Genomic DNA, 72089 nt, shown 5'->3' with positions numbered 1-72089 from the left:
ACAAAAGAGCTGCAATAAATCATGGCCCGCCCTCCCTGTCTGCATCAGCAGCAGTCCCTGGCCCCTGCCTCTCCCCTGAGGAGAGGTCTTCCCCGCCTGACACCCCGTGTCCCACTCACAGCCACTTTAGCACTGTCTCTTGAGGTGGTGCCCTACGGGCGGGTTTCCCTTTCTCCCTCTAGCGCACGTCAGCCTCGCTCCATTGCCCCGGCTTCACCTCGTCTCCATGACAAAGTAGGATGTCCCTGCCCTCCACTACAGCTCTGCCTTGTTCGCGTTCTGGCACTAGTACAACCCCCAGCACACCCCAGGTTCAGCTGGATGTATTCCCGCACTGCTGACACGCTCTTCTTGGGGAACAGCCCTCACGCTGCGTGCCAAAGTTAAGTAAAGCAGCCTTTCCTCCCGGGACCTCCGGTAGGCATGTGTCCCACCTCCCGTAGTACACCCCTACCCAGACAGCTGAGTGTGGCGCCTGTCCCATCTCCTCTTTCGAGGAGTTCCTCTGCGTGCTGTGTGCTCAGTGCTGCGGCCAGCACTGCACTTCCTCATGAAACTGTTCCTCTACTTCCCCACTCTGTCCCGTTGCGCTTCTAAAACTCCATTCTTACCCTCAGCACTCTGTTTCTTTCACAGTTCTTGTTCGTGGTTTTCCCGTCTCTGTCTAGTCTAGCCCCGTTTCTTATTCGCTCAACCAATTTCCCTTCGCTGTTATTTCTATTTTCCATCCACTCTATTTTCTTTTTTATTATATTTATTTTGCAGTTGTATATAGCGCCAACTCGGCCCAAGGGTATTAAAGCCTTTTACATGAGCTGTAGTTAGATTATGACCGAACACTGCCCGAGTTCCGCACCTCATGAGGAACGGAAGGGAAAACAAAGTGAACAGGCCCCACGAGTGTTTTACGGGGAGTCGGCAGCTGTGCAACACACAGCTCCAGAGGTGAAAGGGCAAACGAAGCAAGTGTCTGCTTGGAGAAGGGAAAGGAGACTGGGAGAGCGTGAGAAGCTTTACATGTGAGACGAGGTAGACTGCACAGGATACACAGAACATGCTCCGAGGACAGAGGGGTAGAGAGCAGCGGGTAGAGCGGTAGCTAGATTGGCCGGCAGCCATATGGTTGGGTTAATCTGCTGCCTGTCAGGTTAATCTGCTGCGTGTCATGCATGGGCGTGAGGTAGGCGAAGGGGAGGCATGAACCAGGTGACAGCGGCACTAGTAAGCAGCACTGTGACACCTAAACACGGGGTTAACCACTGGTTTTAATCTGCCTGTCCAAAAACCGGTTCCCTTCCCAGAAATCCCGAGGCCCACTCTCTCCCAGCAGCTTCTGAGTGAACACTGCGTCCTGGTGCCGCACCAGTTTGCTGCCATTTCTGAATCAATTTGGGACTGCAGAGATACTGAACGCTGTGTTTGGAAGCGACCACTTCTACTACGAAAGGGTGGCACAGGAAAAAGTAGGGGAAGAACTATTGCACGGTGTATTTGCACACATTTCTAGGAATGAAACTGTTAATGAAAGTAGTTGGGTGTCCGAATGCAGCATGTAACTGTGCCTGCCTCCGCCCAGCTGCCTGCAATGGATATGGGTTTCAAGTCAGTGATCCCCTTTCTGTAATGTTTCATTAAAATGCCGCCCCGTTATGTTGCATCCTCTGCGTGGTTCCCAGACGGAGTAGGAAGACGCTACCAGCAATCCAGAAGGATGCAGCTGCTGTCTAGTTTCGAAACTCTAAGAATAAGCACCGGCAGCCTGACTGTGATGCAGGCGTTTGTTTACACGCATCACTGAGGAGAGGAGCGGTCATCCCTCACTGCTCAACTCTCACAGTTTTAATTCATGCTAATAAAACCCTCCCCTCTGTCAGCCAGAGATTCTTTTGGCCAAGCAGAGAGGGTATAAAAAAGGTCTCTCATAAAGCTGTTTTATCATCATCTGTGCTTTTTGGTGACAGTGGCTAATTTTTAATTGAATATTGTAAGAAATGAGATTTGTTCCCCTGTCCTCTGTTTTGATAGTAAAAAAATACCCAATAATTAAGGTACAGAGGGCCCCTCACAGATCTCTAGGTTTCGCTGCCACTGTGCCTGCTGCACTAGTAATATCTACACTCCTTTGCTGATGGCACGCGACGCAGCTATAGAATTGCTGCAAAATGTTTAAGATGCGATTGTCAGATATTCCTTTTTATGACGGGCACATGCTGGTGAGCTTTGCAAGGGACAACCGGGGGTAACAGACATTGTCATTTACAACGCCATTACTTAATTAATGCTTCAGGAAGGGGAAAAAACAATAACATTTCAATGCCAATAGCTCAAAACAATGTCATTGCGAGACCTATTGCATTGTAAATGCTTGTTATTACTGACACGGGCTCGGGCTGAACACCCCGAAGGAGTGACTTTGCACATCAGGCTGTTTTCCTAGCCTCTGCCACAGATGTCAGCACTCTTAATTCCAGGAATAACCGCGCGTCGCCCGGAGCGAGGCGCGCATACCAGGCCGCGTTTCAAACTGGGACTGAATCAGCAGCTGCCCGTCAGTGGCTGCGCTGACGGGCGGCCTCTCGACAGGCCCTCTCCTCCGAGGTGGATCCCAGTAAGTCCCCGTGGGGGACGCCCCGAGGAGGGCGCACCACAGGGTGGTCCCCGCGCCTCGGCGGCAGGCCCAGGGCCGGCTGCGCTGGTGTTCCCACCTCAGGCGCCCACCGCCCCCGAGCCCGGCCGGGGATGCCGCCTTGTTGTCCTACCCCTTTGAGCCGTGTTAATTAAGCGGAGCGGATGACGCTCGAGAGCTGCGGCTGGGAGGATGAAAAGAAAATACCGAGCAGCGCCGGCTTAGCTTCTACGCGCTGCCTGGCGTGCTGCGCAAACACACGATCCACCTGCCACGCGCCGCCCGCGCACACCCAGGCTCCGGTGTGTTTACTGGCAGTCCTGGTGCCACGTGCTAGCAGAGCGGACCCGGACTGGTGTAGTGGATTCACGATTACGATATAGCTGCCACGTGCTACCAGAACAGCTCAGACCCCCCCTAATTTATTGTCAATGCACCTGCCACGCGCTACCGCAACTGATCGAAATTCTCATTGCTTTGGTGATGGTATACTTCGTCACTTTGTTGTGGCTAGGGTTGCCACCTTTTCTGGGGAAACGTTTTTTAAAGGATGCAAAAGCCCAGACGTTGATACTAAACAGGTATTTTAACATAATTACTATATATTTATTGAAACATGATTTTTCGGCATTTATTTTCTTTCATTTTTATTCAGGGATCGTTAATGCTGCTCTAGAACACATTTAAAAGTGCATTCTACTTATAATTCCTGTTAGAAGTATATACAAATAAGGGCATGAAATTGCAGCTTTAGGTGATTTTACTTATTTTTGTGCTGGCTGGGACATCAAAATACCAGTGATGCCGGTAGAAATCCAGTCAATTGGCAACCTTAGTTGTGGCATTCTACACGGGCTTCAGAAAGGCTTGAGGTAAGCAATCACACAGTATGTGAGTGAATATTACTGAGCCCCTCCCGTAATCCAGAGGCCCATTTTTTCACAACCACATTAATCCCAGACTAGCCAACATTTCCAGGACTCCAGGGCATAACATGGAAAACACCCCTTCCAAATGACCCACTCCCTATACTTCAAGAGTAGGCCAGACTTTACATTCCTCCCCAACTTTCAGAAACTTCAAAGACAATAGAAGCATGCTCCTGCACTGTCAGCAAACAGAATTTTGGCACACATACATAGAATGCCCACTGGGGTTCTAAAGTCTCAGAGGTGTCTGGATGGCACCAGTGTCCACCAGCGATTGCACCTGGATATCTGGCCTATGTCCCCGCAGAGTGGGGTTGTGGTACTGAGTGGAAAGAGGGATGCTTTCAGCCTTATCTGGGCTCTCTTGGTTGCGAACAGAAGATTCCTGACTCCCATTCATCACCTTCCCAAATGCTTTCTTCAGGCTCTCGCCATTTACGGAGCTCGTTGTGGGCCACATCAGGACACTTTTCGAAGAGCAATATGTTCCAAATGTCCCTTGTGGAGTAGTGACCCTGGTACCTTGGCGTAGCAACACATGCCACAGATCTGGCTCAAATGGCATTACAGACTTGCTGCTGGGGTACTGGTTCTTGACCATTACCATGTCCCCCACTTGGATACTGGAAAGGCGTGCCAAATGCCTCAGACTGCACTTGTTGTTACGCCTCTGTCTTTGTCAGAATGTCCAACCGAGGTGATGGGGTATGCTGTCTTGGACTGTCCGTCCAAGGCAAACTTGGCTCGGGCCACTCCAGTGGTGGTGTGCGGGGGGGGGAAGGTCTGACGATACTGCCTCAAAAGCAATCTTGAATACATTAATCCTCGTTCTCATGAATCGTTTGGCTTCGCCTAGTGGTTGAGGCCTGCGAGAGGTAATCTTTTGATTTGTAATGTCACGGATCTGTAGATACTCTGCTCCCTCCTGTCCCCGGAACGGGCCCTTTGCCAGTTCGGAATACCTTCAATATACCATGCGTGGTCATGATCTTTTCCATCTTGGGTATTAGCCCACTTGCTGCCGTTGTGCTCATTAGCTCCACCTCTGGGTATTGTGAGTAGTCATTGATGACAACCATCATGTGTCTTCCATTTTGCAAGCCCCCTAAGTTCAAACTCGCTCTCTCCCAAGGGTTTCAGGGCCCTTCCTCTGTGATTATGGGGGCCAGAGGTTCCAGCCGTCCAATAGCTTGGCAGGAGATGCAGTACTTGATGGCAGTCTTTCCCAGGTTATCCAGCCCAGGAACCGTACCTTCTGTCTCAATCGATTTTTCATTTTGACTATCCCAGACGACTGGTGTGGGCCATCTGTATCAATTTTGGTACTAAACGGCCAGGGGTGACTCGTCTTTAGCCACATGAAAGGCAGTCTTCCCCCTTATCACTAGCTCATGGCAAGCTTCCAGTATCTTTTAAGCATATAGTGTCCTCTAGTCCTAATGGGATTTCATGATCTCCCACCTGCTGGTTTTAAGAGTTGAGAGGGCCAGTTGCAGGCAGTCGTCCTGATGAGTAGCAGCTACAATGGCTTCCAGCGTAAAGTGCCCAGGCCGAAAGCGCTCTATCATATAACATACTTACTCTTCTGTCTCTTGGGCGTCCTGCTCTTCAAGGGGAGTAGCTGCTGGGAGCTGCTGGGACAGATAGTCTGCAAGATTGTGAGACCTTGGCTGGTATCCGACCTTGACAGAATTCTCGTGTAGTTGGAGAACCCATTTATCTATTCATGGTAATGGTTTTGATGTGGACGACTGAGACAAGGGAATGAGGGTTTTATGGTCGGTCTGCACTATAAAAGGGTGGCCCTACACATAGAAATGGAAATGGCGGAATCCCCAGGTGATTGTAACTGTCTCCCGTTGGATCTGGGAATAGTTCTGCTCTGTGGGAGTCAGTGCTCTGGTTGGATAGGCCACCAGGGCCCATTCTTCACAGCTCTTCCTTTGTAACAGTACTGCACTTTATGGGCTGGCATCAACCAACAGTTTTGTATCATCTTTGAGCAGGTCAAAGTATGCTTGTGTGGTGTTGGCTCAGTGGGGATCTCTTGTCTGCTGGGAAGCTTCTTCGTGCAGTGCTTCCCAGGTCCACAGAATTTAAGCTTTTGTGAGTTCCCATAGTGGTTGAGTGAGGGTGATCAAGTCCTTGGTGAAGACGCTGCAGTAATTGATCATCCCCAGGAAGCTGCAGACATCCGACACACAAGATGGGTGAGGGCCATCCTCTCATCTCAGACCTTCTATGGGTATGGCACCAACACTTCTGTGGGGAAATGATAGTTGCAAAAAAATGATGTTTTTTTGTAAATTCGCATTTCTCTTAGTAGAGGCCCAGTCCATTGTCTGGAAGTCTTGGCAGGACACCTTTCAGGCAGGCATTGTGTTCTTCAACAGACTTGGCATACATGAGGATGTCATCGCTGACATTGATGACCCCAGGGAGACAGGCTGGGGCTTCCTGCACCACATTTTAGAACACCTCAGCGGCACTGGATATCTCAAAATGTAGAAAAAAAAGTACCCTTGTACTGCCAAAGGTCGATGTGCATCGAAAATATCATGATGTATCTCAATGTCGGGTGTAGTAGAATCTAATGGTAGGCACACTGTTAGAAATGGGATTTCTGGTTGGCTAAGGCTTGCGCCAAAGCCAGGCAGAAACCACCACTCTAGTCAGGGCAAGGGAGTTACACGGCAAGATAACCCCTGCTCACCCCCTTGGTAGCTTGGCACGAGCAGTCAGGCTTATCCCGGAGGCAATGTGTAAAGCGTTTGCGCAACACACACACACAGCAGCAACACACTAGGCACACAACAAAAAGGAACTCCACACAAGGTTATATATAAAAATATCCTTTGTATTACCATAAACACATTAGATCATAATCACACAGATACACTGTACCAGTGTATCTGTGTGATTATGGCACTGGGAAGTATTTACAGGGAATTATTTACAGCAGACAGGGTCACGTGGGCCACTGTCAGAATCAGCACTTAGTAGAAATAGCACTTCTAGAACATAGAATAATTGTAGCATAAAATAACAAGTGTAGAACACAACCAGTAATCACTGGTAAAAGGTAGGTACACACTATGCAATACTAATCACCTTAGGCATAGATCACGCAGGGAAACATAAATTCACTAGCATAAACTATACTAGGCAAAACAACCTCCTAACCATAAAACACATTTAGAGGTATCACAGGCATAAAGGCATTACACATTACGCATAAATCACATTAGGCAATTATCAGCATACACACAGGAATCAATCACCTTGCGCCAAAATCACATTAGGTCCTGACCCCTAGCCAACTGGCCTTCCCTGGGGCTCAAATGCCCTTAGTCCAGCATGTCCGGGCTGGCCGCGCACGCAACGAAAGCAAAGGTGCGCAAAACACTCAAGCCTAAACGTGGCAGCTGCCCACTAAGTGGTGGGCAGCTATGGCAGGGAACATGGACACCAGCGTGCCTCCTGAGCCTCACTTGGGGACCCTTAAATATCAAATGGCCCCAAGTCCGACTCTGGGACTTAAGAGGGACTATGCCCGTAAAACAATCTGCACAGGCACTAGTGTGGGGGCCCCACTCTGGGGACTCCTGCACCCACTTGCCCCCAACGGTGCACTCCACTGGGCAGTGGACGAGCTGTGGGGAAAAAATGTGTTCCTCCTGGGGCTCCCCTTTTTAGAATAATGTCCCCAACGTCGGAGTCCCGCTCTGGGACTCCTACAGAGACAATGTGGCCCAAAACAAAGATAGCACCGGCAGGAGGGGCGGGCACCGGCAATGTGAAATGGCGAACCCTATGCACACACTTGACAAGTGGAAAGCGGATACAATGTCCTAATGTAAGAATTGCTGGGGGTCGCGTAACTAGTTAGCATGGAGGAGTCTCGTTCGTTATCGGAATTAACCAGACAAATCGCTCCACCAACTAAGAACGGCCATGCACCACCACCCACAGAATCGAGAAAGAGCTATCAATCTGTCAATCCTTTCCGTGTCCGGGCCGGGTGAGGTTTCCCGTGTTGGGTCAAATTAAGCCGCAGGCTCCACTCCTGTCTGGTTAATTCCGATAACGAACGAGACTCCTCCATGCTAACTGTATCCGCTTTCCACTTGTCAAGTGTGTGCATAGGGTTCGCCATTTTATGTTATTGTGGATTAGTGAGCTTGCTCGCTTCTCCTTGGGTGGTTATATGGTTATCCACTCACCCAGTTGCACCACACTACATTGGTTCTATAGTGCTTCTACCCTGGCTGAGCGCCCGCTCTCTGACAACCTAAAAACCATCCTCTCCTTAAAGGCACCGGCAATGTGCCCCGACGCCCCCTCTACAGCACTGAACACAGGGGCCCCACTCACCGGCTTTGCAGGACTCCGCCGGACTCGGCCTCCTACTCAACCGGTCCCGCTCCTGGCGGGGCCTGGTTTTCTGACAGGTGGCGGGCGGGGCTCTCTCACTCATGAGATCCTCACTGGGGGATCCAGCGGCACCTCCCTCCTTCACCCATTCACCTTAGGCAGCGCGGCGGCTCCTTCTCTGGCTGTAGGCTCCTTCTTTCGCTCCCCAGCCTCTGGTGCAGTTCTCAGATCTCGGGGGAAGCCCTCTTGGCCGGACCAATGTCATCGAGGACTCATGATGACGCTGCAGGGCTCTGTTGGCGGTGGAACCAATGGGAGTAGGGCACGGTGATGACACAACGGGACTCCCGAGTGGCTGGAACCAATTCCAGTGTGTCCCTGTGATGACGAAGAGGGAGTCCCGGACACCGGGGGCCAATCACAGCGCGGCACAGTGCTGCAGCTTCACGGAAGCTCTTCTCTCTATGGCGAACCCGGCCTCGGGCTGTTTAGCTTGAGATGCGGCGGTGATACGGGGTAGGCACCTGTTTAAACTACAAAGTCCCTGGTGGGGTGGGCACCCGCTACGGATATAAAGAAGCGCCACAAAGTCCCTGGCGGGGTGAGCACCCGCTAGGGATATAAAACACAGCAAATATGCGGGGTGGGCTCCCGCGCCAAAAAGGGCACTTGCAGGGGGGTTCTCCACGACGCAGCTCCTCACCACAGGCACCAGCCGTCCCCCTGGGGGCAGAGACCCAGCTTCGAGCAGAAAGGTCAAGCACAGTTTCCACAGGTGTACAATACAGCGCTCCCAGGATGAAAAATAAAGCGCTCCCAGGCACTACAGTCCCAAAGTCCAGGGAAAGTCTTTTTAAGAATGCAGGGGGGCAAAGGCTGGGGCCCTCTAGCAGGGAGGCAGTCCCCAGTGGTGGTTCCTCCTGGTGCCCAGCAGCAGCAGCAGCCCCCTCAAGTCAGGATCCAGAGAGAACATTTCACCTGCGGTCACAGCCCCTTTTTATACACCAATTCCTTTGTCTCAAAAGTCAGAGTTAAGGGAAAACCAGATGCAACAGGTTTTGGAGCACTTTGTTGTGCTCAGCCCCTCTCCCTATTCACAGGGCAGGCTAGGGACATCAGACGCACCACAGGGGGTGGAACCAGCATTGTGGAGGGAAGGCCAAGCCCTATTCAGGTCCCAGGTGCAGCTCCTCCCTGCCATCAACATGCAGATCTCCCCATTCACCACTGGGCAGACCCATCCTGACTCCTGGAGCCAGGCACACCAGTCAGCTCCAGCCAATCACAAGCCAGGCAGTCAATTCACATTCACTGCACAGACATGCCAACTTCTAGAAGTGGCACTTCTACACGAGACACATTAAATCTGTGCACACCGCTGTGCAGCATTTAATCTCACGAGTTCGCACATACCAAACTCGCCCCTGCACTCCCCACACATCAGGAACTACCATGGACACACATATCCCCCATGCATTCCTATGGGAGGGCAGGCCAATCTCACCACACGCACTCAGATTGCGCACGCACTTTACACTGGGACCCAGTGTTAAAGTGTGCAGAATCCAAAAACAACCAACACCAGGTCACATGTAAAAGCAAAAAGTTTAGGGGTGAACCTGCTAAAAGGGCCAAGTCCAACACACACCCAATGTCCATTTTAGAAAACCACCCTGCTCCACTCATTTATCTAAAAATATCGTTGACTATATGGGTGAGATGTCACTTTCTTTGGCTATGTTTGGTAACCTCATGTCCATGCATATCGTCCCCCTTCCCAGCTGCTTGGACTTCCTGGTGACAATGATGGGGAACACCCAGGTTGTGGGCCCTTCCACTCTCAAGGTGATGTCGGCCTTCTCTTACTTTTTCAATTTCACTTCCACTTGGGCATCAGGTGGAAGGCTACACAAAGGTATTGCAGAGAAACAGGTTGACCAGATTGGTCTATGTTTAGGGCTATTGTCTGATTCTTCAGGCACCCTATCCCTTTGAAGATGTCTCAGAATTCTTCCAGGAGGTCATCCAGCTGGCTAGTGTACACTAGTTGTGTGTAGTGCACTAGCTTGGGGTCCACCGCCCTCTAGAAATTCAAGAGCATTCCTGTGGCTGCTTGGGTGACATATACAATGGTATCTGTTATCTGATTGTCATGGTAGATGCATGTCATGAATTTCCCCAGCAACGACAGTGGGACGCTTGCCCGTATGCATAGGCTGTAACTTTTGCGTGGCTGAGTAATGGTCTTGGGTATAGACTCTCTTATGTCTCTTTTGCCTTAATGTTGATCATGGCCCTCGTATTGATAAGTGATGCCCCATTAGGACTTTAGATTTCGGCATTGGACTGGGTCAGGTTGTGCATGAGTCACACTGCCAGCACTGTGTGAATGGCTTCACATAGGCCATCCATGTCTGCCAGGTCATCTAGTTCTGCGTCACCAGGATGTGGTGATAGTATTCACCGTTTTCCTTGGGGTTATCTCAGGGCACCGACTGGATCGACAGACTTTTGTAGAGTGGTTTGGCTTCTTGAAGGCAACGCATGTCTGGCAGCATGCCAGAGACTCTCCAAGGGGATGAGTGTGATGACCACAATTCCCACATGGACCCCACTAGGGAGGTTTCAGCTTTCCCTTCGTGGGTGACTTGATGGCTGTGACCTGGTTCACAGGCTTTGCTTTGTTGGGCTTCTGAAGTGCACTTCCATATAGTACGCCCTTGCCCTTAACTGTTCTTTTGAACTACCCAATGTGAGTATGACGTTCAGTGTCATGCCGAGCACTTGCAGGATATGCTCCCATAGTTTGAAGGGTGCGCACCCCGGAATTATTTGAGCTCATATTTCTTCCAGCGGATTGGTAAACGTGCATGTGAAGGCCAGTTCTTTGAGTCTTGCATGAAATACATCAAGGGCCTCCTTCGACTCCTGGTGGACCTGGCAAAAAATACATAATTTGTATTCTGGATTCGCCATAGGTTTGAAGTAGGCATATAGAGCAGCAACCATGCTCGCATACCCCTGCGCCTATAAAGCACAGGTCCATTCTCTCCACCAACAACTTCCACTTGGGGCACTGCGTCGAGGTGGATCCCTAGATCACAAACGGTGGGGATGCCCACCATGGGTTGCGGAGGTGGGGTGGAGCCAGAGTTATTGTTGTCCGCTGGAACACCATGAGGTTCAGTTATAGTGCAAATGCGTCTGGCACTGCAATGATGAGTCTGCTGTCCAGGTGCCTTCGGTGGGTGACCAAATGCATCTTGTGTTCCCGAGTCTACCTCGTGGACAAAAAGTTTGTGAACAGGCATGGTGACGTTAAGACAGAATGCTTGGGACTGGTGAAATCGGGTGGGCCTACACAGCTTTCTGCACTCCCCTGCAGGGATGATTGAGCTGGGATGGCCTGGGATCATGTGGTGCAGTGCCGCAGGGGAACACCTAGCCAGAAGAAGATGTACCTTGCAGGGGGTCATAGGGCTCTGAGAGGGCTGCAGCTGCCCAGCACAGCTTTCTGGGTACCAGTAGGCTGTTGCTGCCCCAGTGCTGGTGTATCGGAGGCTGATGGGGCAGGCAGGGTCTGAGGTGAAGTACCACCCTTGTCATCAGTGTTGTGAATCGATACATGGGCTACAGATCAGTTCTCTGTAAGTATCACACTGTACTCAAGTGGATGTTATGGATCCTGTCCCAGAATCTGGAGGGCCATTTTCTTTAACTACCACTTCACATCCGGGCCACTCAATATTTCCAGGACCCCGTGGGATAACAGGGAAAACACTCCTCCCAAAATGACTGACTCCTTCCACTCTGAAAGTGAATCAGCCATTACTGCCTCAGCGCTCCCACTGGTATGCTGACAATTGCACGGTTTGCCATCAGCTTGAACACATCTAGACTCCCATTGGTTTACTTGCAATAAAAGCACCCAGATACACCTCTCCCTAGTAAGCTGAAAACCTACAGGCTTATATATATATATATATATATTCGAACCTGCTTCCCATCCACCTCCAATAACCTACAGGCATATATATATATATATATACATAGGACGACGCGTTTCGGCGTTTGCCTTTATCAAGGCAAACGCCGAAACGCGTTGTCCTTGTTCCATAAGTGCACAATAAAGGATTTGTGCTGGATTTTCCTGGTGTGCCGTTTTCTGTGTCCAGCTATTGGAGGTGGATGGGAAGCAGGTTCGAATAGAGTGTGGCGGCTGCTGCCACCAACGGCACCAGCGTTGTAAGGCCGACGATCGTTTTTGCAGCAACTTGGTGGAAGATATATATATATATATATATATATATATATATATATATATATATATATATATATATATATATATATATCTATATATATATATATATATATATATTATTTTTTCTCCAAAGTGACCCACTGCTCATAGGGCGCTCACCAGCCGGTGCTCAGCATAGGGACCGGGTCCAGGTCCAGTAATGAATTATTCGAACAAAGGATACGGCACACCAAATGGTTTTGGCTTATTTTATTGATAAGCTCTCCCCCACCAACGCGTTTCAGCCACCAAGGCTTTGCTCACCCGTGACCAAGGCTTTGCTCACCCGTAGGCAAAGCCTTGGTGGCTGAAACGCGTTGGTGGGGGAGAGCTTATCAATAAAATAAGCCAAAACTATTTGGTATGCCGTATCCTTTGTTCGAAGAATATATATATATATATATATATATATCGTGAGAAGGAGCCCTTCGCAACTACGTGTTCAAGGCGGCACTTTGGTGGTGCTGCCTGCCTATGAAACGAAGGGGAGCTGGAATCGTGCAGGGAGGCCAGCTCCTAGTTCCAGTGTGACAGCGCGCAAAGCAGGGCAGGTCCCGTCATGGATTTTAGCAGTTCAACAAGGCTATGGATTAAGGAGGGCGTGCAGGCGCGCCCACTGGGGATTATTTGGAAGAACACTACATCGCCCAGCAGGCCTTGCAATAGGCCACGCCCATTTGAAGCAGGTGATGAACAATTGAGTGCTCTTCAGTAGCGCCTACAGCCTTCATATGCCGTGATACGCCACTGAAGAAAGGAAGTCTCCTGAAACGCGTCTGGCGTTTGTACTCATGGACATTTTGCTTTCCTGATGGAACCTGCTGGCAGGCTGTCATTCATCATTAAAGTGGACTGCACTGAAACCTTCGTGTGGCTCTTATTTCTCAAAAGGGTAAACTGCAAGCTTTGGATATATATATATATATATATATATATATATATATATATTACCTACTGGCGGTCACCAGTAGGTAGTTATAGTTAGGACCTAGTTTCCAGAGGAAATCCGCAACATTCTATTGGGAATAACTTTGGCGCCGGTGGACGAATCTTCGCGAATTTCTCAAAGAAGATGGCCCGCTCCACTCCTTCCCTGAAAGTTTGGGGGGGATTCGTCAAGCGGGGGCCGAGATAAAAGGGGGGTCCCAAAACATGTTTTCCCCATGTTAATTTCCATAGGGCGGTTGGACTCACTTTTAGCCCGAACGGCTGAATGGATTTCCACCAAACTTGGCAAAATCGTAGGGACTGGTAGCCCGATGTGCCTTTGCTATGTCTCAAGATATGTGCTCCAGTGGATTTTGAGTAATTTAGGTTCAAAAAAATATATATATCTATAAGCACGCCCCGGTACGCGCACCGGGGCGCGTATCAGCGCGCTACGCGAGTTCGCACGCGGAAAGCTGATTGGCTCTCGGGTGTCTGTCAACATTCCAAACAGTCCGGAGCGGCCGCCATCTTGTGTCTCGGTAGGATCGAGACACAAGAGGTGGCAAAAACAAAGGTGGAAATGATCAAAAGTGGGCAGGGTAGACCCTCCCTGACCCCCTAGGTTTGATGTGGGGGCCATAAAAGGGCCCCGCGGGGCAAAAAAAAATTTGATTTTTTTTTTCAATTTTCGCGGGGGGAGCGCCCGGTACGCGCACCGGGGAGCGTACCATGGGGAAAAAAGAATGACAGTTTTTTAAAAATGTAGCATTTTTTTATAAATTGGAGGTAGTTCTAAAAAGAACTGTTTTTTTATTCTTTTTGTTGTTTTATATTTTTTTGTTTTTTTGAACATTTTTTACTTTTTTTGGCTTTTATGAACAGTTTTATATTTTTTTGTATTTTTTATGGGGACAAACAAAAAACAGGGAATTGTAAATGGCTCAACTGGAACAAAAAAAACCAGGAAAAAATTAAGGTTTTTTGGTGCACTTGTGGTTGTCACCAGCACGGTTTATAAGTTTAATGCTTTGCTCTCCATAGCTAATAGTCCCTCCACAAAATATGCAAACGATTTTAAATTCGGAAAACTTGGGTTGAATGCTTGGGATCATCTCCCTTGCCTCTGGACCCGATGGAGTGGGATGTTTACTTTGGGAGGTGCTGGGAGATGATTGGGGAAGGTTTCTGGCCAGTTCCCTGACCTCTGCCCTAGCATAGTTGTTAGGGTGCCGGCGTTGCATGTGGCGAATGATGGTGTTGTTGCCAAAAGAGTATTTTTTGTTAGGGTTCCTCCTTGAAAGTTGAGAGCCACAGATTAAACAAGTCTCCTTTGGCGCATTCACTTTCTTCTGGTCCTTTGGGATGGAAAAAAACTCCCAGATAATGTGCTCCTTTGGCTTATATGGGGTAGTTTGCTCAGGCAGGAACCTGCTCCTCTCCTCTTCCTCCTCCTCCTTCTGCTCTTCTTCATCTCCACCACTGTGGTGTTGTGGTGGTCCTTGTCGTGGTGGTGGTGGTGGTGGTTGGGATGATCCTGCTGCTGCTGCTACTGAAGCCATTTTTAGTCCAAAAAGATACAGAGAGGTCTTTCAACAGGTCTTCTTCACTCAAAGTACAAAGTGAGAATGAGGAAAATAGGTGGGGCTTTCATTATTTGGAAAACAAATCTGTCCTGAACCAATGAAAAGTGTTATTTTCAGGTCCCATGACTCGGGCCTTCATCATTTGGAAACCAAAACTGTTCTGAACCAATGAAAAGTGTTATTTTCAGGTCACATGACCCGACGCGCTTAAACTAAGCGACCCGGGGCGCACCCCGGGGCACTTACGTAGTGCGTTCGTATGTGCGTGGGTGCTTCCGGGCGCGCTTACGTCGTGCGTATCACGCGGTCGCGGCTACGCGATACGTTACGATGATGTTTTCGTTCGCGGCAATAGCGCTAACGGGACGCTCCCCGGTACGCGCACTGGGGCGTGCCGCAAAATTGCGCTGACCGGAGCGCTCCCCGGTACGCGCCCCGGGTGCGCACCGAAGAAAAAAAAAAAAAAATGAAGAATATACATATAAAAAATAGTATTACATAAATATACAATATAGGATTCATTAAAAAAAATATTATATTTGATAGCAAAAGAAATTTGCTATTAAAAAACCTATGAAATTCACTGAAAAAACCATAGGTTTCACACCAGTTATAGTTAGGAATTAGCATTTAAAAAACCTATGAAATTCACTGAAAACACCATAGGTTTCACACCAGTTATAGTTAGGAATTAGCATTTAAAACACCTATGAAATTCACTGAAAAAATCATAGGTTTCACACCAGTTATAGTTAGGAATTAGCATTTAAAAAACCTATTAAATTCACTGAAAACACCATAGGTTTCACACCAGTTATAGTCAGCTGGAAATTTTACTTGCATAAAACCATTGAAATTCCCACGTTATAGTTAGTTGGACTCACTATAACTTGCGCGTGCAATGCACTGCTGATGACGTCACATATTACATCACTCATTACATGGTCAGTGACATCACTCATCACATCACTGATGACACCATCCTTGTGACAGACCTCCTTTCACTGAAATGTAACCCTTGAAACACATATTCAAAAATAAAAACTAACATTTTCAAAAAAATGGAGATGACCATACCAGTTACAACAACCAATTCAATTATTCCACCATCTATATACTCATGCACTCATTCAGCAACAGTTCAATAAACTCACTCATACATGTACTCACTCATCATATGTAGTGATACACCTATATATCCTGTTACACACCGTCAGTCACCCAAAAGTTACTCACACACATACTCACACATATAAATAAACTATTGAACATCCATTTATTTGCATATACAGCTATACACACACTACCACTTTACTTCTAAATAAACTTACACATACTTACTCTCTTAAACAATCACTTATAGAAACACATACTAATTTAAACAGGAACTCTTACAATCCCTCACTCTCACATATACTCACTTACATACATCAATATTCACATATACTATATTAACCCCTTCGACGCTAATGACAAAGCCAGCTCGTCATGGGTTTTACCTGCCCTGCGCTCATGACGAGCTGGCTTTGTCACAAACAAGCCATTTATACTTCTTCAGCGCACAGCAGGTAAACGCGGTAGCGCTGAAGCAGTTAAAACATATTTAGTTACTGATAAAGACACTAGTGAGAGAGTCATTCACTCACTAACACACACATATACACACTCATCCACCCATACAGTCCTGCACATATGCTGTCGTCAAAACACATACAAAGAGAGAGTCAGTCATTCATGCATCTATGTGCTAAGTAATACCCCCACCAAACCATACAAACACTCATACTGATACTAAGAAAAACATCTAATAACCCATATACATACACATGTAGGTACTCTCCAAAGCATGCAGCCACTTATACACAAATTGAAACACTAATACATATATTTAAATATTTAAACATTACTCTCTAATATATGTATTCACTAAGATACACTTAATAAACCAGTTAACCAATCAATTTTTTTATAAAAAAACATCCATGTAAACACTTATTTAAACATGTATTCTTCCATCAACTTTTACATTTTCATATATAACACATATTTATTTTTTAAAAAGACACACATTCACTGGATGGTGTCATCAGTGATGTCATGAGTGTTGTCACTGACCATGTCATGAGAGATGTAATATGTGACGTCATCAGCAGTGCATTGCACGCGCAAGTTATAGTGAGTCCAACTAACTATAACGTGGGAATTTCAATGGTTTTATGCAAGTAAAATTTCCAGCTGACTATAACCGGTGTGAAACCTATGTTTTTTTCAGTGAATTTAATAGGTTTTTAAATGCTAATTCCTAACTATAACTGGTGTGAAACCTATGTTTTTTTCAGTGAATATATATATATATAGGTTTACTGGCTATCCATCTGTCACGTGTTATCCAAACAACTGGATTACTGAGGAGACGTATCCTGTGCTATGGATACTGTGCAGGCTTCCATTAGCTCACTGATGACATACATTCCCCATCCTACTAGTCAACTTCAAATTTGCATTCAGATAATGATGATACGATTGAACCATATTGCCACCTTCAGGAAGGGATTGAAGACTTTGGAGTATTTGAAAAGAAGTATTGTGGAGCCTTCAAAGGAAATACTCTGGAGTCTTTGAAAGAAGTACTCTGGACTGGAGTCTTCAAAAGGGAGTACTGTGGAGTCTTCGAAAGGGAGTACTCTGAAGTCTTTGAAAGGGAGTACTGTGGAGTCTTTGAAAGGGAGTACTGAGGAGTCTTCAAAAGGAAGTGCTGCGGAGTGTTTGAAAGGGCATACTGTGAAGTCTTTAAAATTAAGTACCGTAGAGTCTTCAAAAGGAAGTACTGTGGAGTCTTTTAAAGGGAGGACTTCAGTCTTCAAAAGGGAATACTGCAGAGACTTTGAAAGGAAGTGCCATAGTAGAGTTTTCTGAAGGAAGAACTGTGGAGCATTTGAAAGAAGTACTTTGGAGTCCTTCGAAAGAAGTACTGTGGAGTATTTGAAAGAAGTACTTTGGAGTCTTCCAAAGGAAACACTGTGCAGGCTTCGAAAGGAAGTACTGTTGAGTCTATGAAAGTAAGTACTGTGGAGGTTTTGAAGGGGCATACTGTCAAGTTTTAAAGAATAATTACAGTGGAGACTTCAAAAGGGAAGTACTGTAGAGTTTTCAAAAGCAAATTCTGCAGAGTCTTCAAATGGAAATACTTTGGAGTCTTTGAAAAGAAGTACAGTAGTGAAGTCTACAGAAGAAAGTACTGGGGAGTCTTTGAATGGAACTATTGTGGAGTCTTCCAAATAAAATACTGTGGAGACTTCGTAAGTGAGTACTGTGGAGTCTTCAAAAGGAAATACTGCAGAAATGTTGTGGAGTCTTCCAAAAGAGGTATTGTAGTGGAGTCTTCAGAAGGAAGTACTGTGAAGTCTTTGAAAAGAAGTACAGTGTAGCATTCAAAAGGAAGTACTGTGGAGTCTTCGGGAAAAGTACTCTGGAGTCTTTGAAAGGAAGTACTATAGTGGATTCTTCAGAAGGAAGTACTCCACAGTACTTCCTTCCAAAGTCTCCACTATAGTACTGCAGAGTCTTCAAATGGAAAAATTGCGATTTAAAAAAAAAAAAGTACTGTAGTGGAGTATTCAGGAGGAAGTATTGTGGAGTCTTTGAAAAGAAGTGCTAGGTAGACTTAGTAAGGAAGTACTGTAGAATCTTCCAAAGGAAGTACGGAGGTTCTTTAAAAGGAAGCACTGCTCATACTGTGCAATCTTTGAAAAGAAGTACTCTAGTGGAATATTCAAAAGGAAGTACTGTACGTTCTTAGAAAGAAAGTACTGCAGAGGAGTCTCCGGAAGGAAGTACTATGAAGTCATTGAACGGAAGTACTGCAGGATCATCGAAAAGGAAGTATTGTAAACTCTTCAAAAGGAAGTTGTGTAGTACAGACTTTGGAAGGAAGCACTATGGATTTTTCGAGCAGAAGTACTAGGAGTCTTAGAAAGCAAATTAATATGCTAATTAGTCAAAATGTTATGGAGATGCACACTTCATCAGCTCACTTGTTTTTGTATTAGATACCAACTCGACTTAGATAATTTTAGAATAATGAAGGTTGCTCCAGGCAAGCAGACTGTGTGTTGCGACTCAAATCAGCATTGCTGACTAGGGTGCATCCAAGGAGAACTTCCAATTGCTGAGTAGCGATATATGGGTGAACGGGTACAGAGTGGGGGTAAGAAGAGTTTGTGAGAGGATTAGGAAGGGGTGGCATGTAGATTCTGGATTTTCCAAATTAATTTCTGCGGAAATTGAGTCATGGGGATTTAAAAATCCAAGGCGAGAGTTGGACAGTAGAAAATAATTCATATTACAGGGCGCAAGTTTGCATGCTGGTGGACGGTGTTGAAATTGGCAATGTATATACACATAAGCGGCGTTCATTTGTGTTCACTGTACCTCTTGTTGTAAGCAGAGCGGATATCGCTAAAACACTGACTGTGTTATCCCGCTAGCATAGACCCATGCACACATGTACACGACAGCCATTTTAGGTATCATGGTCTCCTTGTTCACGATCGATCGTCGTCACCCTTCCCTGACCCTGAAAGCTACCCCCATGCACCCTGACCGCCCCCGCTCTCACATGTACAAGTCATGAGCACCTCCCCTCCCGCATGACTCTGTCTCTAGGGATCACACCCCGCGCCTGACCAACACCTCCTTTCCGTCCATGAATTCCCCTCCTTTGATGACCCCTTCCTCTGAGCCCGACTGCCTGCACGGACCGCTGGTCATCCCTTAGCCCGAGGATACAGTTTATTGCCCACCACTGTATGCACTCGTCTCTCTTGAAAGAAGCCACTATTGATCATGGCCACCCCACCCCCTGAGATTCGATCAGGCACACACATTCCAATGGAATCAGCAGAACACTCAGCTGCGTGACAGCCCCCTCCTATTGCATGGAGGATAAGGGCCCCTACTGTGGTGTAGTGTGGCTCACTGGTTAGAGGCGGCAGGCCCGAGAGCAGAAGTCAGCCTGGGACCAGGGTTCAATTCCCGACGCGGCAGGGTCGTGGACCTTGGTCAGCGGACTCGATAATTCTCGCTTCGGTGCTTACTCTAATCAGGGGTTCCACTCGGCAACTCTGGGCATTAGCTTGCCTAATCTCCACAACGGCCCCACCAATTCCGGGGATGCCTGGCTCCACCTTGGGGACTCCCAGCAGGGACCATCCCACAGGGAAAGCCAGGACGGGTTCCCCAGAGTTATACAGCGCCGGGACGCCCCGTTGCTGGGGCAGCTGTGCGCTTTACAAGTATACTACATTTACTACATTTACATTTACTGTAGCCACGTGTTGGAATATCTTCATACTTCTCAATGTCTTGATTGTAATAAAGGATGCCTGTGTGCCACAAACCTGTGTATAAAAGGCGAAGCCTCAGAGAAACTTGTTAGAGCACCTCCCGAAGACACTATGCGAGTGTCCCAAATGACATGCTCTCCTCATGAGAAATAAACCTTTTTCCTTGTTTTCCTGCTTCCAGTGCCCGTCTCTTTATTTGGTAATTATTTACGATGGAAACTAAGAGGCGCCTTGCGCCAGCAGCCTGGGCATCCGGTTCGTTATGGGCTGACTTTTCCACAATTGGCGTCCCAACGCGGGGCCCATCAGCGACATAAGGTCCGGTAAGAGAGGTCCAGACGATGGGGTGAACATCTAAATGATTGGAGTATACCTGCCTTGAGAGGGCCCTCGTCCGGCTGCCGATTGAAATGAACTTCACCGATTCCGAACGGACCTCTCTCAAGTGACCTATTGTCCTGACTGGAATCCCACAGGAATGCTGCTGTAAAAACATGGAGAAAGAGAACGATCGGGCGCTGGAAAAAGGAAGGCGAAGAACTGTCCACATGGTCCGGTCCGGGTAAGGTCGTGACACACGACAAATTGCGAAATTGATTGATTGATTGTTTGAAAATACTAGTATTACTCACTTTATTGTCTCTGAGAGATTCTCTATTTGCAAACAAGCACAGAGTCGCCATACTCTGTTTAGTCTTTGCAGATAGTGAAGGATAGGTAATGCAGACTTTTGTCCCCATTGTAATCCGTCATACCTATTTTTCTCCCCATTGATTGATTGATTGAATCGAGCATTGAATTGTTCGAAGTTGGTTCTCTTAAGGATCTTCTCTGCCTGCAAACGGGGAAGAATAGGAATATTCTCTCTCCCTTTGCCGATAGTGAAGGGTAGGTAACGCAAGCTTTTAACCCGTCGTACCTATTTTATTCCTCATTGATTGATTGTTTGTCCAAACATTGACTGTTTGGAAATTGGTTCTTTTCTTGGAGGTATTCCCTGTTTGCAAATAACGTAGGAAAAATCTTTGCAAGTAGTGAAGGGTAGGTAATGCGGACCTTTGTCCCCCGTTGTAATCTGTCATGCCTATCTACTCCCCACTGATTGATACGCCAGTTTCACCCGGACCATTTACTAGAGGTAGGTCATCTGGCCCGACCAGAGAGCACCCCTAGTGAAAAGGACATATACAATAATAACAAAGTGATCACTGTATCCTGTTAACAGAAACTTTAGCATGAAACAACCTGGAAAGAAAGGAATAGGAAAACGAAATCAGTAGGCCACTGATGAACTTTTTATTAAATAACGAACAAGGAAACGATAACAATACTTAATGATAAAACCTATTATTGTCCTAGAAACAAGAAACGTTAGAAATAAGCCCGTAATAAGAAACCTGAAAACAGTAAGAGAAACCAAGCGTGACATTGCAACGGCCACAAGGCAACGAGGCTTCATCGCCCCTCACTGCCCCAAACATGTCTGTCCCACCGCCTGCCACGCCCAATAACGGCAACCTGAGAAAGATACAAAGCAACAGACATCCGCCCCCATTCTGGAAACTTCCAAAGTGCAACAGGTTTACGGCTACGCCCAGCAACACATGTAGGGCGGGTCCTGCTGCCAACCGTCGGCCAGAGATCATCACATAGAGGGCCTGAAGAGAGGTCGAGGCCGACGGGATCCGGCCGCAGCGGCTGCTACGACAACCCTGGAGAGTTGCAGGGGGGGGAATGTCCATGTCCTCGACCCTCCCCTCTCTCTCCTGGTCTGGACCAACATCCATGGAGGGCCTGGGAGTGGAGAGGCCACTACACGAAAGGCCCAGGAGAGGCGCCACGCGCCAAGGTCTGTCCCAAGGATGGACTAAGGGACCCGTTCCTGGGGCCGTGGCAAGGAGCGTCCGGCCACCATCAACCAGAGGCCCGGCCCAAAGACGGACGGGACGTTTCTTTTTTCTTCCATAATGGCCGCAACAACACTGGGGGGGGATGTCTTGCACATGCCTCCGACCCCCCCCCCTCGTCCTCATTGCCTGGTCCGGCCATAACAAATGTCAAGCGAGACGCCGTGGGGTGCACTGGGAGGGAGAGACGTGCGAACAAGCCTCTCCCGCCTCCCCAGGTGGAGGCTTCCCAGCTGCACCCTCAGCGCTCCAGGCGCCCGGAAAAGGGTTCTTCCACTGTGGCGATGCTGCAACACCTCGCCCGGCAGAGTGGAGCCCGTCCGCTCATTTGACCCCGCGATCGCCGGTAGCTGCCGAACTCTCAAAATGGCGATCGACCTGGCAAGAGCGGGCCCAGCATGAAGGAATGGCCCGGTCACTTGTTGACTCCACCATCATAGTTCTCCACGACCTTGAAGATTCTAGAGGAGCCGCGGGAGTCCCCGACCCCCGCAGATACCCCCGATGGGGAATGACTGCTATGATTGCCCACGGAACGATGGAAATGTAGCCGCGGGACGTTGGCGCTCCCATGCTGGCGCCAGCCTCAGTTTGAATGACTAGAATCCTGCAGACTACAGTTCGGATCAGTTCCGGTGAAAGCACAGTATGACACGGTAGGAACATTGTTGCCTCCCTCCCCTTTTGATTGATGGTTCAGACCACCGATCCCTTCTTTTACCCTTTAACGGAACTTTTGGACTGCCAAAAGAAGCTCTGGGCCAACCACGAGTTAGTAAAGATTTAGACTATGCCTGGTTCTGCCTGACTGCACCCAAAATGGCGCCGATGCAAAAGAAACTTTCAACTCCTTGTTGTACCCCGATTGTTCAGCCCTGGTGTCATGAGATATGTGTGAAGGTTTTTTTAACCACATGAATTGATATAGGATGTGTACTGATTATATGTTCGGACGATTAATTGATTCAGGATGTGTACTGTCAGTTCGGGAAATGAATTGATATGGGATGGGTACTGGTTGTATGTTCGGACAACAAATTGATATTGGATGGGTACTGATTATGTGTTCAGACGGTAAATTGACATCAGATGGGTATTAATTGAACATTCGGACAATGAATTGTTGTTAAGTCTGACGCATCATGATTATTGAAAGTTCGAAGCCCAACACTTATGACACTCGCTCACACTGAAGTCTCGACATGATTTTATTGCGCTTTTCGCACTTTTTATTATGAAATAAACGACCGCCGACTCCACTAAAGTTTTTACTAATAAAGTATCCCCACATCTACAGTTCCAGCCTGCTCCGTGGCCGGCCCACGGGGTTGTAGGCCCATATTTTTGCACCGACATTCTTATTAAAGATTTTTGGAAAAAGCAAACGTAGTTGTCACGTGTGAATTGGTAATTTTCGAATAAATGACCACTGTTTAAAGGATTAAAAAGTATAGTACGTAGAAATATTGCAAAAATGAAGGGTCCAAGTTTTCGTTGTGTGCGTTTTTCCTTTTTGTACAGCCAAAAAGCAACCGCTAAAGATCCTGGTGTTTAGCCTATACTTTATATGCTACCTGTATAAGAAGAGTCACACTAACGGTCCACCTGGGCTTGAACGCCCAGTTGGCAGGGACTGCATCCCGTGGAGATAGGCCGAGTATGCAGTAAGTAAAAGCCTTTCTGGGTTTATGCACGCTAAATGTGTCTATCAATGTAGCCCCTGCCCCCTTCTTTTTCTCTCTCTCTGCAGGTCACATCGGAATATCGATCAATGTATGAAAACGGTGATCTAGCGGACGAAGAGACGGGAAAAAGGGTTTGATTATGGTACCTAACCGCAACTAGCAAACCATGACTATTTTCTCTCCCTGAACTTAGCACCTGGGAGGGCAGCCCGAAGGGGAAACCACAAAATATAACTTCGCTTGGCACCCCGAATAGTACAACTAAAATGACGTGCGCTAATGAATGAGCATCCTACAATTCATTAAATAGGGAAAGTTTAAGGAATATTTTGAGGTGAGGTACATTTAAAATCTACTGCATCCTTCTCCGCACCCTCCTAGACATGTAACTCCAAGCTGCCCCATTGTTCTCCAACTGACACCAACCGTTGTCTCAGCCTGGAAACGCATTTGCTAAAAATGACTCGAATAAACCACCGTGAGCATTAGCCCGACCAGGTTAGTTCATGACCAATTGACAAAGGCGTAAGTGTGTACAATCAAAGCCACCAGTAAGGGCAGCCGACGGTTAAAAGAGAAGAAAAAGGTTAAAAGAGCTTAGGATGCTAAGAATGCACAGCATACAGAAAGGGATAATTTTGGCCAATAACTGTTTTATGTTTTGTCTTGGATCTTTGTATGTAATACATGTACTGTCTCCCCCGTCTGAGTTTGTGTGTACGTGATGTATGGATCTACGTCGTCCCTCCGCTTGTGTTTACGCATTACTTAACCCCTGCTGTTCTATGTTGTGTGCGCACTGAATGGACCATTATTGTACACGTTTCTCTCTCTCTCTCTCTCTCTCTTTCTCTCTCTCTCTCCACGACATACGTGTACCGAATGGTTCATTTAGAGTGCGACCTCTCTCTCTCTCTCTTTCTCTCTCTCTCTCTCTCTCTCTCTCTCTCCCTCACTCTCTCTCTCTCCCTCTCTCTCTCTCTCTCTCTCTCTCTCTCCCTCACTCTCTCTCTCTCTCTCTCTCTCTCCCTCTCTCTCTCTCTCTCTCTCTCTCACTCTCTAAATCCCCCCCCTGTTCCCTCTTTCCTTGTATGGTAACGTTGTGCCTCTCCCGGCACAACACCTAATTGGGTTTCCTCGAACACAAAGGTGTTTGGAAAAATTGACAGGAACTAAAACGACTGTAACTTGCCATATTACTACCTCTCCTTTCTGCAAAACAATAGAACCCGAGTTGGTCATGAAAGAAAGGACGGGTCAGACGACTAACGTCCCCTAATCAGGCCTTTATAGGGGGACTATAACGTCAATGGCCTCCTGTTTCTCAGTTCGCTAAAAATGCAATTCCCAAGGCACAGATTACTTCGCTCCTCTGCACTTAAGTGTGGATGTCCAGAGAACCCCCACTTCTCCCGATCGACCCCAGCTCCATGTCCAAAACGTCCCCTTTTCCCCGATTAACCCCAGCTTCATGTCATCTACCCTCGAAAGCGAAATTGATGACCTTGATTAACGTTCACTCCCCAAGAAAAGCCTGTTTTACGTGCACCCCCTCCCCCTTCTTCATGACGATAACGCCCCGCTTACCAGAGTTAGCCGACCCGAAGGGAAATATAAGACTGTCGATATTTGGGTTAAAAGGAAAGGCGAGTCTCTACATAAGGACTCGACTTTGAGTTTGATATAATACACCATGTATAAAAGTCCAATTTCTCTCACCATACGTCGCGAATGAACACCAAATAGGGTTATGAATTCCATAGCAATGCACTCCTGCAGACTCCATAAGTGACGACTTCTGACTGTGACCGATGAACGTATCCCCCACCTACATAGGATTGGGGACGGAATTGAGATGTATAAATATCTTCTCCTGCTAGTCTTTCTAAAACTTGTTTTCTACCCATTCAAAGATACAATCACCGGAGGAGAGGAGCTGGACGTGACGCACAGCCTGGCCACAGATCATGAAGCACATGTGACCGCAACCAAAGGTGGAGCCGCAGAGCAACGAGACGCGGGACGAGGCACAACTCTCAAACTCGGCAGATGAAAGAATGAAGGGCTACCTTGAAGCCCTCGACTTGCTGACCCACTCGTGCCTGAAGTCCCCGTTCCCTTTTGAGTCCGACTGATGGGCCTGCCTGCTCATTGTCCTTTGCTCCCTTGGTCTCTTGGTGTGTTCGAAGATCTGGCCCCACTCCGCCCTCTCTTCCCTCGATTATTCAACAAACTCTTTCATATAAACTTTTGACTATGGAATGGGATTTTGCCACGGAAAAAGAAAGACACGCAGGTGCCCAGCATGAGGCACCCCTAACAAAATGAGTTAGGAAACAGGACTGTGATCTAACAGCAGAGGACTGATCGCACCCTGCAACGCGTAAGGATGATTCCGAGCTGGACTTATAGCTCCACCGCCGGTGCTCAAAAGCGCCAACGAAAAGAAAACGGACTACCAGAGTCTACCAGTGGTGGCTCGTCGTTGAAAAAGACATTTTCACTAAGACCCCCCTTCCTGAACTTTCTACCTACCCCTTGACTAGTTGTTTACATCGAACTGAATTCCTCCCTCAATTCTTATTGCTTTCAAAAAAAATGTTTTCGGTCACTCAAGTCCAAAGGTCTCATACAGCACTTTTTACTATATGTTGATGTCATATTCCTTGGTTGACCCCGACTAAGTGTTATGCCAATCTATGAATAACGCAACTAATGTAAATTCATATGTGCCGCATTCCGCCAATTGTATCGACTACATATGGTTACACGAAATTTGCTAGCATTTGACGAACGTTATTTCATTGGCCACACATGACTATATGTACACGCCATCAGTTGGGGTAAACACAAATGTACTAGCTATGTTTAAAAGCGGCGACTGTTGAAATTGGCAATGTATATACACATAAGCGGCGTTCATTTGTGTTCACTGTACCTCTTGTTGTAAGCAGAACGGATATCGCTAAAACACTGACTGTGTTATCCCGCTAGCATAGACCCATGCACACACGTACACGACAGCCATTTTAGGTATCATGGTCTCCTTGTTCACGATCGATCGTCGTCACCCTTCCCTGACCCTGCAAGCTACCCCCATGCACCCTGACCGCCCCCGCTCTCACATGTACAAGTCATGAGCACCTCCCCTCCCGCATGACTCTGTCTCTAGGGATCACACCCCGCGCCTGACCAACACCTCCTTTCCGTCCATGAATACCCCTCCTTTGATGACCCCTTCCTCTGAGCCCGACTGCCTGCACGGACCGCTGGTCATCCCTTAGCCCGAGGATACAGTTTATTGCCCACCACTGTATGCACTCGTCTCTCTTGAAAGAAGCCACTATTGATCATGGCCACCCCACCCCCTGAGATTCGATCAGGCACACACATTCCAATGGAATCAGCAGAACACTCAGCTGCGTGACAGCCCCCTCCTATTGCATGGAGGATAAGGGCCCCTACTGTAGCCACGTGTTGGAATATCTTCATACTTCTCAATGTCTTGATTGTAATAAAGGATGCCTGTGTGCCACAAACCTGTGTATAAAAGGCGAAGCCTCAGAGAAACTTGTTAGAGCACCTCCCGAAGACACTATGCGAGTGTCCCAAATGACATGCTCTCCTCATGAGAAATAAACCTTTTTCCTTGTTTTCCTGCTTCCAGTGCCCATCTCTTTATTTGGTAATTATTTACGATGGAAACTAAGAGACGCCTTGCGCCAGCAGCCTGGGCATCCGGTTCGTTATGGGCTGACTTTTCCACAACGGAGTCCCTCTCTAATTTTACAGAAGGGATGTTGCCCCCCCCCCCCCCTTTGCCCAAGAAAGGCTCAGAGGTGTACCTTTCATTGTGACTCCTGGCGCCACCTTGCGTGTGGGCTGCCAGGTGTGAATATTTCATACAGTTACAAAGAGGCATCACAGGATTTTCCTAAGACCCCAGGCAATAACTTGCCTCGCCATGAAAAGGGCATAGGTGGTGGTTTAGAGGGGAACTGCCCACCACTGACCCTTTCATTGTTTTTTTACTTTGTTCAAATGTGACTCGTTTGTGCTTTTTGTTGGTTAAACAGACCAGAAAGAAACAAAGCCATGGAGACCAAATAAATATGTTTTTCAAAAATAAGCGAAACGTCTTTAATTTACTGCAAAGTTTTTTATTATTAAATCTAACTAACAAGCAACACCTGTTTCTTTAAGCATAATATTAATTCAAGGTTTTCTAAGCAAATTACCCTTTTATATCTCAAAAACATATAAATGATTTACTAACAGATTTTTTAAAAAGAAATGTTCTGCCTTTTTTGTGTGCGATCATGCTTAGGTGTTTTTTTCACAAATCACTCATGCTCTCAGGCCACTTGAGTGTGCTTTTAAAATAACATGACAAAAAAATCTTATTTTAAAATGCCACTTTTTTAATGTATCTCAATTATTTGTTTCCTACGTCATCTCAAATAGAAATTTGATGAGTTCAAAAATAAATGACTACAAATTAAGTTTCCTAAGTACCCACCACATTCCGTAATTTCTTCTTAACTGCATGATAAGTATGTATGTGTTTTCATTATTTCATAATATGCAAATTATTACATGTTTATAATTTAATGCATTTTTTAAACAATAGATGTGTGTACTGGTAACATTACTCACTTCTTTACATTCACATGCAGCGTAAGTATATGCAAATGTACACTTATTGGTATTTATGTAGCGCCTCCCTACACCTTGCAAGTTCCGAAGCACTTTCTGGGTGTTTCAGTTATATTATTTATATAGTGATTAATTCCCCTCATGAGGTCATGAAGCTTTCCATTTTACTTTGACCTCCTAAGTTTCTTTCAGAGTGCATAGTTATGTTATGTGTAATGCCAGTGATATTTTTAAGCGCGCATACACCAGAGCTTCATGGCACCGTTGCGAAAAACAATATTATCCAGAACCCAATGACTAAAACCATTACTGTAACTTGTTTATTTTGGAGCAGAAATTGCTAATAATAAGGAGAAGCAGCTCCATTATTTTATCAGTTAAAAAGCAGTGTTTTTTTGTTTTTATTTTAAAATACTGCGAGTGTGGACAGGAATCGGAGCACAAAAGAACGTTTGTTCCATTGCTTGTCAGCCACCCACGTATGCAAAAGGCCTGTCCTATAACAGGCTGCTTTCATACTCGGGACTTCCAATAGCCACTGGCCAGATGACCGTGAGGACCATCCAGGAACATGAAGCTGGAATGTGGTGACCAATCAGGATGGAGATGAGCTGTACTGCTACTGAGACTTTGAAACACGCTCGCCTTTCAATTGGTAGCCAGCGGAGGATTCTGATGACAGGGATGAGATAGCCTCTACATCTGGTGCCAGTTAGAGGGCAGACTGTAGCATTTTGGACCGGCAGGAGTCGTCTGATTGGCTTGTCAGGTAGACCAATGCAAATGGAGTTTCCATAGTCAAGGCAAGACTGGCACAAGGCCTTGAGTACTGAGGCGTGGAATTCAATGCCAATACAGGGCAGGATTTTTCTCAATCATTTTATCTGCCAGAAATAAAAGCTGGCAAATTTCGAAATCTGGCATTCAAAAGCAAGATTTGAGCCTGTAGAGGTATCTAGAATATGGAAAATGGTTGAAGGGCGCAGGGTAGACATTGTCTCTTACCAGTTTATGAGATTTCAGTTTATCAGTGGTAATGAGAAGCTTGTCTTTGGTTGGGTTTAGGTTGTGAAAACTGAGTATCTATTTAATGACATTGACATGGCCATAGCATCTTGTGTATGAGCAGATGAACAGACAGGGGGGGTTCAGGTGGGCAGGTTGAGTAATACCTGTGTGTCATTAGTGTACATGTAGAATGTTACACCCACGGAGCCTAATAGTAAACTCTACGTGTATTTTATTGTAAGCACTTATGCTTTGAAGAGCAGGAGTCCAGAAATCTTGCGCCCTCTACAATTCATATTTTAAATCGCAGGTTTGCAGATCAGGACACATACTTTGAGGAAGAACTACAAAGGGATCATTTATTCAGAAGGGGTTTGTGTGCAAATGGTCAGGGGCAAAGACTGATATTTTCGTGCTTGTGGCCTGTCATGGAGCTGGTATGACCCACATAAAGTCTGGGAGAGCAGAATCAGGGTAACCTGCGAAAGGCTGCAAGTGAGTTCAGGGGTGCTGCGCGATGTGCGCGAGAGCGACATGTGGACCTCATTTCCACAGCATCATGAGATCTCAGCACACATTCACCAAGGCCTTCTGTTTCCAGCCACACTGACCAGCCACCAGGGCCATCTGCACCAGCACCTGCTCCATGAAAGGACATGCTTGGCTGAATAAGAGGCAATACTGCCCTTTTAATGGTTAGTGAACTGTGGGATTGTCATAAACAACCAGCAGGAGGCTAGGTCAGGCTGCTTGGTGTTACCTCTCAGGCTGTTGAAATAATACTGAGTACCATTGAACGTGCAGCGTGAAAGGTATACATCACTTACATACCACTGCAGCGGTCCTCACCACCCTATAAAAGCGTCAATGGCACCTGAAAGGCAACACACTGTGCTGTGTAGATCTCAGAACTAATATGAAAACAACCCACATGGATATCAGGCACGTATAACTCATATAAGTAGAATCATTTTAAGGAGATTAGGCCTCTTTGTCGCTAGATTTCTACATATTTCAATTATGAAATGAATCTTTATGCCAAAGACAGCAAAACCCAATTGCCAAAAAAGGCCACAGAGATACCAAGGGGCATATTTACAAGCCCCTTGCGACACTTTTGCGCCTCCGTTGTGTCACTTTTGTGACGCACCGGCGGCTTAAAAAATGCAGCAAATTTACAACATGCCCCATCTAGGGAGATGCGTCACGTTGTAAAGCCCTGCGTCAGATTATACCTGCTCCAGGTAAAATGTATGCAGGGAGGGCGATCCGCGCAGGAAAGCTTCGTAAAAGTGACGCAGTGAAATCTTCAAGATTTCACTGCATGAAGCAGGTATAAGGAATGACGCAACGTAGTGGGAATAGGCCTCAAAATGCATTGCTGGAGTTGCGTTGTGCTTGTGACACGACTCCAGCAATGCGTGACTTTTGCCCCAACAGATGCGTCAGAATTTCTGATGCATTTGTCAATCCTTACGTCATGGTGCGCCGTATTGTAAATACAGCGCATCCATGGTGGTGCAAGTTTTAAGTGACGCATCTCTACAGGTGCGTCACTTTCTTGAAAATCTGTCCCTAAGAGTCCAAGAGCAGGTGAGGCTGATACTCTTCTAAGAAACGTCTAACACTGAGATGAGAAAAGATCTATAACTGTGAAAGCAAATCTTTAGTCATTAACACCACACAGATTGACAGATATACATTTACAGCGGGTGAAACGGAGACGCTTGAAATGTTACGCTCCTGAGTGTAATTAAATTGACCAGCAACGGAAGATGAATTGAGACCCTGAAGCAGGCAGAAGGAATGTGTTGCCTAACAAAGGGTGTAAAAAGAAGGCTACTATATATTTTTATAGGCTACCCCAAACAAAGGCACAGCTAAGCAACATTCCGCGCAAGCAGGTGTTCAATAACTTTCTAAGACAGTGCCGTACCAAGAGGAACTCCTTTCCATGCCTTATTCTGGCTTTATGGTGAACGCCGCCTCCTTATGTGTCACCGAAGCACCTCACAAAAAACGCACTGTGCGTGTAGTTGAGATATGAATGCACACATCATATACATGTATTTAATTTCATATAGCTTGCATTCCAAACGTATGTCAGCTTTGATTCTCTATGTGAGGGATATGATAGGACAATGATATCACTTCCTGTGACGTCACTCCTCGTGACATCATTGTGCTTTGCCTGTGCTAATGATTTGCCACACTGTTTTTATTTAGGACACCAGCTGGTGTGCGAACAGACCCTGGTGCCATTGGTGGCAAAGAATTAAGGGAATGTTTTATGTTTTCAAGCACGCGAGTTGCAGTATTCCTGGGTCAATGCTGGCCTCTGCTGGTCACGAATAGAGATTGCATGACCTCAAGTGTTCTGTAATTTTGTTTAGTGCCAGAGTGAGCTCATTAAAATAACAGCACTGGAAGTAACATCAGTCGACCATGCTGACTTCAGAAGAAGTGATATCCCACTGCCTTAAGAACTGCAAGAAGTTTAACTTATTTTACTTTGGTGGTTTTAAATTGCCACAAATGATGCCACAGAAGGCGTTGGAGATCCTCGCGGTATTTTGAAACAATAAAAAATATAGCTTGGGAAACTAACATCATTACGTGACCGGATATCACTAACTTACGATCATCAAGTTGCTGTAAATAAAACGTCACAACTATTTCCAGTATTATCGGGTGAAAGGTCATATATAGGTCATGTAGTGGTAGCGCAGCCACTATTTTGGATGACACTGGGCTCCGTTTGCCTGTTGCACAGAAGTACCAGTGTTCTCGGGTTACACACAGATCGTACCACGAGTACCAGCATACTCACCCCTACAGAAGAATGTTGGCATTTCTGTTATCAAGGTTTTTTTTTATTGGCAGTGTCACACAGTGCAAAAACAACAGTTTCATTCTGGCGCAAGCGATCTCTGGTGCTTTGCTTGGAGTGGATTCGTTCATCAAGCTGCAGCGTCTTTCTTATGGTTTGGGATTCGATGTTTTCATTGCTGTATAAAAATATCAGATTTAAGATGGGATACAAAAAAGGAAAACATACAAATATTGTTGTTTCACTTGCAATGAAATGTTGGTTTTGGCTTAAAGAAGGTTTTTAGCAGCAAACAGCGAATCCAACTTTTGTGGGGGGGGGGGGGGGGGTAGGGGGCACCAAGTTTAAGCAGACAGCGCTGCTGTGATACGCTGCCCCTCTGCTGCCTTCAGTGGCGGAGAAAATAGGGATGCTAGGGGTTCCATGCACCCCCTTAACCCCTGCACCCACGCCTCCGGATTGCTCTTTATTCAGGTTTGGGTGTGCTGATATTTCGAGAACAATTTATTTGGAAAAGTCCCTTGCTTTTCCTAATGAAAATGCTTGCATTTCAAAATATTCATACTGTATGTCTCAAGATCCGGACAGGAGAGGGGCCAGTGGTGGCTCGTGACATTTGAAAGTGGTGAGGCATAAACTTTGTGGGAGAGCACCCTCAAACTTTTAAAGGAGGGTTTGGGGGGCGTTTCTTTAATGAGATGATGCCATCAACTGTGTGTAGGATTGACATACTTTTAATGAGACAATACCTTTTCCTATGTGACAACTAATGCCTTTTACCCCTGTGCCATATTTTAAAGACACAGTACCTGCAACCACAGTTCTACCAGTGCACCTCAAGGGTTACTTACAGCACCCTCTGCCTTATCAGCGCCTAGCCATCGTCAGGGTCACTCTATATGTATTTATAGAGTGTTTGTTCACGGGGATGCACAGAAATGCCGTCCAATTTAGCCGTAGCGGCTGTAGCAGGAGTATCTCGGTTGGCCTTTATGTGGAAGCGCAGTGCCAGCAAGAGAAATTGCCCCTATAGGCCCGTTTGCCGCCTCGCTTTATCATTCTTACGGTGGGAAGGTTTGTTCTGGAATCAAAGGGCGAGATGGTTTTACTCAAAACTTAACTCGTTACCTGCCGCAGCAGGCCTACCTGCACCCAGGAAACGACGGCGGCCTTGCAAGAAATCAGGAGAGAACCGCACCCATGGCCCACGTCACTCAGTCTCTCCAACCTGGAGCCCGGTTACACCATATACTGATTTTGTAGACTAAAGCTTCGGTCAGCAGAGCTGACCCTCAGTTTACACATGTTTAACATGCTCAGACCTTTACACAGCGGAGTTATCTTTTTGTTTACACCAATCGTAATGTTGCAGGCATTAGACAACAGAGACATCCCTCACTTAACTCATATTACACACGTTAACACTTTAAAGCTGTTCATCCTTATACGTCACTTGCCTGCTTGGCATTTAATACTTTTCATTCTGGCACTTTACTATTCAGTAAAATGAAAGCTCTCCAGAGACCTAGGATTATCGCAACAAATAAAAAACATAATGCTACAGATACCCCGTTTCAGGCTCTGCTTCTTCGGGTCACCAGGAGTACTTTCTGCACGATTCACCAAAGAGGAGATTTCCGTGTATTTGAACCCTGCTTAAGCACAGTCAGTCGCGGCTTGGCAGGGGGTGGGGTGGGGTGGGGTGGGGTGGGGGGGGGGGCACGCGCGGGGATGGGGTGGGAGCTGAGAGGGAGGGGGGTATTAAAATACATTTTGAAAATCCTACCTCCTGAGGTCCTGAGCAGGTCCGCGCCGCACCTGGTCCGTTGGAGCCTACAGCCCCTCTCAGCCAATCCTGGCGCTGCCAGCAGCGCCAGAATTGGATTAGGGCACGGTTATTTTTCACCCGTGGCCTGCCCATTAGGAGCCCGTATGGGCATGAGTGGGCACGGTGCGAAAATTCGCCCTCCATCCCCACTCATGCGCACTTGTGTGTGCTGCTGTCTGTTGCCCCCCACTGGTCTGACAATCATGTCAGTCAACATGACGCCAGACCGCCCACCCCCTCCAGTCTCTGAAGGGGGTGGGTGGTCCTACGTCATGCTGACTGACATGATTGTCCGTTCTCCCTCGGCGTCTTTGAACTTTAGTAAACTGATTCAGTTTACTTAAGTTCAAAGACGCCGAGGGAGCTGCGGGGGGGGGGGCTAGGCCCCCACACCCCAATGGACGCACCGCGACTGAGAGGGGCTGCAGTCCAGGAGAAGAGTGCAGAAGGTGCAGGGTCCCTGCAGCTGAGACAGCTACTGGGTCAGTGTGTGGGTGAATAACCATCACTACAGCAAGGAGGAGAGAAGAAGCAAAAACCTTCAGGTTAGAAGTCAGACAAATACCATTAACTTAAGTAACAGTGTAAAAAGGATAATGCTGAGGTGCAGAAGGGTGAAGAGTGTTCCTGGCCGCTGGGGGGCAGCCTTGAGTGCCTGAAGATCTCAGAGGGTCTAGGGGTGTCCGGCGAAGGGCATTTGTAGCTCCTCTGATGTGTGAATGAAATATCATTTATAGACACACCAGAAAACAGTGTCATGGGTTCTTATTGTGTAGCTTCAATGTGCATGTTTTTTTGTGGGATTATTGTGTGAGGAGAGCCCTGGAATCTCTAATGGACGGAACAGGGAAAGGTGCTAGGATATAGGGCACACAGTGCAGATGACTGCCTTCATGGTCCATCCAATCCCTTTAATGTCCCTGGGGGTATGGAAGGACCCCAGCCTGTACCTCTGCTATGTTATAAACTACTAGACCTGCTAAAGTCTCCCTAGATGGTGAACCTTACTTTCACAGCCTTATAAGCTACCAAAACACGTACACCAAGATCTTATGGGGCAGATTTACTAGCCCATTGCGTCATTTTTGCGTCGCTGTTGCGTCACTTTATGTGACGAAGCAGTGGCGTAAAAATGCGGCCCATTTACAACGTGACACATCTAGAGAGATGTGTCACGTTGTAAAGCCCTGAGTCACATTATACCTGTGTCAGGTATAATGTATGCAGGGTGGGCGTTCCCACGCAAAAAAGCCTCTAGAAGTGACGCAGGAAAATCTACAAGATACCTCAAAAACGTAAGCCTGCCTGGAGCAGGCTTAAGGAGTGATGCAGCACAATGATGATAGGACTCCTCATGCATTGCTGGAGTTGCATCGTGCTTGCGACACAACTTCAACAATGCGTGACTTTTGTGCCAACAGATGCGTCAGAATTTCTGCGCATCTGTCAATCCTTGCACCATGATGCGCCATTTTGTAAATACTGCGCATCCATGGTGGCGCAAGGATTTCTCAGAGTGCAAAAACAACAAGTGATGGACTGAATGTGGATCAATGTCACACACTCCCCCAGTCAAAAGATCTGGGCCCAAATCCATCGTTTTTTTGCACTCCACACCACCCTGGGTTAGACAATGGCGATATGCAAATCAGCTCTGACCCTGTTGCCCCATGGGAACAGTCCAGTCCGAACTACAAAAGCCATGTCCTTCCCAGAACGGAATCAAGCATCCGAGGACCGGACCGGTTTCGAGGTAACACCTCTCTTCAGCCCGGCTAGCTTGACTCCAAGTGGTGTGGAGTGCCTGGGACCCACGTCTGGGCATCCCCAGCGCACTTAGGGCGGCAATTGCAAAAACAACAAGTGATGGACTGAATGTGGATCAATGTCACACACTCCCCCAGTCAAAAGATCTGGGCCCAAATCCATCGTTTTTTTGCACTCCACACCACCCTGGGTTAGACAATGGCGATATGCAAATCAGCTCTGACCCTGTTGCCCCATGGGAACAGTCCAGTCCGAACTACAAAAGCCATGTCCTTCCCAGAACGGAATCAAGCATCCGAGGACCGGACCGGTTTCGAGGTAACACCTCTCTTCAGCCCGGCTAGCTTGACTCCAAGTGGTGTGGAGTGCCTGGGACCCACGTCTGGGCATCCCCAGCGCACTTAGGGCGGCAATTGCAAAAACAACAAGTGATGGACTGAATGTGGATCAATGTCACACACTCCCCCAGTCAAAAGATCTGGGCCCAAATCCATCGTTTTTTTGCACTCCACACCACCCTGGGTTAGACAATGGCGATATGCAAATCAGCTCTGACCCTGTTGCCCCATGGGAACAGTCCAGTCCGAACTACAAAAGCCATGTCCTTCCCAGAACGGAATCAAGCATCCGAGGACCGGACCGGTTTCGAGGTAACACCTCTCTTCAGCCCGGCTAGCTTGACTCCAAGTGGTGTGGAGTGCCTGGGACCCACGTCTGGGCATCCCCAGCGCACTTAGGGCGGCAATTGCAAAAACAACAAGTGATGGACTGAATGTGGATCAATGTCACACACTCCCCCAGTCAAAAGATCTGGGCCCAAATCCATCGTTTTTTTGCACTCCACACCACCCTGGGTTAGACAATGGCGATATGCAAATCAGCTCTGACCCTGTTGCCCCATGGGAACAGTCCAGTCCGAACTACAAAAGCCATGTCCTTCCCAGAACGGAATCAAGCATCCGAGGACCGGACCGGTTTCGAGGTAACACCTCTCTTCAGCCCGGCTAGCTTGACTCCAAGTGGTGTGGAGTGCCTGGGACCCACGTCTGGGCATCCCCAGCGCACTTAGGGCGGCAATTGCAAAAACAACAAGTGATGGACTGAATGTGGATCAATGTCACACACTCCCCCAGTCAAAAGATCTGGGCCCAAATCCATCGTTTTTTTGCACTCCACACCACCCTGGGTTAGACAATGGCGATATGCAAATCAGCTCTGACCCTGTTGCCCCATGGGAACAGTCCAGTCCGAACTACAAAAGCCATGTCCTTCCCAGAACGGAATCAAGCATCCGAGGACCGGACCGGTTTCGAGGTAACACCTCTCTTCAGCCCGGCTAGCTTGACTCCAAGTGGTGTGGAGTGCCTGGGACCCACGTCTGGGCATCCCCAGCGCACTTAGGGCGGCAATTGCAAAAACAACAAGTGATGGACTGAATGTGGATCAATGTCACACACTCCCCCAGTCAAAAGATCTGGGCCCAAATCCATCGTTTTTTTGCACTCCACACCACCCTGGGTTAGACAATGGCGATATGCAAATCAGCTCTGACCCTGTTGCCCCATGGGAACAGTCCAGTCCGAACTACAAAAGCCATGTCCTTCCCAGAACGGAATCAAGCATCCGAGGACCGGACCGGTTTCGAGGTAACACCTCTCTTCAGCCCGGCTAGCTTGACTCCAAGTGGTGTGGAGTGCCTGGGACCCACGTCTGGGCATCCCCAGCGCACTTAGGGCGGCAATTGCAAAAACAACAAGTGATGGACTGAATGTGGATCAATGTCACACACTCCCCCAGTCAAAAGATCTGGGCCCAAATCCATCGTTTTTTTGCACTCCACACCACCCTGGGTTAGACAATGGCGATATGCAAATCAGCTCTGACCCTGTTGCCCCATGGGAACAGTCCAGTCCGAACTACAAAAGCCATGTCCTTCCCAGAACGGAATCAAGCATCCGAGGACCGGACCGGTTTCGAGGTAACACCTCTCTTCAGCCCGGCTAGCTTGACTCCAAGTGGTGTGGAGTGCCTGGGACCCACGTCTGGGCATCCCCAGCGCACTTAGGGCGGCAATTGCAAAAACAACAAGTGATGGACTGAATGTGGATCAATGTCACACACTCCCCCAGTCAAAAGATCTGGGCCCAAATCCATCGTTTTTTTGCACTCCACACCACCCTGGGTTAGACAATGGCGATATGCAAATCAGCTCTGACCCTGTTGCCCCATGGGAACAGTCCAGTCCGAACTACAAAAGCCATGTCCTTCCCAGAACGGAATCAAGCATCCGAGGACCGGACCGGTTTCGAGGTAACACCTCTCTTCAGCCCGGCTAGCTTGACTCCAAGTGGTGTGGAGTGCCTGGGACCCACGTCTGGGCATCCCCAGCGCACTTAGGGCGGCAATTGCAAAAACAACAAGTGATGGACTGAATGTGGATCAATGTCACACACTCCCCCAGTCAAAAGATCTGGGCCCAAATCCATCGTTTTTTTGCACTCCACACCACCCTGGGTTAGACAATGGCGATATGCAAATCAGCTCTGACCCTGTTGCCCCATGGGAACAGTCCAGTCCGAACTACAAAAGCCATGTCCTTCCCAGAACGGAATCAAGCATCCGAGGACCGGACCGGTTTCGAGGTAACACCTCTCTTCAGCCCGGCTAGCTTGACTCCAAGTGGTGTGGAGTGCCTGGGACCCACGTCTGGGCATCCCCAGCGCACTTAGGGCGGCAATTGCAAAAACAACAAGTGATGGACTGAATGTGGATCAATGTCACACACTCCCCCAGTCAAAAGATCTGGGCCCAAATCCATCGTTTTTTTGCACTCCACACCACCCTGGGTTAGACAATGGCGATATGCAAATCAGCTCTGACCCTGTTGCCCCATGGGAACAGTCCAGTCCGAACTACAAAAGCCATGTCCTTCCCAGAACGGAATCAAGCATCCGAGGACCGGACCGGTTTCGAGGTAACACCTCTCTTCAGCCCGGCTAGCTTGACTCCAAGTGGTGTGGAGTGCCTGGGACCCACGTCTGGGCATCCCCAGCGCACTTAGGGCGGCAATTGCAAAAACAACAAGTGATGGACTGAATGTGGATCAATGTCACACACTCCCCCAGTCAAAAGATCTGGGCCCAAATCCATCGTTTTTTTGCACTCCACACCACCCTGGGTTAGACAATGGCGATATGCAAATCAGCTCTGACCCTGTTGCCCCATGGGAACAGTCCAGTCCGAACTACAAAAGCCATGTCCTTCCCAGAACGGAATCAAGCATCCGAGGACCGGACCGGTTTCGAGGTAACACCTCTCTTCAGCCCGGCTAGCTTGACTCCAAGTGGTGTGGAGTGCCTGGGACCCACGTCTGGGCATCCCCAGCGCACTTAGGGCGGCAATTGCAAAAACAACAAGTGATGGACTGAATGTGGATCAATGTCACACACTCCCCCAGTCAAAAGATCTGGGCCCAAATCCATCGTTTTTTTGCACTCCACACCACCCTGGGTTAGACAATGGCGATATGCAAATCAGCTCTGACCCTGTTGCCCCATGGGAACAGTCCAGTCCGAACTACAAAAGCCATGTCCTTCCCAGAACGGAATCAAGCATCCGAGGACCGGACCGGTTTCGAGGTAACACCTCTCTTCAGCCCGGCTAGCTTGACTCCAAGTGGTGTGGAGTGCCTGGGACCCACGTCTGGGCATCCCCAGCGCACTTAGGGCGGCAATTGCAAAAACAACAAGTGATGGACTGAATGTGGATCAATGTCACACACTCCCCCAGTCAAAAGATCTGGGCCCAAATCCATCGTTTTTTTGCACTCCACACCACCCTGGGTTAGACAATGGCGATATGCAAATCAGCTCTGACCCTGTTGCCCCATGGGAACAGTCCAGTCCGAACTACAAAAGCCATGTCCTTCCCAGAACGGAATCAAGCATCCGAGGACCGGACCGGTTTCGAGGTAACACCTCTCTTCAGCCCGGCTAGCTTGACTCCAAGTGGTGTGGAGTGCCTGGGACCCACGTCTGGGCATCCCCAGCGCACTTAGGGCGGCAATTGCAAAAACAACAAGTGATGGACTGAATGTGGATCAATGTCACACACTCCCCCAGTCAAAAGATCTGGGCCCAAATCCATCGTTTTTTTGCACTCCACACCACCCTGGGTTAGACAATGGCGATATGCAAATCAGCTCTGACCCTGTTGCCCCATGGGAACAGTCCAGTCCGAACTACAAAAGCCATGTCCTTCCCAGAACGGAATCAAGCATCCGAGGACCGGACCGGTTTCGAGGTAACACCTCTCTTCAGCCCGGCTAGCTTGACTCCAAGTGGTGTGGAGTGCCTGGGACCCACGTCTGGGCATCCCCAGCGCACTTAGGGCGGCAATTGCAAAAACAACAAGTGATGGACTGAATGTGGATCAATGTCACACACTCCCCCAGTCAAAAGATCTGGGCCCAAATCCATCGTTTTTTTGCACTCCACACCACCCTGGGTTAGACAATGGCGATATGCAAATCAGCTCTGACCCTGTTGCCCCATGGGAACAGTCCAGTCCGAACTACAAAAGCCATGTCCTTCCCAGAACGGAATCAAGCATCCGAGGACCGGACCGGTTTCAAGGTAACACTTCTCTTCAGCCCGGCTAGCTTGACTCCAAGTGGTGTGGAGTGCCTGGGACCCACGTCTGGGCATACCCAGCGCACTTAGGGCGGCAATTGCAAAAACAACAAGTGATGGACTGAATGTGGATCAATGTCACACACTCCCCCAGTCAAAAGATCTGGGCCCAAATCCATCGTTTTTTTGCACTCCACACCACCCTGGGTTAGACAATGGCGATATGCAAATCAGCTCTGACCCTGTTGCCCCATGGGAACAGTCCAGTCCGAACTACAAAAGCCATGTCCTTCCCAGAACGGAATCAAGCATCCGAGGACCGGACCGGTTTCGAGGTAACACCTCTCTTCAGCCCGGCTAGCTTGACTCCAAGTGGTGTGGAGTGCCTGGGACCCACGTCTGGGCATCCCCAGCGCACTTAGGGCGGCAATTGCAAAAACAACAAGTGATGGACTGAATGTGGATCAATGTCACACACTCCCCCAGTCAAAAGATCTGGGCCCAAATCCATCGTTTTTTTGCACTCCACACCACCCTGGGTTAGACAATGGCGATATGCAAATCAGCTCTGACCCTGTTGCCCCATGGGAACAGTCCAGTCCGAACTACAAAAGCCATGTCCTTCCCAGAACGGAATCAAGCATCCGAGGACCGGACCGGTTTCGAGGTAACACCTCTCTTCAGCCCGGCTAGCTTGACTCCAAGTGGTGTGGAGTGCCTGGGACCCACGTCTGGGCATCCCCAGCGCACTTAGGGCGGCAATTGCAAAAACAACAAGTGATGGACTGAATGTGGATCAATGTCACACACTCCCCCAGTCAAAAGATCTGGGCCCAAATCCATCGTTTTTTTGCACTCCACACCACCCTGGGTTAGACAATGGCGATATGCAAATCAGCTCTGACCCTGTTGCCCCATGGGAACAGTCCAGTCCGAACTACAAAAGCCATGTCCTTCCCAGAACGGAATCAAGCATCCGAGGACCGGACCGGTTTCGAGGTAACACCTCTCTTCAGCCCGGCTAGCTTGACTCCAAGTGGTGTGGAGTGCCTGGGACCCACGTCTGGGCATCCCCAGCGCACTTAGGGCGGCAATTGCAAAAACAACAAGTGATGGACTGAATGTGGATCAATGTCACACACTCCCCCAGTCAAAAGATCTGGGCCCAAATCCATCGTTTTTTTGCACTCCACACCACCCTGGGTTAGACAATGGCGATATGCAAATCAGCTCTGAACCTGTTGCCCCATGGGAACAGTCCAGTCCGAACTACAAAAGCCATGTCCTTCCCAGAACGGAATCAAGCATCCGAGGACCGGACCAGTTTCGAGGTAACACCTCTCTTCAGCCAGGCTAGCTTGACTCCAAGTGGTGTGGAGTGCCTGGGACCCACGTCTGGGCATCCCCAGCGCACTTAGGGCGGCAATTGCAAAAACAACAAGTGATGGACTGAATGTGGATCAATGTCACACACTCCCCCAGTCAAAAGATCTGGGCCCAAATCCATCGTTTTTTTGCACTCCACACCACCCTGGGTTAGACAATGGCGATATGCAAATCAGCTCTGACCCTGTTGCCCCATGGGAACAGTCCAGTCCGAACTACAAAAGCCATGTCCTTCCCAGAACGGAATCAAGCATCCGAGGACCGGACCGGTTTCGAGGTAACACCTCTCTTCAGCCCGGCTAGCTTGACTCCAAGTGGTGTGGAGTGCCTGGGACCCACGTCTGGGCATCCCCAGCGCACTTAGGGCGGCAATTGCAAAAACAACAAGTGATGGACTGAATGTGGATCAATGTCACACACTCCCCCAGTCAAAAGATCTGGGCCCAAATCCATCGTTTTTTTGCACTCCACACCACCCTGGGTTAGACAATGGCGATATGCAAATCAGCTCTGACCCTGTTGCCCCATGGGAACAGTCCAGTCCGAACTACAAAAGCCATGTCCTTCCCAGAACGGAATCAAGCATCCGAGGACCGGACCGGTTTCGAGGTAACACCTCTCTTCAGCCCGGCTAGCTTGACTCCAAGTGGTGTGGAGTGCCTGGGACCCACGTCTGGGCATCCCCAGCGCACTTAGGGCGGCAATTGCAAAAACAACAAGTGATGGACTGAATGTGGATCAATGTCACACACTCCCCCAGTCAAAAGATCTGGGCCCAAATCCATCGTTTTTTTGCACTCCACACCACCCTGGGTTAGACAATGGCGATATGCAAATCAGCTCTGACCCTGTTGCCCCATGGAAACAGTCCAGTCCGAACTACAAAAGCCATGTCCTTCCCAGAACGGAATCAAGCATCCGAGGACCGGACCGGTTTCGAGGTAACACCTCTCTTCAGCCCGGCTAGCTTGACTCCAAGTGGTGTGGAGTGCCTGGGACCCACGTCTGGGCATCCCCAGCGCACTTAGGGCGGCAATTGCAAAAACAACAAGTGATGGACTGAATGTGGATCAATGTCACACACTCCCCCAGTCAAAAGATCTGGGCCCAAATCCATCGTTTTTTTGCACTCCACACCACCCTGGGTTAGACAATGGCGATATGCAAATCAGCTCTGACCCTGTTGCCCCATGGGAACAGTCCAGTCCGAACTACAAAAGCCATGTCCTTCCCAGAACGGAATCAAGCATCCGAGGACCGGACCGGTTTCGAGGTAACACCTCTCTTCAGCCCGGCTAGCTTGACTCCAAGTGGTGTGGAGTGCCTGGGACCCACGTCTGGGCATCCCCAGCGCACTTAGGGCGGCAATTGCAAAAACAACAAGTGATGGACTGAATGTGGATCAATGTCACACACTCCCCCAGTCAAAAGATCTGGGCCCAAATCCATCGTTTTTTTGCACTCCACACCACCCTGGGTTAGACAATGGCGATATGCAAATCAGCTCTGACCCTGTTGCCCCATGGGAACAGTCCAGTCCGAACTACAAAAGCCATGTCCTTCCCAGAACGGAATCAAGCATCCGAGGACCGGACCGGTTTCGAGGTAACACCTCTCTTCAGCCCGGCTAGCTTGACTCCAAGTGGTGTGGAGTGCCTGGGACCCACGTCTGGGCATCCCCAGCGCACTTAGGGCGGCAATTGCAAAAACAACAAGTGATGGACTGAATGTGGATCAATGTCACACACTCCCCCAGTCAAAAGATCTGGGCCCAAATCCATCGTTTTTTTGCACTCCACACCACCCTGGGTTAGACAATGGCGATATGCAAATCAGCTCTGACCCTGTTGCCCCATGGGAACAGTCCAGTCCGAACTACAAAAGCCATGTCCTTCCCAGAACGGAATCAAGCATCCGAGGACCGGACCGGTTTCAAGGTAACACCTCTCTTCAGCCCGGCTAGCTTGACTCCAAGTGGTGTGGAGTGCCTGGGACCCACGTCTGGGCATCCCCAGCGCACTTAGGGCGGCAATTGCAAAAACAACAAGTGATGGACTGAATGTGGATCAATGTCACACACTCCCCCAGTCAAAAGATCTGGGCCCAAATCCATCGTTTTTTTGCACTCCACACCACCCTGGGTTAGACAATGGCGATATGCAAATCAGCTCTGACCCTGTTGCCCCATGGGAACAGTCCAGTCCGAACTACAAAAGCCATGTCCTTCCCAGAACGGAATCAAGCATCCGAGGACCGGACCGGTTTCGAGGTAACACCTCTCTTCAGCCCGGCTAGCTTGACTCCAAGTGGTGTGGAGTGCCTGGGACCCACGTCTGGGCATCCCCAGCGCACTTAGGGCGGCAATTGCAAAAACAACAAGTGATGGACTGAATGTGGATCAATGTCACACACTCCCCCAGTCAAAAGATCTGGGCCCAAATCCATCGTTTTTTTGCACTCCACACCACCCTGGGTTAGACAATGGCGATATGCAAATCAGCTCTGACCCTGTTGCCCCATGGGAACAGTCCAGTCCGAACTACAAAAGCCATGTCCTTCCCAGAACGGAATCAAGCATCCGAGGACCGGACCGGTTTCGAGGTAACACCTCTCTTCAGCCCGGCTAGCTTGACTCCAAGTGGTGTGGAGTGCCTGGGACCCACGTCTGGGCATCCCCAGCGCACTTAGGGCGGCAATTGCAAAAACAACAAGTGATGGACTGAATGTGGATCAATGTCACACACTCCCCCAGTCAAAAGATCTGGGCCCAAATCCATCGTTTTTTTGCACTCCACACCACCCTGGGTTAGACAATGGCGATATGCAAATCAGCTCTGACCCTGTTGCCCCATGGGAACAGTCCAGTCCGAACTACAAAAGCCATGTCCTTCCCAGAACGGAATCAAGCATCCGAGGACCGGACCGGTTTCGAGGTAACACCTCTCTTCAGCCCGGCTAGCTTGACTCCAAGTGGTGTGGAGTGCCTGGGACCCACGTCTGGGCATCCCCAGCGCACTTAGGGCGGCAATTGCAAAAACAACAAGTGATGGACTGAATGTGGATCAATGTCACACACTCCCCCAGTCAAAAGATCTGGGCCCAAATCCATCGTTTTTTTGCACTCCACACCACCCTGGGTTAGACAATGGCGATATGCAAATCAGCTCTGACCCTGTTGCCCCATGGGAACAGTCCAGTCCGAACTACAAAAGCCATGTCCTTCCCAGAACGGAATCAAGCATCCGAGGACCGGACCGGTTTCGAGGTAACACCTCTCTTCAGCCCGGCTAGCTTGACTCCAAGTGGTGTGGAGTGCCTGGGACCCACGTCTGGGCATCCCCAGCGCACTTAGGGCGGCAATTGCAAAAACAACAAGTGATGGACTGAATGTGGATCAATGTCACACACTCCCCCAGTCAAAAGATCTGGGCCCAAATCCATCGTTTTTTTGCACTCCACACCACCCTGGGTTAGACAATGGCGATATGCAAATCAGCTCTGACCCTGTTGCCCCATGGGAACAGTCCAGTCCGAACTACAAAAGCCATGTCCTTCCCAGAACGGAATCAAGCATCCGAGGACCGGACCGGTTTCGAGGTAACACCTCTCTTCAGCCCGGCTAGCTTGACTCCAAGTGGTGTGGAGTGCCTGGGACCCACGTCTGGGCATCCCCAGCGCACTTAGGGCGGCAATTGCAAAAACAACAAGTGATGGACTGAATGTGGATCAATGTCACACACTCCCCCAGTCAAAAGATCTGGGCCCAAATCCATCGTTTTTTTGCACTCCACACCACCCTGGGTTAGACAATGGCGATATGCAAATCAGCTCTGACCCTGTTGCCCCATGGGAACAGTCCAGTCCGAACTACAAAAGCCATGTCCTTCCCAGAACGGAATCAAGCATCCGAGGACCGGACCGGTTTCGAGGTAACACCTCTCTTCAGCCCGGCTAGCTTGACTCCAAGTGGTGTGGAGTGCCTGGGACCCACGTCTGGGCATCCCCAGCGCACTTAGGGCGGCAATTGCAAAAACAACAAGTGATGGACTGAATGTGGATCAATGTCACACACTCCCCCAGTCAAAAGATCTGGGCCCAAATCCATCGTTTTTTTGCACTCCACACCACCCTGGGTTAGACAATGGCGATATGCAAATCAGCTCTGACCCTGTTGCCCCATGGGAACAGTCCAGTCCGAACTACAAAAGCCATGTCCTTCCCAGAACGGAATCAAGCATCCGAGGACCGGACCGGTTTCGAGGTAACACCTCTCTTCAGCCCGGCTAGCTTGACTCCAAGTGGTGTGGAGTGCCTGGGACCCACGTCTGGGCATCCCCAGCGCACTTAGGGCGGCAATTGCAAAAACAACAAGTGATGGACTGAATGTGGATCAATGTCACACACTCCCCCAGTCAAAAGATCTGGGCCCAAATCCATCGTTTTTTTGCACTCCACACCACCCTGGGTTAGACAATGGCGATATGCAAATCAGCTCTGACCCTGTTGCCCCATGGGAACAGTCCAGTCCGAACTACAAAAGCCATGTCCTTCCCAGAACGGAATCAAGCATCCGAGGACCGGACCGGTTTCGAGGTAACACCTCTCTTCAGCCCGGCTAGCTTGACTCCAAGTGGTGTGGAGTGCCTGGGACCCACGTCTGGGCATCCCCAGCGCACTTAGGGCGGCAATTGCAAAAACAACAAGTGATGGACTGAATGTGGATCAATGTCACACACTCCCCCAGTCAAAAGATCTGGGCCCAAATCCATCGTTTTTTTGCACTCCACACCACCCTGGGTTAGACAATGGCGATATGCAAATCAGCTCTGACCCTGTTGCCCCATGGGAACAGTCCAGTCCGAACTACAAAAGCCATGTCCTTCCCAGAACGGAATCAAGCATCCGAGGACCGGACCGGTTTCGAGGTAACACCTCTCTTCAGCCCGGCTAGCTTGACTCCAAGTGGTGTGGAGTGCCTGGGACCCACGTCTGGGCATCCCCAGCGCACTTAGGGCGGCAATTGCAAAAACAACAAGTGATGGACTGAATGTGGATCAATGTCACACACTCCCCCAGTCAAAAGATCTGGGCCCAAATCCATCGTTTTTTTGCACTCCACACCACCCTGGGTTAGACAATGGCGATATGCAAATCAGCTCTGACCCTGTTGCCCCATGGGAACAGTCCAGTCCGAACTACAAAAGCCATGTCCTTCCCAGAACGGAATCAAGCATCCGAGGACCGGACCGGTTTCGAGGTAACACCTCTCTTCAGCCCGGCTAGCTTGACTCCAAGTGGTGTGGAGTGCCTGGGACCCACGTCTGGGCATCCCCAGCGCACTTAGGGCGGCAATTGCAAAAACAACAAGTGATGGACTGAATGTGGATCAATGTCACACACTCCCCCAGTCAAAAGATCTGGGCCCAAATCCATCGTTTTTTTGCACTCCACACCACCCTGGGTTAGACAATGGCGATATGCAAATCAGCTCTGACCCTGTTGCCCCATGGGAACAGTCCAGTCCGAACTACAAAAGCCATGTCCTTCCCAGAACGGAATCAAGCATCCGAGGACCGGACCGGTTTCGAGGTAACACCTCTCTTCAGCCCGGCTAGCTTGACTCCAAGTGGTGTGGAGTGCCTGGGACCCACGTCTGGGCATCCCCAGCGCACTTAGGGCGGCAATTGCAAAAACAACAAGTGATGGACTGAATGTGGATCAATGTCACACACTCCCCCAGTCAAAAGATCTGGGCCCAAATCCATCGTTTTTTTGCACTCCACACCACCCTGGGTTAGACAATGGCGATATGCAAATCAGCTCTGACCCTGTTGCCCCATGGGAACAGTCCAGTCCGAACTACAAAAGCCATGTCCTTCCCAGAACGGAATCAAGCATCCGAGGACCGGACCGGTTTCGAGGTAACACCTCTCTTCAGCCCGGCTAGCTTGACTCCAAGTGGTGTGGAGTGCCTGGGACCCACGTCTGGGCATCCCCAGCGCACTTAGGGCGGCAATTGCAAAAACAACAAGTGATGGACTGAATGTGGATCAATGTCACACACTCCCCCAGTCAAAAGATCTGGGCCCAAATCCATCGTTTTTTTGCACTCCACACCACCCTGGGTTAGACAATGGCGATATGCAAATCAGCTCTGACCCTGTTGCCCCATGGGAACAGTCCAGTCCGAACTACAAAAGCCATGTCCTTCCCAGAACGGAATCAAGCATCCGAGGACCGGACCGGTTTTGAGGTAACACCTCTCTTCAGCCCGGCTAGCTTGACTCCAAGTGGTGTGGAGTGCCTGGGACCCACGTCTGGGCATCCCCAGCGCACTTAGGGCGGCAATTGCAAAAACAACAAGTGATGGACTGAATGTGGATCAATGTCACACACTCCCCCAGTCAAAAGATCTGGGCCCAAATCCATCGTTTTTTTGCACTCCACACCACCCTGGGTTAGACAATGGCGATATGCAAATCAGCTCTGACCCTGTTGCCCCATGGGAACAGTCCAGTCCGAACTACAAAAGCCATGTCCTTCCCAGAACGGAATCAAGCATCCGAGGACCGGACCGGTTTCGAGGTAACACCTCTCTTCAGCCCGGCTAGCTTGACTCCAAGTGGTGTGGAGTGCCTGGGACCCACGTCTGGGCATCCCCAGCGCACTTAGGGCGGCAATTGCAAAAACAACAAGTGATGGACTGAATGTGGATCAATGTCACACACTCCCCCAGTCAAAAGATCTGGGCCCAAATCCATCGTTTTTTTGCACTCCACACCACCCTGGGTTAGACAATGGCGATATGCAAATCAGCTCTGACCCTGTTGCCCCATGGGAACAGTCCAGTCCGAACTACAAAAGCCATGTCCTTCCCAGAACGGAATCAAGCATCCGAGGACCGGACCGGTTTCGAGGTAACACCTCTCTTCAGCCCGGCTAGCTTGACTCCAAGTGGTGTGGAGTGCCTGGGACCCACGTCTGGGCATCCCCAGCGCACTTAGGGCGGCAATTGCAAAAACAACAAGTGATGGACTGAATGTGGATCAATGTCACACACTCCCCCAGTCAAAAGATCTGGGCCCAAATCCATCGTTTTTTTGCACTCCACACCACCCTGGGTTAGACAATGGCGATATGCAAATCAGCTCTGACCCTGTTGCCCCATGGGAACAGTCCAGTCCGAACTACAAAAGCCATGTCCTTCCCAGAACGGAATCAAGCATCCGAGGACCGGACCGGTTTTGAGGTAACACCTCTCTTCAGCCCGGCTAGCTTGACTCCAAGTGGTGTGGAGTGCCTGGGACCCACGTCTGGGCATCCCCAGCGCACTTAGGGCGGCAATTGCAAAAACAACAAGTGATGGACTGAATGTGGATCAATGTCACACACTCCCCCAGTCAAAAGATCTGGGCCCAAATCCATCGTTTTTTTGCACTCCACACCACCCTGGGTTAGACAATGGCGATATGCAAATCAGCTCTGACCCTGTTGCCCCATGGGAACAGTCCAGTCCGAACTACAAAAGCCATGTCCTTCCCAGAACGGAATCAAGCATCCGAGGACCGGACCGGTTTCGAGGTAACACCTCTCTTCAGCCCGGCTAGCTTGACTCCAAGTGGTGTGGAGTGCCTGGGACCCACGTCTGGGCATCCCCAGCGCACTTAGGGCGGCAATTGCAAAAACAACAAGTGATGGACTGAATGTGGATCAATGTCACACACTCCCCCAGTCAAAAGATCTGGGCCCAAATCCATCGTTTTTTTGCACTCCACACCACCCTGGGTTAGACAATGGCGATATGCAAATCAGCTCTGACCCTGTTGCCCCATGGGAACAGTCCAGTCCGAACTACAAAAGCCATGTCCTTCCCAGAACGGAATCAAGCATCCGAGGACCGGACCGGTTTCGAGGTAACACCTCTCTTCAGCCCGGCTAGCTTGACTCCAAGTGGTGTGGAGTGCCTGGGACCCACGTCTGGGCATCCCCAGCGCACTTAGGGCGGCAATTGCAAAAACAACAAGTGATGGACTGAATGTGGATCAATGTCCCACCCAGGATTTCTCAGAGTGGCGCAGGGAAAGTGATGCATCTCTTCAGATGCGTCACTTTCTTGTAAATCTGCCTCTATGTTTTTAAGTAAACCGACCAGCCACTAGGGTGTTATGCACCGGTGCCTAGTCATAAAAAGAGAAGGATGTGAAAAAGCCAGGGAAACACCAGCTGCTGAGTTTTGTGTGCTCAGACGTGTGTGAAATAAGCATTTCACAAATTCATATTCAACTGGGTCTACTCAGCCTCGCATCCTTTCAAGATCAACCACAATGAGAACCATTATTTAAAGTAACTTCTGGAAATTAATAATGTCAAGTTATTTTGTTATAGTTTCACATATCACTTTATGGCCCCTACAGCGTGTTGCATTATAGGTAAAATGTGCATAGTGTTATTTACAAAATGACAAATTTGTGGTATTATGAAATATACAAAAACACATTATTAATAGGGACTTAGGGGATCATGTCAGAAGAGAAAAAAGACTGATATGATGATATGGAGGAAAGAAGAAGATGGAGTTAAGGGGATCTTGAATAGAAACTGTGAACAGGAGCTGTGGAACAATGAAATAGGATGGGGAGCTTAGAAAGTAGGAAGCGAAAAAGGCAAGGACATCCGGGAGAATATTGAGCAGTGTTGTAGTGGAGAGTAGAATCAAACGTTTAATGAGGATAGAGAAGATGAAGGATGGTGGGAGAGGCTAATGTCAAGAGAAAAGAAAAACAGGGAAGGGACGTTTATCACATAAATATAAATATATAAATGCCAAAAGACTTTGCTCCTTTCTATCTCGGCTTGGATGGCACTGTGCTAATCCTACTCTTAAAGACTTTGATAGAAAAGCAGATATTTGAGATGAGCAAATTTAGAGTGCCGCTGGTGTTGAGGGTGCTCTAAACTGGAGCTGCTTTACACCTAAACTTGAGAACTACCCAGAGTTCTCTGCTTCTTTTTTGCAAAATGTATGCATCATTCTAAGCCTGCAAGGGAATTGTTTTGACTAATACTGGGTACTCCCTTGTGTCTGGACAAAGCTATACCTCCCTGAAGAGCTCTAATGAGAGCGAAACGCATGCCAGGGTTGCTTTTATTCTTTTGAGGTGGGCATGGTTGGTATTTTACTAATTCATAGCTGTAATACGTGGGGGCAAAAAACACCACCTTTTACCTCCAGTAAGGCCCATACAGTGGGATTGCTGAGAGATCTTCAGAGGCCAAGTCCCCTTTCTCCACCACTCCGCAAACGTGCCTCCTGGCACACTACTGGTTGGGGGATGAAGTCCACTTTACTCCTGAGGGACTTTGAGGGCTAAGAAGCCCTCATGGTACCTTCTGTAAGTCCTACGCAGCAGAATTCTTGAGCGCTGGTCAGAGGACCAGCCCCCTCTCTTCACTGCTCTGCAAATGCGACTACTGGTTAAAGAAGCATTTGCAATGTAATAGGTCTCACATTTGCAAGAGTTAAACATTTTTTACTAATGTTTTTGGGAGTAAAGTGGATGTACGTTGCGTATAGTGAAATTATGTGGATAGAAAGTATGTGGTAGTTAGTGTACACAAATAATGTAGAGTGGGATTATGTGTTATGGATAGTAATTATGTGGTATGGTAATCTGTGTTGTCAAGTGGTAACCTCAGCTTTAGCCTTCCTCCTTTCCCTAGAAGCTAAACTATAAACTCAATTAGACAAAAAATGAAGGACCCACTGAGGAACACTTCTAGACCTAGTTAAAGGTATGAGCAGGGCCACTGGAATTATGCAACTGTTCGGCTGCACCGATTCTTGCATAATTATACATTTACACAATTTGCCACATAACTCATCATCTGCTGCATAATCTGCAGATTTGAACAAAAAAACTTTTTCTAGCTCAAACGACTCAAACGTTACCAAAAATGCAGCAGCAAATGTTTCAGCAAGGTGGAAGGCCCTTTGTAATCCTGGAATGGTCACCTGTTCCTTTTTCTGCACTTCTCTTGCCTCTTTCTGCACATCTGTTGCTTTTTTCTGCACTTCTCTTGCTTCTTTCTGTATCCCTCTTGCTTCTTTCTGCACCCCTCTTGCCTCTTTCTCTCTTGCTTCTTTCTGCACTTCTCTTGCTTCTTTCTGCACCCTACTTACCTTTTTACGCACCTCTATTGCCTCTTTCTGCACCTCTCTTGCCTCCTTCTGCACATCTGTTGCTTCTTTCTGCATGCTTCTTGCCTCCTTCTGCACCCCTCTTTCCTCTTTCTGCACCTCTTTTGCCTCTTTCTGCAGTTCTCTTGCCTCTTTCTGCACCTCTTGTGCCTCTTTTGTCACCCCTGAGCCCTCTTTCTGCAACTCTCCTGCCTGTTTCTGCAACTCTCTTGCTTCTTTCTGCACCTCTGTTGCTTCTTTTTGCACCCCTCAATCCTCTTTCTGCACCCCTTTTGCCTCTTTCTGCACTCGTCTTCCCTCTTTCTATACCGCTCTTGCTTCTTGCTGCACTTCTCTTGCTTCTTTCTGTACCTCTTTTTCTTCTTTCTGCACTTCTCTTGCCTTTTTCTGCACCCCTTTTGCCTCTTTCTGCACCTCTTTTGGTTCTTTCTGCACTGCTCTTGCTTCCTCCTGCACCTCTCTTGCACATTTCTGCATCTCTCTTGCCTATTTCTGCACCCCTCTTCCCAATTTCTGCACCTCTCTTGCCTCTGTCTACAACATGTTCCCTCTTTCTTAACCCTGGGCGTAGTACTTCGCTACACCCACGGAGTGGGCGTAGTGTTGCCTACTTCGCCATTTGCAAAGTAGGCGTAGCAGGCAACACTACACCCACTCCATGGGCGTAGCGAAGTTGCCCGCCACCCGCCCCCCGCCCCCCTCCCGCCCTAAATACTTAAATAACATTTTTAAAAAGAATACAAACCACTTACCTTGTCGGCTGCGTCCCCGGGGCTCCCTCTCGTAATCGCGCCGCCGTCTCGGACACTAATGCGCATGCGCGGCCGCCCGCGCATGCGCATTAGCATCCAAGATGGCGGCGCGATTACGAGAGGGAGCCCCGGAGACGCAGCCGACAAGGTAAGTGGTTTTTATTCTTTTTAAAAACGTTATTTAAGTATTTAGGGAGGGCGGGAGGGAGGCGGGTAGTATTTAGGGAGGTTGGGAGGGAGGCGGGTGGCGCGTAGTGGGGCTACGTGAAGTGCGTAGGTGGACGTAGTTTCTTGCCCACTTCGCGTAGCTTCGCGTAGCCCCACTACGGCTAATACGCCCAGGGTTACTCTTTCTGCACCTCTTTGGCCTGTTTCTGCAACTCTCTTGACTTTTTTAAAGTTCTCTTGCCTCCTTCTGCTCTTCTTACGCTTCTTTCTGCATTTCGCTGGCCTCTTTCTGCACTCCTCTAGCCTCTTTCTGCACCTCTGTTGCTTCTTTCTGCACCCCTCTTGCCTCTTTCTCCACTTCTCTTGCTTCTTTCTGCATCCCTGCTGCCTCTTTCTGTATTCATTAATTTCCCCTGTTTCTGTACTCCTCTTGCCTCTTTCAGTACTTCTCTTGCCTCTTTCTGCACCTCTCTTGCTTCTTTCTGAACCTCTCTTGCTTCTTTCTGCACCCTTATACCCTTTTTCTGCACCTCTCTTGCCTCTTTCGGCACCCCTCTTCCCTCTTTCTGCACCTCTCTTGCTGCTTTCTGCAGTTCTCTTGCCTCTTTCTGCACATCTCATGCCTGTTTAGGCACCTCACTTGCTTCTTTCTGCACTTGTCTTGCTTCTTTCTACATATCTGTTGCTTCTTTCAGCACTCCTCTTACCTCTTTCTGCACTTCTCTTGCCTGTTTCTGCACCGCTCTTACCTCTTTCTGCACCTCACTTGCTTCTTTCTGCACCCATCTTGCCTCTGTACCTCTCTACCCTCTTTCTTTACCCCTCTTGCCTCTGTCTGCATCCGTTCCCTCTTTCTGCACCTCTTTTGGCTATTTCTGCAACTCTCTTGCCTCTTTCAGCAGTTTTCTTGCCTCCTTCTGCACCTCTGTTGCTTCTTTCTGTACTTAATTTGCCCCTTTTTGCATCCCTCTAGCCTCTCTCTGCACCCTTGTTGCTTCTTTCTGCACTTGTCTTGCTTCTTTTTGTACCTCTCACTTCTTTCTACACCCATCTTGCCTCTTTCTGTACCCCTCTTCCCCCTTTCTGCACTTCTCGTTCCTCTTTCTACACCTCTGTTGCTTCTTTCTGCACCTCTTTTGCTTCTTTCTGCACCCCTGTTGTCTCTTTTTGCACTCGACTTCCCTCTTACTGCACCTGTCTTGCTTCTTTCTGCACCTCTCTTGCCTCTGTCTGCACCTCTCTTGCCTCTGTCTGCACCTCTGTTGCTTTTTTCTGCATTCACACCAAGAAAACCAGATGGTTTACCACTGAACTTCGAGAGTCCAGACGCACTTGACGACACCTCGAAAAGGCCTGGAGAAACACCAAATCCACAGAAGCCCACAACAACTTCAGAGCCGCCACCAACACCTAGCACCAACTCTTCAGAGAAACGAGGAAAAAAGCGACTGAAGACAGAATCGCCACCCATGAGCACAACAGCAAAGAACTCTTCAACACCATCAAGGAGTGTGCCCAACCCACCAGCGAGTCCACTGACATCCTCCCTCACATGACCTCTGGGCCAAACTCAGCACCTTTTCCCACCACAAAATCAAGAGCATATACGACAACTTCAACGAGGACAACCAACACACTGAACCCTCACCAACCACCCCCGACACCCGGATACCAGAAATTGACAACTGGACAGCCATCCCCCTGAAGACACACTGAAGAAAATAAAGTCAATCCACCCAGGGGCCCCCACGGACCAATGCTCCGCCACACCATCAACCACTCCCTGGTGACCGCCTCGTTCCCCAATGACTGGACACACACCGAGGTCAACCCCCTCATGAAGAAGCCCTCGGCAGACCCCACCAATCTCAAAAACTACAGATCTATCTCCCTGCTCCCGTTCCCAGCAAAAGTCATCGAGAAAGCCATCAACGGCTAATTCGCCACATTCATCGAAGAGCACAACATCCACGACTCCTCCCAATCCGGCTTCAGAAAAAAACACAGTACGGAAACTGCCATCCTCACCGCAATAGACGACATCCACACCCTACTGGACAAAGGAGAAACAGTAGCCCTCCTCAACCTTTCAGCGGCGTTCAACACAGTCTCTTACCGCACCCTAATACGCAAACTCCACAATGCAGGAATCCAGGACAAGGCCCTCGACTGGATCCGCTCCTTCCTCTCTGGCAGAACGCAGCGGGTCAGACTTCCCACTTTCCTTTTGGACCCTACACCTACCACCTGCGGAGTCCCCCAGGGCTCTTCCCCCTGCCCGACGCCCTTCAATGTCTACATGGCTCCACTTCCCCATCGTCAGAACCTATGGACTAAACATTGTGTCACACACAGATGACACCCAACTCATCCTCTCCATATCCAACGAACCCAACACCACCAAACACACCTTTTGAGAAGGCATGGAAGCCGTCGCCAACTGGATAAAAACAGCTGCCTACAACTAAACACCAACAAAACAGAAGTACTCATCATGGGCCCAAACCCTGATGACCGAGCGGACGACTCAGAGCTCAAAATGGACCGCCAGATCAACTCCGTCTCGTCTTCCTGCTTCCACACCCTCCGCAAGACCCTAAAATGGATCCCCCTCGAACACAGAAAGACCGTCACTCACGCCCTGGTCACCAGCAGACTCGACTACGGCAACACACTCTACGCCGGAATAAACAAAAACCTCACCCGCAAGCTACAGAACATGCAGAACACCGCAAGACTGGTCCTCAACCTGCCAAAACACTGCCACATCTTGCAGCACCTGTGCACACTCCACTGGCTCCCCGTTGAGGCTAGAATCACCTTCAAGATACTCACCCACGCACACAAGGCCCTCCATGACACCGGACCAGCATACCGAAACAGCCATCTCAAATTCCATGCACCCCAAATGACCCTACAATCAGCCCAGCTCTCCTTCGCCATGGTCCCCGGCACCAGAAAGACCGGATGAGGAGGCTGCTCCTTCTCCTTCCTCGCAGCCAAAGCCTGAAACGACCTTCCACTCCACCTCAGACAGACAACATCGCTCCCCATCTTTGCAAGAAACCTCAAAACCTGACTCTTCGACAGACCCCCTCCTTGATGGACTGGAACCTACACCCCCCTACCCCTAGCACCTTGAGACCCTTACGGGTGAGTAGTCACACTCAACAAATGCCTGACTGATTGATTGATGGACTTCTCTTGCCTCTTTCTGCACCCCTCTTGCCTCTTTCTGCACCCCTCTTGCCTCTTTCTGCACCCCTCTTCCCTTTTTCTGCACCTCTCTTGCCTCTTTCTGCACCCCTGTTCCTTCTTTCTGCACCTCTCCTGCCTGTTTCTGCATTTCTCTTGCATCCTTCTGCACCCTGTTGCTTCTTTCTTCACGTCTCTGGCTTCTTTCTGTACCTCTTGCTTCTTTCTGCACCCCTCTTGCCTTCTTCTACACCCCTCTTCCCTCTTTCTGCAAGTCTCTTGCATCTTTCTGCACCTCTCTTGCCTCTTTCTCTACTTCTGTTGCCTCTTTCTGTATCTCTCTTGCCTCTTTTTGCACCTCACTTGCCTCTTTCTGCATCTCACGTGCCTCTTTCTACACTTCTCTTGCTTCTTTCAACACCTCTGTTGCTTCTGTCAGCAATTCTCTTGGCTCTTTCTGTACCTCTCTTGCCTGTTTCTGTTCCTCTGTTGCTTCTTTCTCTACATCACTTGCTTCTTTCTGAACCCCTCTAGCCTCTTTCTGCACCTCTTTTCCCTCCTTCTGCACCTCTCCTGCCTGTTTCTGCACCTCTATTGCCTCCTTATGCACCTCTGTTGCTTCTTTCTGCACTTCCCTTGCCTCTTTCTGCACCCCTCTTGCCTCTTTCTGCACCCTCTTGCCTCATTCAGCACCTCTGTTGCTTATTTCTGTGCTTCTCTTGCTTCTTTCTACACCTCTCTTGCCTTTTTTGCACCCCTCTTGCCTCTTTTGGCACCCCTCTTACGCCTTTCTGCACCTCTCTTCCCTCTTTCTGCACCTCTCTTGCCTCTTTCTACAACCCCATGTAGACACTGTCACAAGCGTTCACAACCCCATACAGACACTGTAACACCCATTCACAACCCCATACAGACAGTGTGACACCCATTCACTGCCCCATGTAGACAGTGTCACACCCATTCACAAATCCATATAGACACTGTTACATCCATTTGCAAATGCAAGAATTAGTTTAAAAAACATAGAAATTCACTTAAAAAACAAAGGTTACAAGGATGTTATATAGTTTGCAAATAGAATTTAAAAAACCCTAGAAATTCACTGAAAAAACAAAAGGTTACAGGGACATTATAGTTAGGGAATAGGAACTAAAACATCTTAGATTTTCACTGAAAAAAACAAAGGTTACAGGTACGTTATAGTTAGGCTCACATTTCACTTGGACCCACCCAGAGAAATTCAGCACCTAGAGTTACCTGAGCTAACTATGACTTACTCCCCCGCAATACACTTCTTATGACCTCACATATTACATCACTCATGACATGGTCATTGACATCACTGGATACATCAGCCATGACACCTTAAATCACTGATCAGGTCATTGTTGGCTATTTAGCAACACGGTACCTTGCATTGTTACCTTGCTAGGCTTGGTGAACAGAAGATCAACTTGACCCCGGGAAACTGCAAGGAATTTTTAGATACGTGTATGGAACATTTCACTTTCAAGCTACACATTTATGCTTCGGACGAGACACAAGTTGAATTTTGGTATTTAATCTTCAGATGAATACTTTTCATGTAACGTTATATAAATATATATTTTATTTTGTCATTTAAAATTTAGGTAACAGTGCTATAACATTTTTTTTTAGTTTTACATTCAAAATAACTATATACAATTACTTTACAATGTAACATAAAAATATTTTAACAAACTTTTTCCAAGTTAAATACATTTTTCCCTATTGAATCTGAGTTAATATTCTAAGCCATCTAATATTTACGGCTGTATTAGTCTACATAGCAATAATTAAGCCAAGCCATATATAGGTTACTTGCATACCTTATGTTGTCATCGATTCAGCAGGTAGAATTCAGCCCTTTAGAATTTACCCACCACAATAGGTCCATACTCTTAACTCCATCCCTGAACTAGTTCATTATATATAAGCCTAGGCAAACACAGCAAAATTTGTGACATTTTGTGAATTTTATATTATGATTGTTACATGAAATTCCCCAAATTACTCCATTGCTCCACTTCATGCGATTAAGCACTGATTGGTCAATATGTACAGCGAAACACAGCATTTACAGTAAATATTTAACATGAATTCACAGAAACCACAGAATGCGAGCTGCTCTCAGTGCTTTTGTTTAAATGCATCCTTCTACCAAAAATTGATGCATGGATGCATTTCACGATAAAATATAGCGCAAAATGAAGGATTTGCATTTCGCAAAAATGTCATGAAATTTTGTAAAACAGCAAAATACTACATTTTCACACACTCCTATTTATATACATTTGTCAGCAATTATGTCTTATAATAATAATAATAATAATAATAATTACGTACTTGTATAGCACACGACTACCCGGAGGCATCTCAGCGCTTGTACGAATACCGCTGAGGAACCCTTCCTGGCCTTTCCCTGTGAGGTGCCCACTCCTGGGTGTCCCCAAGGTGAAGGCAGGCATCCTAGCGTTGTTGGGGCCGTTGTGGAGATTAAGCAAGCTATTGCCCAGAGTTGCAGAGTGGGACTCATGATTAGAATAGGCACCAGGGGGCGTGGCTTAAGCGCTGACGAGCATGGTCGCCTGAGTCCCGAGCTCCGGGCCGACCTCGATGATTTATCCTGACAGACCCTCTCCCCAGCGGCGTCACTGACCTGCTGTAGCCCCTGAAGGTCTGGGGGTGCCTCGGCTGCTGTTGGGTGCCAGGAGAGCCCCGCGATCGCCTCGGATCCGGCGGCCGCCGGGAGGCCGGAGCTCTGATAGCCGGCCATCTTGCTGTGGGCCTGCGTCCGGCCCGGATCCCCGGCCTCGATTTTGAAGGCCCTGCCGAAGGAGCTGACCCGGCGCGGCGGTGAGACCCGACGCGACCGGAGGACCGGCTCAGCTGTGGCGGGCACCGCGGACTTCTCTTGTGGGCATCCGGGGACCTGTGGCTACTGCTGGCGGACGTGAGTGGAAGGAGGCCTGATCGAGTGGAGCGGGGGCGGCGCTGTGCCCGACTGGTGACGCGCCTCAGGCTGCAGAGGGCGGAGTGCCTATAGCGATCCCAACGGAGCAGGTACTGTGGGGCACGGCGCTGGACTGGGGCCACGAACAGGACGCTCTGGGGCAGTGGCCTCGGCCGTTGGAGTGACGCCGGCCGGGCGCCGGTCGTTAGTGTGGGGGTCCGGACCCTGGGGGCCCGAATTTATTACCTGGAGGACTGAGGGTTGGGGACTCCCAGGGGCCCACTGACGACCAGAGAGGACTAGGCTGGCGGTCCGGTGGAAGCGCCTCGGAGCCTGCGCCCTGAACACTGGACGGTGGGTAACACCCAGCTGGCCTGCTTTGCTTTGAAGTGCCTGGACTCCCTGGTGCCCTTTGGCCTTGGCTCAGGTCTGGCGTTTGTGGGGGCACGGAGGAACGTTAGGGCGCCCCTGGATTGGGATTGGCTTTCTGGACTCTGTGGACACTGGCTGGAGGCCTGGCTTGTTTTGGTGTGGCCCGCATGGCTAGCGACCTGTGCGCGCCGGGAATCTGAGAGCGGGCACGCGCTACCTCCTAGAATTGACCAGTAGCCTTTGCCCTCTTCTATGCACGGGCCAAAGAGGTGGTGGTGAATCCTTCGACCTTGGTTGCGTTACGGGTCGGCACACTGATCTCCGCGACTGTGGGCACTAGTGGTGCATCATGGGGAAGCCACGGAAGGGTGCTGGCGCGACCTCGGCGGATCAGGCTGAGGACCTCCTCGAAGCGCACGACCATCGCCCGTCAGACAACCAGAGCGCAGGTCTTCAACAGCAACAGATGGACCAGATCCTCAAGGCCATAGGGGACACGAGGGAGGCGCTGCGTCAAGATATTGCGCAGGTCTCTACGAACCTAGGCCTACTGAAAGCAGATCACGACAAGCTTGCGGACCGTGTCAAATCCACGGAGTTGGTGCTTGAGAAACTCGAACCGGCCCAAAAAACGACAGACGCTACGTTGGACGATCTGGTGCGCAGAGTACTGCAACTAGAGAGGAGAGCGGCTGATGCAGAAGGGCGCAACAGACGCAACAACATTAGAGTGGTGGGTCTGCCCGAAAACGTCGAGGGGGATGACATGGTCTCTTACCTTGAAAGATGGCTGCGGGATGTGGTGGTGCCTGAGGGCCTGACGAACTTTTATACTCTGGAGAGGGCCCACAGGGTCCCGGCCCGACCTCTGGCTCCGGGCCGTCCTCCCCGGCCTGTCATTGCCCGCCTGCTGCACTTCAGGGATCGAGACATTATTCTGCGGCAAGCCACATCTAATGGTCCCTACAAGGTGGACAATGCGTCTGTGTCCCTCTTCCCTGACTACTCTCAAGAGGTGCAACGTGACCGCTTTTCCTTTGTGGCTGTCAAGCGAGCTCTTCGCGACGAGGGAGTTCAGTTCTCCCTGCTGTTCCCGGCGCGTTTGAAGGTGCTAGTGGACGGAGTGGCGACGTTTTGTGACACGCCGGACGACGCTTGGCAATGGCTGGAGCGATGCCGGGCGGGGAAGGATGGCGCGAGTGTCTGGACGGCGGCTCCGGAGGAACGACCACGGTCGCGGCGGAGCAGGCGCAACCGGAAGCGAGGACAGAGCCAGCGATCCCCACCGGCGTCGCAGACGGAACTGGAGAGGAAGGCCGCACTACAAGCGGTGTCGCTTATCTCTGGAGTGGCGGCAGAGGGACCTGTGATTGACTCGGGCTCCCGCTTGGGCTCTGATGAAACGGGGCAGGGGGATTCGGATGGGGGCTCGGAGAAGGAGTCTGGGGATTTGCCTCAGATCACCTCTCAGACGGCCGAGGGACTGTTGGATGAGTGACCGCTGAGCGGCTGCGCAGGGACCAGCTAGAAGGGGTGCTTGGCACATGGAGATGACTTTGACGGGGCTGCAGGAGTTCTTTTTGTAGGGGTGTCGGGTGGAGCTATTTTCCCTGTCGTTCTGGGGTATTGATGATACTATGGGGGCTCCATGGCACTGTGCACTTGGCTGGGTAGAGACGCTGTCTGGGTGATGGGGGGGAGAGGTTCCTTCTCGATCGGGATCGGCCCACCACGGTGTGGTGGATCTCGAGCTGTCCAGCCGGAGGTGCTGTGCTACCCCCTCTATCTAACATAATCTGTGAGTCTCTGGTGCTTTCCAGAGTTTCCCTCACTTGTGGGGGTGGGAGTTTGGATGGGTAGCAACTGTTTGACACCTGTTCTGGGGGTAGGTGGGCGGGGGGTGAGTTGGGGGTGTTTGTTGGTGCAGGGGTTTGTCAGTGTGCCGTTGGGGTTGTTGAGGTTCTGCTACTGCTATAGCTTTCTCAATGGCGGCTAGACTGGAACTGAAATATGTTACATGGAACGTGCGGGGGCTCAACTCTATAGGCAAGAGATATAAGGTGCATGCATATCTAGTGCGTAGGGGGGTCCAGATAGCCTTTCTGCAGGAAACGCATTTGACACTGGCCGAGGGGCGAGCGCTGCAGCGGCGTTGGAGGGGGCAGCTTTACTACACAACCTACTCTGCTCATGCTAGGGGGGCGTTGATATGGGTTCGGGCGGGCATCCCCTTCCAGCCCATAACGACGGAGATTGACTCGGAGGGGAGGTTTGTGGCGGTGCTGGGGAGATTGGATGGCCGGGACGTCACGCTTTGCAGTGTCTATGTCCCTAATTTTGACCAAGCGGCATTCTTTTCGGCGATGTCGAAAAGGTTAGCGCCTCTGCTGCTCGGCACGGTGTTCATGGGAGGGGACTTTAACACGGTGGTGGACGTGGATTTAGATCGCTCGCATCCTCCTCTAGCTCAGTCAGTGGTGCGCAGGGTGGCCAAGGCCCGGAGGATCTGGCAAGACCATTGGGGCCTTTTGGATGCCTGGCGTACGCTCCATCCCAACGATAGGGACTATTCGTTCTATTCCACTCCCCATGATCTCCATGTCCGCCTCGATGCCTTTCTCTGCACTGCTGGGGCCCAGGAACTTGTACGCAGTAGCGAATACCTGGCGAGGACCATATCGGACCACAACCCTTGCTTACTCGCAGTCCTATGGTCTAGGCAGAGGCAGCCGATTCCCACGTGGCGACTGAATCCGCTGGTGCTGGAGGATCCGGTATTCCGCACGGAACTGCAGGAGTGCCTGGACCGTTATTTCCGGGAGAATGCGGGCACCGCGACTACCAGAGCGGTCGAATGGGACGCCTTTAAGGTGGTGGTGCGAGGCGCGTGCCTCTCCTCTTCGGCTGGGGTGCGTAGGACGCTGCTGGCTGACGTGGCACGGGAGGAGGACTCGCTTAGGCGGGCGGAGAAGGCTAGCCACGCGTCGGGGAGTGACAGGGAGGAGGTGATGGCGGCGAGAGAACGTGTAGCTGCACAAGTGGAAAGGCTTCGCTGTCATGACTACCGGGAATACCTGGTCCGGGCTCACGCCGAGAGGGATCGAGCTGGATCGCTGCTGGCGTGGCTGGCTAACCCCCAATCTGGGGGCGCGCTGATTCTGTCCTTATCTACGCCTACTGGGGCGCTGGTTTACTCCCAGCGGGAAATCAATGACCAGTTCCTGGCATGTTACTCGGAGCTGTACCGATGCAGGCTGCCTTTGTCCCCGACGGGTTTGGATGCCTTCTTGGAGGAGGTCCAGCTGCCACGGCTGGACCCGGAACAAGGGAACGCCCTGGGTGCTGCCGTAACACAGGGGGAGATTAGAACGGCGATTAAGCACATGGCTCGAAGGAAGACACCGGGGGGTGATGGTCTCCCTGTGGAGTTCTACGCCGCATTCCTGGACCTTTTGACGCCACAGTTGTTGCGGGTCTATGGTGAGGTGTGGGAGTTGGGCAGGCTGCCGGAGTCAGCGAGGGAAGCGATTATTGTGCCGTTACTAAAGAAGGGCGGCCAACCCACGGCGAGGACGGCATACCGTCCCCTCTCGATGCTCACTGTGGACTATAAAGTGTCGGCCCATATGTGTTCCCTCGTACACCCGGACCAGGCGGGTTTTATACCCATGCGAAACACCTCTACCTGTATACGACGCTTGCTACGGGTTATGGATGTTGAGGGGGAGGGCCATCCGACTGCAACTGTCCTTTCGGTGGATATCGAGAAGGCGTTTGATAGCGTGGAATGGCCGTATCTGTTTGATGTGTTGCGTCGGTTCGGGCTAGGGGATGGCTTCGTTCGTTGGACGCAGCTGCTGTACGCTTCTGCGACGGCCAGGGTCCGCACGGGCCATACAATATCTGCGGCGTGTGCGGTGACGAGGGGTACTAGGCAGGGTTGCTCCCTATCCCCGCTTCTGTTCGCCTTGGCGATTGAACCCTTGGCGGCGCGGGCGCGTCAAGGGCAGTACTATGAAGGAGTGTTGCTGCGTGGTATCAGACACCACATTTCCCTGTATGCCGATGACCTCCTATTGTACCTGGCTGACGCGACGGCCTCGGTGCGAGGGGCGCGGGCCTTGCTCCGAGAGTTTGGCGAACTATCGGGCCTCCGTGTTAATTGGTCCAAGACCTGCCTGTTCCCCCTGTCTCCCCGGTGTGCACAGCCCGCGGAGCTTGGGGAGTTGCGCTGGGAGCCGGAGTGTATGCCGTACCTTGGGGTTTGCATCTATCATACCCATTCGTCCCTGTATGAGGGAAATGTGGGCAGAGCGCTGAGAGGCATCAGGGGCAGTATCGGATTCTGGCGTATCCTCCCCCTGTCCGTGGCCGGACGAATAGCATTACTGAAGATGGTAGTCCTCCTGCGTTTGCTCTATTTTTTCTGCACGCTCCCGGTGCGGATCCCGCTCCCTTTCTTTCGGACCTTAAGGTCAATAATGATAGGATTCATATGGGGCACTGGTAGGAGGCGCGTGGCTCTCTCCACCCTACTTCGGTCACGGGAGGAGGGGGGGCTGGCTGTGCCGGACTTCGAATGGTATTATGTGGCGGCACAGCTGCAGTGGTTTACTCAGGCGGTAGCACTGGAGTTTAGGGGTCCGGACGGTCCGCAGGACAGGATTATACAGCGCCATGTCTTGTCCTTTATACTGCTCCAGCAGGGGCTCCGCCTGGACCAGCTGTCTCTGGAGGAGCGTACCTTCCGACACTGTTGGCTTCGTAGTCAGAAGCGGGCGGGTATCCACGTTCCATATGCGCCGGAGATCCCCTTGGGCATGTGCACGGCTTTGCCGCACGGCGGGGACTGGTCGGGGCTAGCCGCTTGGGAAGACTGTGGGCTCTATATGGTAGGAGACTTGTATAGGGATGGTGTCCTGCTGTCTTTTTCCGACCTGCAAGAGGCGTTTGATTTGCAGAGAGGCGACTTCTTACTCCATGCGGCTTTGGTCTCCGCGATCCGGGGACACTGGAAGAAGGGCCGGGCGGAGCCACCTACGTCCTTGGGATGCCAGTATGTTGTAATGGCAGCTGGCACCTTTAAGGCCGTTACGTGTTTGTATAGGAGACTGGCGCTGGTTGATCCCCCCCCACTGGACAAACTGCGGGAACGCTGGGAGACGGACATAGGCCGACAGATACCGGATACAACGTGGCCCCAGCTTGTGCGCCGGGCCTGGAAGGGCACGCGCAACGTCTGGTTCCAATTGGTCAAATACTTCACACTCCATAGAGCGTACTGGACGCCGGCCAAGATCCAGCGGGTTTTTGGTGGGGCACAATCGGCTTGCCCCCGTTGTGGCTCAGAGGGGGCTGCTTTCGGACACATGTTTTGGACCTGCGCGGGGCTGGGTACATACTGGGCTGCTGTTGTGGCCTGTCTGAACGAGGTCACTGGACGTCAAGTTGAAACAGAAATGGGAGTTTGCCTCTTACTCTGGTTCCCACACACCCCCACCACGAAGGTTACCAGTAAATTCATCGACCTGGGGCTGATCCTGGCCAAGAGGGAGCTCACCCTCCACTGGAAATCTAGGGGGGGACCCAGCTTCCTGAGGTGGCGGGGTTGTTTCCAGCAGTGGGCGTCCAGTGAAGGGACCCTCCGCTTACAATTGGCAACCCGCGCAGCTAATGATAGAGCACTAGAAACAGCCAGGGCATGGTGCGCGTTAGTGGCAGAGTTGCAATCAGCATCGGAGGTTGCGGAGGATAGTGAGGAGGAAGCGCGAGCGAGCCATGGGGAGGAGATGGCAGCGGGGAGAGCGGGGACACCTCAGTGAGACACTGCGAGCTGGGATTGAGTCCCGGCTGGCATTTCAGGAACTAGACCATCACAGCCGGGGTTATGGGGCCGGGATGGGGTTGCATGTGTGGACTTGCAGGGAGTTTGGAATTCGTCCGGGTGGGGGATCCGCAGCTTGAGTACTGAAGGGAGATATCTGCACTTTCATGCTGGGTTATGTTGCACCAAGGGATCGACGATTGGGGCACACTGACATGGGGGGGCGGGGGTAGAGTGGGTGGGGGTGAGGGAGAAGGTAGGGTATTGATATGTGGGGCGCAATGATTGAGACACTGATTTGTAATATGTACTATGGGAGCCAGCAATCATTTGTTTGTTTGTCCGTTGAGGTGGAAAATCAATAAAATTTTGTTGCAAAAAAAAATGATTAGAATAGGCACCAAGGCGAGAATTATCAGGTCCGAGGAAATTGAGCCCAAGACCCGCCGAGGCGGGAATTGAACCCTGGTCCCGGGCCAGACTTCTGCATCAGGGTCTGCCGTTCTAACCATTGAATATTTTTTAACAGAGACAGTGGTCCCTAAACAAACAAAATTGGTTCAATGAATATAGACTAGATAGTTCTATATTAACGTCCAGCCGGACCGTTTTATTTGATTAAATAGTTGATTGTATCAAAATCTTTTAAAATTGTAAGTGGGACACCAGCCGGTGCCCGACTAAACACACTCCACAAGAAAAAACATACAACATAAATTGTAGGCAAAACAGAAGGGTAGTCTGATTGGCATAAATTATACACAGACTAATCATAAACTACACATATGCACATCCAAAATCTCAATACATTAGTGACATTTGTGTATGCTGTCGACGACGTTTCGAACTACAACTTATTTAGAGTTCATCTTCAGGACTATTGATCCTTTGCCTAGTCTGAATGACTCCTGGGTGTCCCCAAGGTGAAGGCAGGCATCCTAGCGTTGTTGGGGCCGTTGTGGAGATTAAGCAAGCTATTGCCCAGAGTTGCAGAGTGGGACTCATGATTAGAATAGGCACCAAGGCGAGAATTATCAGGTCTGAGGAAATTGAGCCCAAGACCCGCCGAGGCGGGAATTGAACCCTGGTCCCGGGCCACACTTCTGCATCAGGGTCTGCCGTTCTAACCATTGAGCCACACTTCTCCACTGGAGAAGTGTGGCTCATGGAGCAAGGAGGGGGGCATTCATTAATTGCTTCAAAAATGTACGAACATTGCTACTTTACCGAAGCATGTGGATGCTACTGAAGCTAATTCTGCTTCTCACTTCTTCCTTATTGTTTTCCACAAGCTGCAGTTACAACACGCGCACCAGAAATAGAACGTTTCCCTTTTCAGTTTGAACGTTGTCTAAAATATTGTGTTTCTAGACAGAACATTTGGCTATTAAATGTACACTGTCAGAATTACAATTCAGAATACTAATCCACTTTTTCGAGCCTTATTTCTAACAGATGCATTGCTTATTATTACATGCAGTTTATCTGCAATCAGGCCAGTATTGCAGGAAACATGTTTTAGTATCATACAAAAGTTGTGCCACACAGAACAGAATTATAATACTTTACATTTCTGGTCAAATAAATTCTGCCTCAAGTGCCAAATGTCCTATTCACTTAGAAAATCGAACCATTTCTAACAGGATTCAAAAGGAAAATGTCTGAGGTTGTTGACACATAAGCACAACTTGGATGGCACCCACAGGCTACTGGAGTGTGGTGATTTATTACAATACATGAAAAGAGTGAACATGTATAAGTCTCTGGTGTAATGCACTATTGAGGTAAACCTATCTCTACTCTATTGAGGATACCAGAACATTATATGAAATGCAATTTAAATGATAGCATGCTTATGTTCTACTTCAGCATGCTGGCAAGCATGTGGGTAATTAGTAGCTGCATTGAGTACGAGAGGATTGTCTAAAACTGTGGTATGACCAGTGCCACTGGAAAAAGATCACCACGCATCTGATGCATTCTTTCTAAAAATATTATTTTGCAGCACTCTCCTTATGATCTATCATCCGGGCCATAGTCTGCTTATTTAAACAAAAAATGTTGTCACTCTAGAGGCTCAAAAATTATTATAATATCACACAGTGTGCACTGCCATTTCAGATATTAAACTTAACTGATCACCTTCAGGTGTTGATTGCCAAACCAGTATGTAAAGAGGTGACAGTGTTTCCCAGATTTTGTAAACATCCTTGTTTGATGAACTGGTGGAATGGCCTTTGTCTGCAGCAAGAAGTACAAACCTGAAAGTTAAAGTAATCCAAATAGAATGCGTGTATAAATAGTCAGTCAAGGCAAAAACTATTTAGATGTGAAGTGTATAGGGTATTTTACCTGTCTATGCATTTTAGTAATATATATCAGTTTTATGGATTTTATTAACTGGTAGTCTTATTTATTGCTAGTGGTTTTACAGAGTAACATATTTATATACTTACAGAATTATTTATTTATTCTCGTATTTGTATTTATATATATATATATATATTATTCAGTACGTGACCATCAGCATCTTTTGCCTTGTCCAATGTATTTACGTATTTATAATAGGCACATTTAGCACTATATGGCTTTTGCATAAATCCATCTTGCACAAAAACTCATTTTGCACATATTTCTTGCACTTTACCGTTCAAACAGGTGGTATTTAATAATTCTAACCCAGGTTAACCATCAAATAGTCACAGCTATGTGTCTGACATCTGTTCCTTGACATGTTCTCCCGCAGCGTTTGTTTCCTCAGGGATCATCAAGTATTTTACCTGTATTAATCACTATTTATGTATAACTTTGTCTTTTATGTTCCATGCACAAATCCTGAAATCCAGTAACTAGAGTTTTATCAGTACATATCAAATTTCTGAATAATCTCATGATTTATAACCAACTCAACAACTATGATACCTAAGGGATTCCTATCGTGAGAGTTTCTGTACATACCTACTAGCTGCTTGTACTGTTCATGATTTTTATTATATGGCACTTTAGCACTTTATTTAGCACTATTTTGCACGTCATTGACCATGTGTAGACACAGTACACAGGAGTTACACTTGTGACTTATGCTTTGTTCTCCCATCTTATGTCCTGAATTGAATAAGCAATGGGCTTAAGACACACTGTATGTTACAGATTGTGTGGCTAATATATGATATGTATATACAAGTATTTTACTTCAATTTTTGCTAATTTTAGAATTGTTAATTAATCTGAAAACAATTCTATTGTACTGTTGATCACGTGGGGTCTGTTTTAGTTGTACGGTCACTTTAAAATCACACAGAAAAAGCATTCCTATGTCGAGTGAACAAGGCTCGTGAGAGCCGAAACACTTATTGACAACAATGGAAGAATAAAACATCTTGACCGCTTAGCCCTCCACAGGGCTTGGTCGCCCCACTCACTGCTGCCGCTCCTGCCTGCCTTTGCCGCCTCCTGCCTGCAGATTCCTGCGCTCGCTGCCCGCTGCTCCTGGGAATTTCCCGCTGCTCCTGGGAATTTCCCGCAGCACCGCTGCTTCTTGGAATTTCCCGCCGCTGCCTCCCTGCGGCCCGGCCCCCCTGTGATTCCATTCGCCGCCCCGCTCCCGCCACCCAGCTGCTCCTCCCTCCCGGCTCCTTACATAAGGGGACCGTAGGGGACCACAGAGTGTGACCGCTCAGCCCTCCACAGGGCTTGGTCGCCACACTCACTGCTGCCGCTCCTGCCTGCCTTTGCCGCCTCCTGCCTGCAGATTTCTGCGCTCGCTGCCCGCTGCTCCTGGGAATTTCCCGCTGCTCCTGGGAATTTCCCGCTGCCCGCTGCTTCTTGGAATTTCCCGCCACTGCCTCCCTGCGGCCCCGCCCCCCTGTAATTCCATTCGCCGCCCCGCTCCCGCCACCCAGCTGCTCCTCCCTCCTGGCTCCTTACTTATGACGCCCCCAGAGCGACAGCGCAGCGGATGCGCACATCGGGAGCGCCGATTGAGCGCCGAAGGTAAGCCAAAGGTAAGCCCGTCTGCGCCCGTCCGCGCCTGGCCCGCGCCCAGCGCCAGGACCCCTGGCCCTCCCCGCCGAGGCAAGACGACCCGACTGACCTACGACGCCGCCACTCTCAACGCACTCAATGCCGGCCGGACCCACGCCTGCTGCCGAGCCACCCCGAGATGCACCCACGGACCCTTCACCTGCTGCACCTGCAAGTTCACCTGCCTCCGAACCTGCCCCGCACCCGCCAAGACAAACACCAGCAGCAACCACCTCAAGTGCATCCTGATCAACACCCGCTTCGTCCACAGACATGCCGTGGAACTCTGGAACCTCCTCGACGCTACATCACCGGACGTCGCCTTCCTCACGGAAACCTGGATGAACGCCTCCTCTGCACCCGACATCGCCATCCCGGACGGGTACAAGATCATCAGGAGGGACCGCATCAACCAGACCGGAGGTAGCATCGCCATCGTCCACAGGAACACCATCCGCATCACGACCGACGCCAACGACTCCTTCGCCGCAGCCGAACATCTCCACTTCCAGATTCACACCAACCCTAAGACGACCCTCAGAGGCACCCTCGTCTACAGACCCCCGGGACCACGCACACAATTCAGCGAAGACATCACAGACTTCATCAGCCCGCACGCCCTCCCCTCCACTGACTACATCCTCCTCGGGGACCTCAACTTCCACCTGGAGAACAACAAGGACCGCAACACCACCGCCCTGCTGGAAAACCTCGCCAACCTCGGACTCAAGCAACTGGTCAACACCCCCACCCACTACGCCGGCCACACGCTTGATCCCGTCTTCTCTTCCAGCAAGTACATCACCTTCAGCCACGCCACCGGACTCCACTGGACCGACCACAGCTGCGTCCACTTCAGCTTCAAAAGATCCACGACCCACCACCACCCGCAACAGGTACCTCACAGGAATTGGAGCAAGATCACCGCAGACCAGCTCACCACCTCCCTCAGCCAGAGCCCACCCGCCAACACAACGGACCCCAACGAAGCAGCCCGCAACTTCACACAGTGGCTGACCGCCTGCGCCGATGACCTCGCGCCACTAAAGAACCCTCCCAGCAGACCCAGAAGCAAGAAGGCATCCTGGTTCACCGACGACCTCAAGGACTCCAAGAAGACCTGCCGCACCCTCGAGAAAGCCTGGCTCCTCGACCGGACCACCGACAACATGACCGCCCTCAAACACGCTACCCCCAAGCACCACCAGCTCATCCGCACCACCAAGAAGAAATCCCTGAAGGAACAACTGGACAACAACGCCCACGACAGCAAAGAGCTCTTCACTATCGTCAAGGAGTTCTCCAACCCCAGCACCGGCGCCAACGACATCACTCCGTCACAAGACCTCTGCGACTCCCTCGCCTCGTTCTTCCACCGCAAGATCGCCAACATCCACAACAGCTTCGGCGCCCCACCCACGCACCCAACCGTCGAACCAATGCCCCCCACCGCCACCCTTCGCACCTGGACCACGGTGACCACCGAAGACACAGCCCGCACGATGATCACCATCCACTCCGGATCACCGACCGACCCCTGCCCACACCACGTCTTCAACAAGGCCGACTCCACCATCGCACCCCAACTCCGGAACATCATCAATGCCTCCTTCAACACCGCCACCTTCCCGGAGAGCTGGAAGCATGCCGAGATCAGCGCCCTCCTGAAGAAACCTACAGCGGACCCCACCGATCTCAAAAACTTCCGCCCCATCTCGCTCCTCCCTTTTCCTGCTAAAGTCATCAAGAAGATCGTCAACAGACAGCTGACCGCCTTCCTCGAGACGAACGGATCCCTCGACCCCTCGCAGTCCGGCTTCAGAGCCAACCACAGCACCGAGACCGCCCTCATCGCAGCCACCGACGACATCCAGACCCTGCTCGACAAGGGGGAAACAGTGGCCCTCATCCTCCTGGACCTCTCTGCTGCGTTCGACACGGTCTGCCACCGCACCCTAGTCCAGCGCCTCAGCAACATTGGTATCCAAGAGTAGGGACTGGAGTGGATCATCTCGTTCCTCGCCGGAAGAACACAAAGAGTCCGCCTCCCCCCGTTTCGCTCCGAGGCCACCGAAGTCATCTGCGGCGTCCCGCAAGGATCTTCACTCAGCCCCACCCTCTTCAACATCTACATGAAACCTCTCGCAGCCATCGCATTCCAGCACAACCTCAACATCATCTCTTACGCGGACGACACCCAGCTGATCCTCTCCCTCACCAGAGACCCCGACACCGCCAGAACCTGCCTACACGAAGGGATGAAAGACGTCGCCGAGTGGATGAAGGACAGCCGCCTGAAACTGAACTCGGACAAGACGGAAGTCCTCATCCTGGGATCTTCGCCCTCCGCCTGGGACGACTCCTGGTGGCCCCCAGCCCTGGGCACCGCACCCAAGCCAACCGACCACGCACGCAACCTGGGCTTCATCCTGGACCCCTCCCTCTCGATGACCAGACAAGTCAACGCCGTCTCCTCATCGTGCTTCAACACCCTGCGTATGCTTCGCAAGATCTTCCGCTGGATCCCGACCGAGACCAGGAAGACTGTCACCCAGGCACTCGTCACCAGCCGACTGGACTACGGAAACGCCCTCTACGCCGGAACCACAGCCAAGCTACAGAAAAGACTCCAGCGCATCCAGAACGCCTCCGCCCGACTCATCCTGGATGTCCCCCGACGCAGCCACATCTCCAGACACCTGAGGAACCTGCACTGGCTCCCCGTCGACAAGAGGATCACGTTCCGGCTCCTCACCCACGCACACAAGTCTCTCCACGACCTGGGCCCCAAGTACCTC

The sequence above is a fragment of the Lissotriton helveticus genome, chromosome 5_1 (assembly GCF_964261635.1).
Source record: "Lissotriton helveticus chromosome 5_1, aLisHel1.1, whole genome shotgun sequence".
NCBI classification, from domain to species: Eukaryota; Metazoa; Chordata; class Amphibia; order Caudata; family Salamandridae; genus Lissotriton; species Lissotriton helveticus.
Note: the sequence above shows the minus strand (reverse complement) of the source record.